We start from the raw sequence: 72,089 nt of genomic DNA on the forward strand, positions 1-72,089 counted from the left end.
AACATGCAACATCCAACAGCAAGGAACAAACAAGCTCAGACCAAAATAAACCAAATGAGATTGAACACCTGACAGTAATGCTGCTTTCACTGCGACCAGGAGATGTCTGTGTACGACAGACTTGTTTTGATATTAGGCGAGCCTGCCCTTTCTCTGTAAGGAGGTGTGCCTGGTTCCAGAGGTCCTTTACAGATATACACTTCCTGTCTCATTAGTAAAGAGGATATTGGATGTCGTGACAGGATGTCTCCACGGACGTGATTTATCCGGACTGAAATAAACAACAGCGCAACCTTGTTTGGCAACAAGGGAATGAGTCAGTAAATGTCCTTTACAGTTTTGCACCCCGGCAAGAACTTTAGAGTCTTTCGAGGAAAGTTTCAACGCATAATGCGCTGTGACACATAACTCGTCCCAGCAGGAGACGGAAAAACTATAACACTTTCTAGACAAGAAAAGGAGTTGCTGCAGAGATACTTCAATACCAATCCCATATCATCCTTCTGCAAGAGGAGGCCAAAGGGCCAGTGGAGTTGGGGGAAAAGAAAGGCGAAAAAACCTAAATAATTCACAATAACTTGGCACAGAAAGGCCATCTTCTCTTGCCGAGTTTGCTGAAAAAACCCTGACTGTGTAACAATCCTCTCCAGATTCACAGCTATCTAGAGTATTTGAATTAATTAGATTTGGCTATAACTTTGACATGTTGTTGCCAAGAAAGGCTTTTCACTTATTACAATCATTGCATGCTGATTTGTTACAGTGGATTAATCTGGTAATGACTCTGTAAAATACCTGCATGTGTTATAAACAATTATACTGTAGGTTTTGATGACGGTTGCAATTTGAAACAGAACACAATTCTATGGGATGAAGGGTATGTTTAATATTGTATTGTGTGATTGATGTGATACTGTACATTTTACTAGTTGATCTTGGTTCGCCATTCATAACTTCCTTTGAGCTATGAAGAAGTTTCGGCCAGTTCTTCTGATGTCCATTTGAATAAACCACTCCCTACAGAGGACATGAAGCCTTGGAAGAATATCTAAGCTGAAAGGAGAAATTCCCTGTGATCTACCTTTGGGAAGGGAGATTATACCTGCTTAACATTAAGCAGCCCAAACACTGTATGAGAGCAGCAATGAAATCAGCCTGCTGAAGTCTCCCATAATCACAAGTGAGAGGTTAGGAGCAAAGGAACACCCTGTCTGCATAGAACATATATATAGCTATGCTATATGCTATATATAGCTGATGCTTTGCTGTTCTGGGAGCGGTGAGCGCATTGTCATTCAATGATATTTGATAAATATACATTTATGCAATTTGCATAAATGAGAATGAAGTAAATTTGGGGCAGTACTGTAGATACTTAAAAGCAACCAACGTTCATACTACTTACGTTACAACTATGTAGTACTAAGGGACAAATAGCTTTCAGATGGGTGTTAGTGCATGATGGAGGACCAAACAGGTTATTTCCTAGACCAACCTGTGTTTCCGGGGTGCTGAATGGACTTGGAAGCTCTTGGGTGCAGCAGCTGACCAGATGCTGCTTAGGAGCTTCCGTTGCATTCCTAGAATAATTTCAAGCAGAGAATCATTAGCTCCACACGAGCCCTACAAGCCCTGTCAAACAGGAAATATAGAATAAGAATCAACATCAAGCCAACGTAAATGTCCTTAGCTATGCATGTGGTCCTACCATGCTGCAGTGTCCTCAACATGCATTCATTCCTCTTTGACCCTGGAGTTAATCAGCATTCAAGTTAGGCACACATGTATTTGTCAGTTTCTGGATCGCATTGTTCAGGGGATAGTGTCTAATTCATTTGAATAGAATTAATGACTTAAGAAAGGCATTTTTTTTCATAAATATTACTTTGTTGACGTTGAGGATGTTTTTTACTGGCACATATCAAACTCAACCAAAGCGACTACTATAAGACACATTCTGCTGTGTGCTTGTTTTAGGTGGATACACACTAATAGGACAGTCTTCACTGACATGTAGGATACGTCTGCAATAAAGAAGAAAATAATGATCACTGCTTTACCACATTTTTTATATATAAACTTATGTCGACAGCTATCGTGAACTTTGGGGGGGGGTTTACTTGATAATTACCAATAAGGTAAGCCAAAATCCTTCAGGATTTATTTTATACCGTCATGGTAATAGATCATGAATCATTTGTTAAACAAGATTAACAACCTATTTTCAAATTAAATTAGGCTACTTTGTAACAGTATACAATGCTTTCCACTAATTGTATTTTCCTGAACTGGTTTTTAGATGGGATGAATTAAATCCGTAGGGTCCGATGGCTAATTGATACAAACAGGAATTGATTTTAAAAACAGATTCCTTAGTTGATGGTCGCTGAGACAGTGAATACATGCGTTATTTTTCACTGCCTAATTCCTCTCATCCTGTCGTTCTGTAGGATGAAAGAAAAAGATTTATGCTTAACATACATTTCTACCTTTGTGAGGAAAATCATATGTGTGACCTATTGTGTTGGGTTTCTCCAATGAGTGGGCTGAGCAAGATCATTTGTTTGTGTTTAGTCTATGTGCATCATCCGTGAATTCAGATTGATTACTGTAAAATCAACTTGATAGAGGAGGAGGATCTTGAAGGACTTTCAACAAATCTGAGTGAACACCACATTCAATGCGGCAAGAAGTACAGCAGGATCAGCATGAGCCTGTTTTCCGATCATCCTTAAGTATGATTCTCAGAAGCAGACATCCATCTTCATATTGCCTTCCATTTCCATGGGGTGTAAGATATTGGCTATCAAGTATCTCAGGGTAGTGTAGCTGCTACTGTGAAGATAATGTCCCATCTTTATCCTGAGAGACAGTCTGGCTACAGGCAGGCCAGAGGGCTTTTCATAATCCAAAACAGCAAGTTACTTCTCAATAGACCAGAGGAGCTATGCAGCCAGGTGAACCGAGGATAACAGTGGCATTATCCTCTCTTTCAGTATGATGTTTATACCTGAATTGCTCCCATTGACTTGTGAGGAAGGAAACACAAACTGTATTGATTTGAATCCACCTACGCAGTTACTATAAGGAAGCACCTGTCCCCAATTTACTGTCTACATAAACCCAATAGCATGGCCATGTGCAGTACTGGACTAAGAAGCATCCTAAATGCAAATAACCCGTCATCGGTTCCACAGTTTGAGAATAGAACAGAGGGTCCATAAATACTTTCTCGAGGCATTGTAGACATATGAAAAAGTTCCACCTGAATTGTGTGCTAAAGTTTTAATGTGGGGGTGGGTGGTAACGTGAAGCATTGCAGCCTAGAGCACTTACTGCACAGCCTGAGGAAAACGGATGGCCCAAACACAGTGTCCTGCACCATACCTAAGTGCATGGAAAGCTCTCCAGAGGCACAGGTTGTCTTTCGTTTGTTTCTCCCGGCAGAGGTGTGTGTTTCCCTTTATGCATCCTCTCAAGGTTGTCCTTAAGTTTAGCATGCTTCAAAACGTTGATGGTTCAAAGCCTTCTTTTTTGGAACCTGTGTAGGTTAATGGTCTAGCTGAAATGTTTATCTCCTAAACCTGTTTATGGGGGAGTTCTTGAAGTCGGTGCATACTTTGACATTCTCAATGCCAATTAGTGCCTGAAGATCCCAAATATCATCTCTATTCAGGTCATAGAGACCGGTAACAGCCAGTCAGAGCACAGGTCTAATCTTTTTATCCAGATTCTACCTTTCTCATTGAGGCTTGTCTGCTGAAATCAATCATCAGGATGCCCCAGAATACATTGCCTGGTTTGCTTGGCATGACTGGTCTCATTTCCATATCTTCCACATTTCACAGTGTTTGTGTTGTTTAAATTCAGGTTAAAACTGTTGTTTATACCCTATGTTCTAACCAAAGCTCTTGTAAGACTGAAACTGAAGAACAGCTGGGGGTTGACTTCTAAAGTGTATATGAGTGATCCGGATCCTAAACAGTTGACCACTCGATGACAAGGATAGAAAACAACAACCAGATATAGGAGGTAGATGACACCCTCAAAGCTCCCTGATTGGCCTACCGCTGATCACACCCAGTCTGGCGCTATTGTCACACCATCGCCATGATCTGTGTCAGTTCAAGGTGAACCAGACAGCTCTGTCATGTCAATTAGGCTGTTCAGGCCGGAGGACTTAGAGGAGTGTGACTCATAGATGTGGGGCCAACTAGCCATTGTTGTAGCCAGGCAGTAACAGCAGTAGTGTGGGAACAGCAGCAGCAATGAAACCTGGACTAGGTTGGTAATCCATCATGGGTCTATTTGCCCTGTCCGTCAGAGTGCTGCTGTGAGCCAAGTATACAGCTAGCAGAGAAGCTTTTTCCCTCCACATTGACTGGCAGCTGGGCTGGGCACCCACGGTCATGATGACAGTAGGACCTGGGAAAGCTGGTAGATCTACCACCAGGGCTGTAGATCTGCAGAGGAGAAGATAATCAAGTTGCCTCATTGACTCATTCTTCATCTCAGGGCTCCAGAGACTTTATTTACGCAGGCTACAATGTTGCAATCCTACTATTTTGAAGTTACTCAGAGGGATCTAATATTCAGGGTGTATAATTCCCTGTGTATGTACTGAGGAGGAACAGCCTGTAGTGGTGTCCTCATGGGCTGTCTGAGGGGAACTAATACATCTTTTCGTGTGTCAAAAGGGAATGAAGAAATGTAGATTTTTGGGGGGGAATGGGGGCCTTGGGTAGCGGGGTGGGGGGTGGGCTGGGGTGGGGGGGGGTGGGGGTGTTATTGCAGTGTGTAGATAGATGTGCAGATCTACAGTAGTGCTAGCTGCTTAAGATCCTCATCTCATTGTGTATTATTACTGCATATGATCTAGTCTAGTCTAGAGGGAGTCAGGTGGCTCAGCGGTGAGGGAGTCGGGCTAGTAATCCGAAGGTTGCCAGTTCGATTCCCGGTCATGCCAACTGACGTTGTGTCCTTGGGAAAGGCACTTCACCCTACTTGCCTCGGGGGAATGTCCCTGTACTTACTGTAAGTCGCTCTGGATAAGAGCGTCTGCTAAATGGCTAAATGTAGTCTTAAATATGACTGAAGTTCTGGAAAAAAACGAAGTGAAAAGATTTAGAAACGTGTAGAAAAGAAAGTGTATCATGTAACACTATCATCGACTTTTCTGTGTTTCACTTACACTTGCTCCTCAACAGTCGCAATGGATAACATAATCACATCTGCTCTCAGAGCCTAGATAGCTGTTTGAATCTTAACTAGATAAACAAAACTCAATCTAACTGTAGCACAGACACACTCTTCCTTGAGGTAGCTTGATCATGTTTTCGGAAGTATCCCCATGGCTGCTGCTGTTGGACAAGCCTCCAGATTGTACTGTGATACAATAGGGCTCTATACAGTGGAAAAAGCCATTCCATTATGGTTGGTTCTATTTGTGGATGGAGCACCGGAGTTACACAGGCTGTAAACATTGTGCTGGCTGGGAAGAGTGATGCAGTCCCATTGTAGTCCCAGCAATGTCCCATTGTACCCAAGCTGAAATCCGTACTGAATTTTCAATTCTATGGTAATTCAGATCAACAATCTTCCATCTCCTAAATGGGCAAAAACCAAAGCACAAAGACGCCCTTAACCCAAGTATCAACTGAGTTACTGTCATTGTGTTTTGAAAAGCGGCCTTTAATGGGATTCACTTGCAACTGGCACATGTCTGTGTATGTGTTTATGTGTGTGTGTTCAGTGGCTTAGGTATCCTGCATTGTTTGGAAGCTAAATGGCCTTTCTGTTGTGGCTAATTTTGTTATGAGGTTATCAAAGAGGATTATGGTATCAGTGTAATTATGTCGGTGTGTGCATCCGAGCATATGCATTGTTGTGACATATTTATTGTATCATAATGTTATCAGTTTGTATTAAGAATAATAACCATGTTTATAGATACATTACTTACATTGTCCATTTAATAACATATATCAGTAAATTGTAAACCCCTGTAATTTTTTAGTTACAATAGGTCTACTGTAGTTTTAAGTGTATCTACATTATTGTTAGATAATGATATTACTATGGTGTTACTACAAGTATCTTGAAATTATTAATGTCAGTTGACATTGTCATAGTAAGTGTCAGAAGATGTCGAAGAAAGTTTGTTTTTCTCAAGCGTGGTGTTTCAGGTGTCACCTTGTGACTGTATTGCTGCCAGGAAGAGACCACAGCCAGAGAAATCAGCCTTCCATGTGAGGAGCCAATAGGGGAGAGCTTTATGCAAATGAGCCTTGCCAGAGAGCTCACAGGTGTACCACGGGATATTCTTCAGACATCCCAAGGAGCTTCGGAGAAACAAGAAAGTAAGAAGTTGTACAGAAAAATACAGAACAGTGAAACTCATTTAAAATTTATGAAGGCCACGGATGTTTCCAGCACTCTAAAATTGGTTGATCTGCTTGAGTTTCCCTTGGCAGCAGCACATGATGCGGCAGATTACTCAGCACACGAGAAGGCCGACTGTACTACTGTACAGACTGGCAAAGTTTCAGAGAAGCTATTTTGCACTGGTTTTTCAGACCTCTTCTCTGTGTTCTATAGGGTCACACCAGTCTGATCTCCAAAATCAGAAACTCGAACCGTTGTTCTCTGAGACAGAAAAACTAAAAAATCTTATATTATCATATTTAAATGCTTTCATATTTACAATTCCTCGCTACTGTATGTGTAGGTTCTGTGACAGCAATTAACAAAAATTACATTAAAAAGCCACAAGCTTGTAAGCTCCTATTCTAAAAGCAGAACAGTAATGGCCGAATGCTGCGTCACAAAAACATTTCCAAACAAGACAATGGATCATCTAATGTCTCTCTCTGATTCCCACTGACTGAAGGAAGGAACGGCCTCAATTGTGCATTTAGAAATGCATAAAGACTGAGGTTTTCCATCTAATGTGCCTCAGAGGGTCCACATTAGCCGGATATCTCTGGGCTGTTCCATTAAAAACACCATCAAAGTTAGATAGTGCTGGGGAAAGTTCAAGCATATTAGACTCTCTCTCCAATCAACCCCAATGCAAACAGCTGAGCTTTTTTCTGGACACGAATCAAGAGAGACTCAGTGTCGTTCATTATTAGCATTATATCAAGCCATGATGAGTGTCCCTGCATTTCCAAGTTCACTTACTTGACCTACTCCATTGAGTATCATTGAGTGATATAGAAGTGCAAAATATGATATACCACCTCTATGACAGCCTATTAATACAGTTTGGCATGGCTTGCATTGCTGCAATCCAAAATATGTGTTTTTGCAATTGGGTATTAGATGGATTTTCTGTGCACTGAACATAGCAAACCGTTGGGTTGAGTTGAAGCACGAAATCATTTGAACTGACTGGGTCACCATATCTACATTACTCCTGGAAATCTCCACTTCATTGGCCTAAGGAAAACCTCTGAGGTAGCCGGGCCAGTATCAGACTTGCTCCACCAACCACTCTCAGCTACACAGGCTGCTGTTTATTCAGTAGATTTGACTGCCTCCTCCTGATGTTTAACTGCATATGTAATGACTCTGCTGTTGTTGTTTTACCCCGTGAACAATGTGTAGTGTAATCCTGCAATATCTTAGAGGTGAAACCAAGGACAGGATCATATTTAGAGGGAGTTTTGATATATTCTAACCTAGTTCATTTTAGTCTAATCTATTCATATTTTGTTCTTTTTTTTATACTCTGCGTTATGGCACATTTAGGTGGCACTCTGCTGAATTAATAGACTATGTACCAAATAAATAGCAAACCATAAATTCATGCATGTTTAGCCTTCCACTGTACCATAGCAGGTTATTAATTGGAAATGAGGAAAATATAGCATTTCTTAACATTACCTGGAAATATGTTCTGAGTAGTATAAATGTGTGGTGTTGTAGTGGGCGAGGTAAATATGGAAACGCTAGTGTTCTTTTCTGGAATTGCGTGAAGTTTTATATTTGGCCAGAACAAGATTCATGTTCACAGATATGCTTAACACATAGAACTATGCCATCAATGTGGCTGTTTAAAAGGCTGCCTTCTGGAACACATTTGGGTAGCTCATTTACGGAGGATACATACAGATTATTTGTTTTGATTTTTCAGTTAATAAGATATTGATTGAGAAGAAAGGATCTTGGATAAATCCATTCTGTCTAAAGAAATAGGAGTAATTGTTTTGGACATGCTATGGTGAACCAGTTATGCCTCAGAAGCATGGACAGTACATCCACAGAGCTATGATCGACAATATCCATTAGTTCTCTTTTAGTAGAAAGCTGCATATTTGGATAGATGAGTTGCATGCAGTGAATTGGTCCAAAATGCATATGGCGAGCTTTAAATGAGTTATTCTACCTTTTAGTAGGTCAGAGATGGCTGAAGGACAGAGAAAAGTGCTTGATCATCTCTGTGACTCTAGCCAGCAGTAACAAACAATTAACAGGAACATGTATTTTACATGCCATCCGTTCCCTTTGTCACATATTTAGGGAATCAAATAAATTGGTGACGATGTTGAATACTGACTTTCTGAAAAAGACACACACATATAAGGCAGCCCCATCTGCTGTTTTGCAGCTATGTGACTTCATCCTTTGTTAGGTCTGCCTCCTCTGGCAGAATGAACATGGTTCCCTCACTATGTCACTTCACATCAGGGTCCTTAGAGAGCTTCTGCCAGAGCCTACCTGAACAGGCCTCGTGTCCCTCTGAGAGTCCTGGTCCAGCCCTGACTCCCTGCTGATCACATCCAAGCAGCCTGACAAGGACAAGCCGGGGGAAAGGAAACAAAGAAAAGGGGGAAAAGGGGGGAGGGAAACAGGCGAGTCAGTCACACACAGGTCAGGAGACGTTGGTCCTTTGTCCTTGGGTCACACGAATGCAAGTTAACCCCTTTGTGACGGGGTTAAGCTGGACGTACAGTACGGAGCCGAGCGCTGTGCTGCCATCTGGGTGCTCGGAGATCGCGGAGAGCGAGAGAGACAAAGGGCGAGAGAGGATGATCGTGGGGAGTGGAGTGGAGGGGGGGGGGAGTGAAAAGACACTGGAAAGAGAGGCTGAAAGAAGACAGGGGAAAGATAGATACGTTTTTTACAGCAGGAACGACTGGGCAGAGACCGCAAGAGGGACATGAGCAGTTTGCTTAATCACCAGCATTTTCGTAAAGGACCTCCCCATCTGCATTACTCTCTGTGCACACACATTAGCAGAATAAATGGGTTGAGACAGAGCACTTTTAGAGGAGAGCGGGCTAGTTTCCCAATCTGAGGGAAATCATTAGCTTTTGCCACATTTGTTCCTGCTTTAGTCTCCCTTTACCATCCCCTTTAAGATCAAAATGAGTTGGTTTAGAGACCAAGTGTCTTGTCTTTTTTTTTTGGGGGGGGGGGGGGGGGGGACGAATGTGTGCTATACTTGGTGACCTTCTACATGCTGTGGTTTCTACGGCCATATTGACTGTGTGCCGTGTTCTTCAGTTGGAGTGGAGAATGTCTTGGGACACATCAGCGACCCCCTCATGATGCAGGATCTCTGTGTTGACTTCCCCCTAGAAAGTGGAAGCTGCAACACGGTTCTCCTCTCCCCTTTAACCCTTTAGAGCTGCACACAAACGTGTCGAGAACTGAGAACTAATAATAGGAACTAAGATTTTTGTCCGGGAGCTTCTTTATAATCGGTAGACAAGGCGAGACTGTTACTGTGGCTCCTGGATCGGGAGATTTCCCCTCTAGTACTGGGAGAAAGGCCAGCGAGCAGGCTTGGAAGTCATCAAAAGCACATAAAAGAGACAGTTCCAAAGGATTACCAAGGAGATGGGTTCGACGTGATAAAAGCCTCATAGTTTAGGGATAGAGAGAGTGATAATCTTCACAGTAATTAAAAGAATATGACAGAATTTGAAACAGTGCAAGTTCCACGGTATTATGTACCCATTAAACATGTGTGCCCAGCCTCCACGCTGCATACGCCAGCTGTATGTACTAGAAACACTCACTTACTGTGATTCAGCCCCCATCTGTTCCTAGATGGAGCATCTTGTGTGAGTTGGGTTATGTCCGGATGTGGTCGATTAGCCCTGATGCCGGCCTCAACCTATAATAACAGAGCCCCTTCTCTAGTCCCCTCCTCCTTCTCCTCCGGGCCGACGGTAAAGATGGTCAGGAGTGGGAGGGAAAACTCTGAGTCAGCCAGAATCCCCACAGCTCCCTCTCTCCCCCGCTCCACCCTTCCACATCCTTCCTCTGACAGACTAATAAGGCCGTAATTAACACCTGGACACTGACAAACCTGATAAACGGTAAACAAAAAAAAGAGATTGCTTTGGGAAAATAGGGGCTTGTTTTCCTCTCCGCTGACTAACACCTGCATATTAAGAGCTGTCGTTGTGTGAAAAAGAAAGAGAGATACATACGATACATTCAGAAAGGAGAAGTGTCCCCGTCTCCTAATTCTCCCAGTCTCGCGGCTTTGTGTCAGAGACAGAAACTAGAGGACAGGAATACTTTCGGCACAGGCACAGATATTTTGAGAAAGCGTTAACGGTTGTTCATCCCTGGCACAAGTAGAACAAAGTCTTGAATGCTGCATGTGAGCCTGACTTCTCCCCAGTAACTTTCCTCAGTCTTTGTATTTTTTCTGCATTAGGGCATCTATCTACATGTATATCCATAATTGGTCAGATTATTATAATATGAGTATGGGAGAGAGGGCCTCCTGTCCTCTGTTTCAGGGCGTCGGGAACCACTAATTGCCCTGTGTATCCTTTAGCAAATGTCTTCAATGTTGAAGCTGTCGACTGCTTGATCTTGTCTTTTTAAATTTGCACATCTGCGACAAGTGTGCTCATCAGTGCTCTGATTGTTCTGTGAAGAACCATCTCTCCTCAACGAGTTCAAAGGAATCGGGGAGAAATACCAAAATAAGGAGATGTATAAAACATGCGGGACCGGGTTTGGGATTAATATGGGCTTTCCAAAGGCTAGCCTGGAACATGCTGATGAAGCGGGAGATATCGAACGGGGACGGAATCCTCCGTTTAATCTGCCGACTTGGGTGGCTTTTTGCAAGGCTTGAATGAATGTACTTCTAGGGCTCATTGAGGTGTCCAATCGGAAGACATTGATCAGACCTTCACTTTCTGATTGGCACCTTGCCCTTCCTGTTTGCTGACGGACAATAGCCATACCGTGGGCGTTCAGGTCTTCGCGGCCTTGACGCAGTCCACCAAGATACAAGGCTTTTCACTTATCCTGCTTGTGAAGTCCTGAAGCTTGAAAGCTGCCTTTCATATAGGCCCCTTGGTGGGAGAGAATCTGTCAACACTTAGGGTGACCCTCCTGAATGCGCCTTGATCTAGCCGCTCTGCCCCCCGGCTCAGAAGGGTCCTTCGGTGGGGTCGGGCGACCAGTTCCTCAGGGTAGACGCCACGGCCCCCCTCGCTGGTCGACCCGTTTCGGCTCATCGACTCGTTCCGAGTTTTGCCATCTTTTGAGTAGAAAAGGGAGAGTATTGCTTTTCTGCCTTCGGGGCCTCAGATGGAGAGGTGCGTAGAAACTGTTCCATTATCCTCGATCTTCTTTGCTTCCACGATGTGTAGCTGCTGCCAGCTGAAGCATGAATGTGATTGTTGTGGACAGGCTCACCTACAGTAGGACAGGCCATGGAGGATGTGTGGATGCAGTAGGGGTCTGAGTATTGAGACAAGACCTCAGGTCACAGTATCATTAGTGTCTGCAATGTTAAGAATTTCACCGATTTACATAGCGGACGTAAACAGGATACCGCAGGCAAAAGAGCTTAGCCCGCAGGCTGTTTTACATAACCAGCAACTCAAATACTCCTTGGGAGACACATAGTGACATGCTTCTCTAAATGGACTTCCCACAACATTCCTGAACTTTCCATGGAATCAAAATTGGCTAATGAGGGTAAAATATGCCGACAGCGGGACTCCTCAGTGGACAGAAGAGGGGTGGAGAAAGCCGAGAGGCCGGAATGATGTCATCAGCAAATTGTCTGTCCTTGCTGCTTCTCATTACGGCACACTACAGGCCTGTCTTTGCATCTTTCTCTCTGTTGCCCTCTTTTTTGCTGGCTCGCTTCCTACTTGGCCACAGATTTGCTCTCTGAAGATCCCCCTTAAGTTCGTCCAGTCAGTGAACCATTGATCTCTGGCGGTTATGGCGTTAGTCATTGACTAGGGAGGGGTGGGGGGGGGGGGGAGAAGGGGTAAGGAGCCAAGAAAGGCTTAGTGAGAAGCACTTGATGTCCTTGGTAAAACATGGATGAGTCCCATGGGACTGATCTTTGACCTCGGTTCAACCTTCTGTGGTTGAAAATGTATATAGATTACATGTGTCTCCACGACAACATGCATGTGAGTGTAGGAGGGAGAACGAGAGTAGGTTGTCATGTTTTCCCTGTAGCGTGTGTGTGTGTGTGTGTGTGTTGCTAATCATCGTCAGTTGTTTTGTTGTCCCTCCTTGTGTGTGGGATCGTGCTGGCAGAGATGTCGCCATTTTCACAAGCCTTTGCCTTTGTGCCTTTGTAAATGGGTAAGGTGAGAATGGCGACGAGTGATTTGGCTGTCGTGAGTACAGGAGCGCACTGAGAGGGATAGACTGGTGGTGGGGGACCTTCACTTTGGTGCTGCTTCCATCTCCTTTGTGTCTCCAGCATATCTTCCAGGCGTCTGTCCCCAGGAGACCATATGACACATCACAGCGGAGGAGGAACACGGACGCGCTTCTGTGATTAGAGACGGGAAAATTCAGTTATCCAGGCTCACCAGCTCCTCCCCTTGTCTGCTCTCTCTCCTTCTCAATCCCCGTTTTATATCTCCTCTGGCTTTCTTATCTTTTTCTCTCACTCTCTCTCTAGTTTCTCCTGTCTCTCGTTCTACATTTATCTCTCTCTTTCTCTCTCTCTCTCTCTCTCTCTCTCTCTCTCTCTCTCTCTCTCTCTCTCTCTCTCTCTCTCTCTCTCTCTCTCGCTCTCTCTCTGATATATAAATTTCATTGAATTAATTAAATACCCTGCTGTCATCGTACATAAAGCAACTTTAATGAGCAACACCTACACCTTTTTTGCTGGCTGGCTTATATAACAGACTTATGTAACATAATTAAAAGTTGCTATTTTCGAACCTTGCAATAAATATATTTACTTTTCTGTTGCCAACTGTGAGTCTCAATTCAGACGTCTTAAGCCTCTTTTATTGCTTGACTATCAGCATGGTGAGGAATTAATTTTTAGTTGACATCACAGAAACACCCCCTTCTTTTAAATTGGGAATGAGGCCTTATCAAGGGAAGAAACATGTTTTCTTCCGTTTACAAAACCCTTAATTGTGTTCAGTAATTGCAGCTCCAGTTTTTGGAGTGTTGTGTAGGTATGGAGTGGCACTATTTACAGTCCGACAGACAGCACTGTGTAACATAATTACAAATTGCAGATGTGTGCCTTAATTGGGTGCATACCTGACTGTCTTAGTCCCTGGGGAAGTTTACCCTCAGGGGAGAAACCCTGAGAGCAGCCCCTGCTTCAGACAGGGTTCAACAGTGGACACAGAGACCAACACCTGGGCAGTGGTCCAACCCAGAGTCTGGCATGGTTAACTTGGCTTCACCTTGGCCAGTGCACGGTACCAGCACAGCTTAGGGCTGTGTATCTATCGCTCTGCTGTAAATCACCATGCTAAGCTACAAGCACTGCGGTCTAACCTTACCCTCACCTGGCTTATTCCCTCTCACAAGGTTTTTAACACATAAACAATATATCACTCCCACTAGGGGCTTTTCCAGGTTTAATTCACGTTCAGCCTTCTTGGACTCTCTGGATCGTCAAATGTAGGGTTGTGAAAATGCTCCCTTCTGCTTACCCACATATCTCAATGCCCCCAGAATGATGGCATGTTATTTAACTAAGCTTCTCTATGAAGTCCTCTATTATGAGAAAAAGCTGCTTGTTAAGGCAAAATCTGTAATGTGATCATCAGAGCATAGCATTCACCCTCTGTTTAACCCTCAGTTATGTATTACAACAACAAGGACACATCTGCATTTTCAGTTGGAACAACATGTTTTTTATATTATATTAGTATTATATTATGCTGACATAGAGTAATGGTTATACATTGTAGTTCAATTGTTTTAAATGACTGTAACATCCGATCTAAAATTTGCTTTGCATCAGATCATATTGGATTGAGTCATGTGGTGGGCTTTTCAATTAGCAATCATCATCGCACATTCCGATTTCCTAGAGTACCAGCCAATACAAGGAGAGCAAAAGCATAACCTGGTGATCAATTGGTGGCAGACTTGTGTCACGATTTGTTTTGTTTTTCTCTTCAGGTAAAGTATCACACAGGAAAAGCATATCTTTTTCAAGGCAAGTGTGATGAGGTGCAGCCCATTTGACAGCAGATGAACATGGAACGATCGCCTGGCGAGAAACAGAGAGCGCAGGCATCAGTCTGTGGCAGCATGAGGTCAGCTGATTAGCTTATCTGCATGCAGATTAAATCACTCCTGCTGTTGTTCTGAACTTCCTCCAGTCCTCTCGGCACATGCCTATCTCAAAAACATTAGTGGAAGCACTTGTAAACTGCTGTATATAACATCATAGAATATGAAAGGAATCGAAAAAATGATATATAGACATGGTGAAGCCAACAATGGACAAACTGGTAAAACAATAGATTTGGGGGAAACGAAAAAGTGATAGAAAAGGAAGCGTCTGAGAGAAAAGGGACAGAGAGAGAGAGAAGAGAGAGAGAGAGAGAGAGAGAGAGAGAGAGAGAGAGGTGGAGGGAGGATGGAGCCGACTTTAGAGAGAAGGAGGGACAAGTTGAACTGAAAGGAGAACCTCAGCATCCTTTCCATAATTCATCAGCTCATCTCACTGCAGAGCCCAACAGGGGGAGATGTTGCGATGTCTGGCTGTGTTGCACACGTACCACACATAAGGTACACATACCAGCTAATACTGTCAGACCAGCCAGGGCAGCAGAGGATGGTAAAAGACTGCAAAGCATGTGAACTCCCAAGGTGGCGGACGAACAAAGCCTCTGTTTCTGCCTCTGCCTTAGTCTCTGCCTCTGCCTGCACACCCCCCCCCCCCACCCCCACCCTTCACTGTATCGGATTGGACACAGATAGAGCTGTTCCGCCCCTTGAAATGCCTCCTTCTCTGGGACTGCCTGACATTTAGGTGCTTCTAGCTGCCTGGATTCTCCAGGGTATGCCTGGATTGAGGTTTGTTCTTCGGTTCTGGCCGTGGGTGTCTGAGATTTCCTTTTGAAACTGGATATTCATATTTCAAAAAAACACAACGAAACCATTAGGTTCGAAGGAGATATTTGGGTAACACTTTATAATAAGGCTTATAATAACGCTTTTTGGCATTTACTAAGTGTTAACTAATAGTTAGTTAATTCTTTATAAAACGTTTTGAAACATTAACAATACATTATTAAATAGTTAATAATCTTATTATTAAACACTATGTTGATCATTAATAAACACTGTTAAATATTATAGATTTTATTCATAATACAATTCATAAGGTGTTTGATAACTGCATTATCATACTTTATAGACAGCTTGTTAATATAGTTGCAAACCAGTAGTTTAAAAGGTGTTAGTGGTACATGAGCTGCTATAGAAAGCATTAGCAAATGGTGAACAAACCATTTACATTACCTTTACAAAGCATGAGTAAATAACTAACAACATATTTACTTATGTCTTTAATTAATGTACGCCAAGTCGAATACATTATGTACACCAATACTTAGCAGATATCTTAACAACTATTTTATTAGTATTTATTAATCTGATTAGTAATGCAAGTTATAAAGCATTCACTAACTGTTAGTTAAGGCTGTTGTGACCTAATCTAAAGTGTGAACTATCTATGCCTTATTAAACATTTATAAGTTATTTATTAAGGTATTCTTGTCCATTCTCGAACCTCACATTCAAAGGCTGAACATACGTTTCTCAAAAGGAAACAGACACAATACAATGTGATACACAAAATTACTATTTTATTAAAGTAATGACAGGCATGTGTCTTACTAACTACTGAGCTCTAACGCTACTAGCCGAGAGTGACAGCAGTTGATACGTTTAAAACCTCAGTTTGATATTTCCCGGCATGACCGAACGGTCGAGGTAAGTTGTTTATTATATGTCATTTTTAGCTCTTTTCATTTAGCTAAAACATGTAGTTTTGTCCAGCTCTACTCAAGTCTTCTCACGGTGTGTTTCAGGTGTTAGCACCTACTGTAGCAACCAATCTGAAATATGAGCAACCAAACCTAGCAATCTGCCTAGCGCTTGTCGTTTATCTCTTTGTGTTCACACTTTTCTGCTCTTTTAGAAAGTTAAGAATTTCCTTGTCGCTGTTGATGTCTTCACTCTCATCTGGTTACTAAAACTCTTCGATCTCGCTCATTTTGAAGATGACATCAGCGGAGGGCAATAAGAACACGTATCAGACCGCAGATGAGGTCAATACGCGCATAGATATATATAAAGACTTAATACGCGGCTGGCATGACTACCCATTAGCCAATCAGAACGCTCGTACTGTTGTTGCAATTGAACCAATATGCTGTTCTTATTGGTTCAGAAGACGTTCTCAAAAGAGTTGTTGATATGTTGCCTTGGAGATGTAGTGACGTCACCAGTACAAGTGCAGCTGATTGCTCTGACAAGATGGCGTCTGCTCCAGATTTGCCGTGTTTGATTTGGGATCTTCCCACGTATTGTTGTAGTATATAAGAAACCAAATGTTTACTCTTTGACAGGTCAGCAAACGCTTTGTCGGCTCAATTTGTTAAAACGATTTGAACGTTTTAACAAATCTCTGCTTTCAAAGGCGTTTGCAGACCTGTTGAGGAGTAGCTAAACATTTCCAGTTTATTACAGCCATTTTTGGAAAATAAAATACAGCTTTGGGTAACCAACTTTTATACCAATTCTACTGTATTGCTTCTTAATGGAAATAAAATACTATTTTATTACCCAAGTAAATAAATTAACAGCTATTTCTTCTAAAAAACAAAAACACAACATCTATAGCCCTATAGTATTTCTATAAATGCTTAATAAGGCATAAATAGTTCACACTTTAGATTAGGTCGCAAAAGCCTTAACTAACAGTTAGTAAATGCTGTATAACTTGCATTACTAATCAGAAGTTGCATCATTAGTAAGTCTTTATAAAATAGTTCTTAAGATATCTGCAAAGCATAGTGTACATCCTGTATTTGACTTGGCATACATTAATTAAAGACATAAGTAAATATGTTGTTAGTTATTTACTCATGCTTTGTAAAGGTAATGTAAATGGTTTGTTCACCATTTGCTAATGCTTTCTATACCAGCTCATGTACCATTAACACCTTTTAAACTACTGGTTTGCAACTATATTAACAAGCTGTCTATAAAGTATGATAATGCAGTTATCAAACACCTTATGAATTGAATTATGAATAAAATACATAATTTTTAACAGTGTTTATTAATGATCAACATAGTGTTTAATAATAAGCTTATTAACTATTTAATAACGTATTGTTAATGTTTCAAAATGTTTTATAAAGGATTAACTAACTATTAGTTAACACTTTGTAAATGCCAAAAAGCGTTGACTTATTATAAAGTGTTACCGATATTTGATAAATAAAAACTGCATTCAGTAATGAAAAACAAATGTTTTGGGGTTTTTTTCGAATCATGAAAAACTAATCATGTCTGGGAGAGGGGTTATTGTGAGGTGATATGAAGTCTTATTTTCTGTTAAATTATTAACACGCGACCGGTTGCGATGCACCAAGGGAGTCAACTATTACTCATTGGCACTGCAGTGTTAAACCTCTCATCATAGAATGATCATGCTGTACATCAACAATGTGGTTGACCAGTGATATATTTTAGGAATACCGACTCTTGCCTTGACCCTGTCTCTGTGCAACATTATTAACATTTCTCATGTTTTTTTAATACTTAATTTGGCTAAAATGCATTACCTCTATTTTGGTGCCATGTTAGTTATTTGTTAACATGGACTCCTTTGGGGTTTTTTCCATGCTGCAATGTCTGGTAGGAATTGAGGAAAAGCTAAATTGTGTGAGTGAAAGATAACGATTTACACAATAATGGTTTGGGACCCTGCCTTTAGCACCGGCACAGTATAGCGTTTAAGGTCAAAGACTTCAGCCAAAGGGAAAGGGACTATTCTATTCCGTTTTCTACTTCTGTATTATGTTCCTTTGTGTACATTGGGATACAGTTGGAGTGTGTTCTCAGGCTGTGGGTCTGTTGGGGCTAAGGCTACGGCAGGTTGACCTGTGATTGACAGCAGATCAGATAGGAGGCTGACAGGGAAGGCGAGGGGCATTGCTATCTCCTGGCTCCTTCACCGCCAACTCTGACTCTCCACCTGGCCCTGTCCGGCCTACTGAGAGGTGCACACTCACCCCTCACGCGCCTCAGTGGGTGGGGAGAGGTGGGGTAATCCAATATGGCTTTGAACGCTGTCCAGAAAAGACATTAGAAAGTTCTTACCTAAATCTATTACGCTTTATCGAGACTGTTAGCTTTCCGCCCCAATTGAATAAAAGGAGCGGGTAATTGTTCTCACGTAAGATAAACAGCCATCCTACCTGTCTGAGATGGAAAATGGTTGAGAGGATGACTTAAGCTAAGGCGTGGATCCATTATGGGGGGGGGGGGTATCTAATGTGGAGGGGAAGCTACATCTTCCACAAGCAGCCATACTTTTCAGCCAGACAGAGACATAGTAAATTGGACCTGATGCATATTTGATCAACTCTGACAGACAAATCACAATCTAATATACACTGCAACCTGCCTGTTTTATTTCTCATTCGACCCAAGTGTGAAAAATGACTGTACAGTTCCAGACATATTACTCAAGCTACGGTGAAATTGACCTCTACATGCTAGCGAAGGAGCGATGTGTAATCGAAAAGATCCCTTAATGAACAATTTTCCTTTGTGATAGGTCTCTCAGACGTGATATTATACTGCATGTGGTTTATGGAACTGTTACAGACCAACCGAGTCATAAAACACTAGAGCAACATCATCTGCAATTTACTAGAAAAGGCTTGTTCTCACACTGAATGGTATAAGGAACTTGGGTCTATGAAGTCTGAATCTGTAGGCCTGCCTCACGCTGAGCTCACGACTGAATTAGACTCACAACACCAGAGTGGATTTGCCAAAACAGACAGTCAGTCGTGTCTTGCACAACATAACACGGTTTGTCATCAACCTTTTGATGTGAGGCCATTCAGTAGACATTGTGACCGTTTTTTTGCTGGCTGTCTTGCCATTAGGGCTGAATACGGCATAATAACCGCCTTCACTTTGACTCTGGTCTCCCTGCAGGTGACAGGACTGTTCGTGGAGGTGTTGACTCAGAGCCTTTACCTACGTGTGGCTGTCTTCTCCCCAGCACTGCAGCCCCGCCACAGCGTTGGCCCAGCTGGCAGGCTGTGTGGAGCCCAGGGGATGCCGCCCCTCGACAAGCCTCCTCCGGCTGGATCTCTCGCGGGGGTCTTTGAAGGCCGCTGAGTGTGGGAGCGAAGCCTAACCTTTCCCCCAGCTCCTGTGCACACGGTGGGAAAGAGCCAGAGCATATTTACCAAGCATGACACATACACACGTTAACACCTACCCCAGTGGAACTGTGCTGGTTAACACTTGATATTGTTCATTCTCACTCTTTTCAAAAAGGGCCCAAGTGTGATATTCTTATGTTCCAGCTGATGGTTGAGACATGGCAAGGCTTGCTATTGAACTGTATTTAACAGTTGTAATTCATGGGGCCGCCGTTGCTATTGCCTACAGACGATTTATAGAATGCACAGTTTGTACAATTACCAATAATAGTCATATCGATAAGTTTACATGCCGTAATCATTTATTCATTGTCATTCAGGCGTTCCAAATCAATATTACATTACTCACATTGCAGCATGTTATGAACAAAGCCCTAACCTTCACATTAGACGTAACAGAACTTTCACTATTGCACTCCTACCGCAATTTACCGTATCATGTAAATACTTTTGAAAATGATGTTTATAATAAAACGTATTCATTTAAGTACATTAAGGTATCATGTGCTTTATGGAGTCAGGTGGCTGAGCGGTTAGGGAATCGGGCTGGTAATCAGAAGGTTGCTGGTTAGATTCCCAGCCGTGCAAATTATGTTGTGTCCTTGTGCAAGGCACTTCACCCTACTTGCCTCGGGGGAATGTCCCTATACTTACTGTAAGTCGCTCTGGATAATGTAAATGTCTACATGTATTCACCATTCACAACTTTCTTTGGGCTACGGAGAAGTCCTGGCCAGTTCTTCTGATGTCCATTTGAATAACACACTCCCTACTGAGGACATGAGGCCTTGGAAGAATATCTAAGCTGAAAGGAGAAATTCCCTGTGATCTACCTTTGGGAAGGGAGATTATACCTGCTTAACATCAAGCAGCCCAAACACTGTATGAGAGCAGCAATGAAATCAGCCTGCTGACGTCTCCCATAATCACAAGTGAGAGGTTAGGAGCAGAAGAACACCATTGCTCACTCACAAAGCATAGGAGAAAGTTGCAAGCCTGGCAGAAACAGACAGGCTGAAGCAATAACATTGGCACAGTCAGAAGTGGACATGCACTGAGAGGGTGTACATTGACTTTTATTGTATCAAGGTATACTGGCTCACGACAGTATTGTCCAGTGGCTTGATGACAAGTTCTATTTCCACACTGGTGTGCAGTTTTCTTACTGCTTTGAGGTAAACCATGGCTGACAGATTGGACATGGTCCAGTGACTCTTGGACCACAGACCCATGTACAGGAAGAAGAACTGGGGAGGCTTACTGGTTTATGTGGACATTTCAATATCGAGGCCTTCACTGGTTACACTGGGCTTCCCCCACCCCTCGGTACCTGCGAGGAGAACATATGGGTTATGTCACCTCACCCCTTATCTGTCCCTATTCAAACTGAGGAACTAAGACATTTATCTGCGTTTCAGGTGACAACCGTCATTTCCGGATTATACATGTAATGTCATTCACTTGTCAAAGGACAAGTGAATTACGAGGGGCAATAAATCCCAAACTGGAATGGGAGGTGTGCAGTACTTGGCAGGTAGAGTGAGTCTCGTATCAGCTGCCGTGGAGGAGTCTGTGGAGAGGCAGAGCAGCAGGTGCATGCGTGAGGAGAGCACAGGTGCACACCCTCCAAGGGAAGAGTTTACAGCCACCTCCTGATGAAACCACTCTGACAGCATGCGACACACGTTCCAACCCCCCTTGTTCTTGTTGTTGCTTTATTTGATTGAGTGGCTTGTGGGACATTTGTTCTCATTACATTAATTTGAATACTTTATTCATTTTAATACTATATTAGTTTCTAGTTTTCTGAAAATAGCGTATCTTTTATGGCACTGGTAATGACAACATGCATGTTGTGTCGGATTTGTACAGGTGACCTACACAGCCTCTGTAGAATATTTACTCTACAATATTTAAGCTGGAATCTTGTGGGACTTCACACACAGAATCCAAATATAAATCTTAAATAGAATTCTTAAATAAGAACTCCAAATTGTGAGCACTCAGTCAGCATAATGTTAATCTATTAGCATATCGAGAACTGATCTATACGTTAATGATGACTGAAATGGGTTACCCTATAAAAGGCTGTTTGGTTGCATGGACAATGAAAATGCTTTTGGAAGCAAGTCTGTTCTATGGAGTTTGACTGAAAAATGTTGTCCCTGTCATAACTGCTGACTCTCTGTTTCTCTCAAAGCTCTTTGTTCCTCATGTCAAATTCCTCTTACATTACATTAAAAATTGTGGTTAATGTAAGATTGAGGTAATGGCCAAAATCCCATCTTTAATCTCTGATAGAAACTGATCTCTGAAGAAACTGATAAATCCATTAAATGGATTTGCAATCTGTCTTTAACTCAAGAGGCAGGCCTTCAAAGGAATGGATCTTACACAATTCAAATAGAACACTACCGTACATTGTTTGATTGAAATTGTATTATCTTAGTACCGGATTTATGTCACTGTACTACACTCGCGTGTTGATTTAACCATTTGTTGCAATGGAAACAGATTTGTCTTTGGCAGTGTGGTTGTATCTAAGGGGAAACTCCCTGCCTTAGAGCAGCTAGCATAGCACAAGCACATACAATAACAAGGCAGGGAATATAGAATAAAATACCCCCCGGAGGACAGGAATAATTAAAAACTTAAATTGATCTGCAGTATGTCATAGTTATACACCTCATTTGTTTGCAATACTTTTTACACTTCCACTATTTTCATAAATAAATTGAATTGAATTATTACATTGTTGACATTGACAAAAAGAAAATATGCATACCCTAACCTTGCCATCATAGTTGGAAAGGTACAATTTATTTGATATTATATATTTTGTGTGATTTGGAAGTGACTACTCTTACTGACCTTATGAAACAATCTGAGTCATACCTACTGGCATAATCAGTATAATACAATTATTTGCCTGCATGTACAAATACACTTAAAAAGATATACTGTGTGTGCGCATGTAAAATGAATTAAAGTGTAATCTGATTTGACTACAAGCATTGCCTGAGACTATTTTTGAATTTAGTGATGAAATTGCAATGATTTTCCAGGTCAGTGATCAAGTAAAAGTTTTGTTTCTACATATACACACAGTGTGATGTTTTTGTTATGATTAACCTGAACATAGCCACTAGACATCCGTGTGGATGTCAGACCGCAGAAACATAATCTAAAACTCTTTAACATCTCACATGTTGCGTACTTAGTGGAAATGACATTGTGGACAGCGCTCAAGGCAATACAGGGAAATTGTGTTAAAACCATTTATTGGGCCAAAATAATTTTGAAAAAGACTGATTTAAACTAAGGGGCTTCCTGGAAATGATATTTTATGCCCCAATAGTTTCTGCATAATCTTTCATTTTCCTGGAGTGGTTGTATACCCTTCAGCATCACTAGTTCTGACATTGTTGACAAACAAAATCACTCAATCTTTCATGAATGCAGGGCTGACAGCTTTGGATAGGACATCCCATTGTATTTACTCAGAACAAATACTACAAATGAACTGACATGGCTGGCATGCAGATGGTTGAAAGCAAGGACACCAGCGATGATAATGTCTGAAGTAACAGCAGATTAATGACACAAAGTTGACATTTTGAGGGAAATGCAGTGGATTAACATCCATGCAGAGGTCCCCACGGCTGCAGAGGTGAGTCTGCTGGTGTGTATTGCCTTTGTGTTTCCTACTTTAAATTCAGCATGTTTTCATATTTGGTTAAAGATTGATACCCACATCTCTCTCAACCTTTGGTCTGAATTACCTTATTTATGAAATAGGTATTTGGTTCTTTGTAATTCTTGTATTATTGGGGAAAAACCTCACAACATTTAAGCTGCTAGCTAAATTTGATACAGTTCCTTATAACTACACATAAATGTGGGAAAAATACCTCCCAGTTCAACGTATAGGCAACAGGACATTAGAGAGTAAACCAAACCCCAAGGGATATCAAAGAATTCATCACATCCTTCAAAGCATTGTAGTAAATCAGTGAAGTTGGGGGCACGTGACACCCTGATGAGATCACGAACATGCATATTCTTTTGTGTGTGTGTGTGTGTTTTTTTCTCGGGATTTGCCTTTTTATGTATGAATGTGTCCCAGTTAGGAATTACTGAGATGGTAAACCATGTTAAAGAAAAACACACTTGCCCGTAAATTACTTAAATGCGCAGCATTAATAACAAGTAGACTTGCGAGGATTTCAAGAACACTTGCGAGGATCTTAAGGAACAAATAGAAAACAGTAAGTGCGGTGCCAGAAGACAACAAACTTAACTAGGTTTTTTAAAGATTATTTTTCTGAAAGTGATAGTTTTCTTTATAACTGTCTGATGACTGAGATTAAATGTAACCTATGCGTGAACCAGCGTCCATTTTTGACATGAACACATTTTCGTCATACCGAAGCCTCCGACGCAGTTCCTGACGAGACCACCGTTACCACAGGCTAAAAATCTGGGGGAGCTGTCCTGTGTGCTGAACAGACGTGCTACATTGTGGGTGCTGTCCGTGGTGCTGACGAGTAGCCTACGCTCTGCCGCATCACTCATTTGAGTAAAAATGACATTTGCCGCCTATCATGTGCAATAGCCTACAAGCCTGTCAAATAATTAAAACCGGTTAGAGTGCAACTAAATCAGTAGCCTATAAACCCCATAGGACCTTGGCATACATCTTATCGATTACTCTCAATCAGGACATCACACATGACACTCACTTCAGAGTGATTTTATAAAAAAATAAACATAAACCTGAAGTTTATATGTTTCCTTAGCTATGCTTCCGCTTGGTGAAACCACGCATGTGTTGCTCCGTGCTGCAGCAACGTGCATCAGTTCCTCTTTGACCCCAGAGTTAATCTGCATTCAGACTGGGCACCAATGTATTTGTCAATTGCTGGATTTTATATTATTCGGGGGCTTCAGTGCCCATTTAGTTTAATTGGATGATAAAATCTGAAAGTCGTTTTTGTCAGTAATAGCGATATTGTGTCATTTTCCTCAGTACCACCGCAGGTCTACATTTTCCAAAGCGAATGCTAACGGGACCCGCTATGCTATGTGCGTATCGTAGGGAGGATACAGAGTAAATAGAGAGACACGTCCGTCTGCAATAAAGAAGAAAAGAAGATGGTGATCACTGCTTCTCTAAATTTAGCATATATATGCTCGACAGTGATGGCGAAGCCTTCGTTCCCTGTTAAACTCTTTCTTTGGGTGTTTTTACTCGCCAATCTCCCTACAAGGTAAGTGGAAAATGTTCAAGATATATTTTATTCCTGTCACTACATTGCCAAAATCCAGCGTTTTGGCACACTTGCTACTTCAAAGAAAACAGGCAATTTTCTAAATAATTTTCTACATATAGGTACAATGTTTAATAATAATAATTGTCCTGTTTGTACTCGCTAGTCTTTGAGTTAAAATAAATCTGCTTGTTGGGTCGGCGCGTAACAGAACCGAGTCTCGATTTGGCTACGTGTAATGGAATGCATTTCACACATCTATCAGTTGACAGGTTGAATATGTGATGCTGTCTTAATCTCCAAGTCTGTTTTGTTGATTATAACTCCACATATCTCTTTTCATTTATATTTTGTAAGAGTATCACAGAAAGCAGTGGATCCCTTGCAGCTAAAGATGACGTTCAGATGGCTAGGGTTAGGTTATAGCATAGCTAATTACATGGCTGGAAAAGGAAATTATATGTAGTCTTGTTTCAATGAAATTTGTGTTTGTGGTAGCTGATGCCCATACGGGTTTTGTAATGATGTTTACTATGTGCATGCGTTATTCGACAAGCGAAGGCTTTCCTTAGATACAAAGCCTCTTAGGCTACCTAACGGTTTGCGAGTGTTTGATGTTGGTGTAGGACTACATCATGTAGAATGTAAACGATAACGGTTTATCTTTATTAAGCCATCCTTAAACCCATTATAGTTGGTTTAAGATATTTTCATCCCGATAGCTAATGTGAAGCACAATGTTTCAAAATGGCAGACACCGAAATTTAGTCACACAGAAACAGTTCAATTGTCACAAAAAAAACACACACACAATAAGGTAACACATGGACACGTTCTCTAGAATACCCATGGTGAATCATTTACATCGTTTGAGCTAATCAAACCGATGCTTGATGTTCTAGCTACTCAAATCTGTGGAGAGAACATTTTCAATAATACGCTTGTCACGAAAAGGCAGCCATTGCACCAAGAAAATATGAATACTTGAGAAGGAAGCGGATGGTTTAAGGGCTCCCATCGTTTCCGTCTTGTGCTGCCTAAGGGTGAAAAATGGAGGCTGATAAATCAGACTTCATTCAATCAGCATCGTATAGAACACGGCCAAGGAGTGCTCTGGCCTACATTGAAATATCTGCATGGTACTTGCTGCTGCATTCACACAAGTGTCAGTCTTCCTAGCTGCGTACAGCTTGTTTGTTAAGAGTTGTACTGAGAATCATGCGCGGTGCTTCTGAAACCTATGTCTCAGCTTGTGTGTCTGGTCAATTTCTTGTTAGACTATGGCCATTTTTATGATACAAGCCAACATGAATTATTTACACAATGCCAGCTGGGAATGTTTTCCTCCTGAGTAATTGTCATATTGTCATGTTTATGACCCAAAGGCATCAAAAACATTCCTAGTTCTGGGAGAGGACTACCACTGGGACAGAGCTATACAAATGGGCCTGATAAGGCATGTTACATGGACCCCCGAGTTAGTTTTACAATAATCCTGAAGTTGGACCTGAGGGATTGGCATACATCATGATATTACATTCCACGTCCACGGGGCATAAGATACTTGCTATCAGATATCTCAGTATAGCTATGCCTGTGTTAGCCTGTAGGTAACATGTTAATCCTGACAGATTCACCGGCTATAGAAGAGCCTCAAGAGTTTCCTATATTCAAAAATCAAGACCATTTTTTTAAGGCCAGCTCACCATCATGTTCAGGTGAACTGAGGATACATAAGATCAGACTCCCATTGCCTTGCATAAAGAACTCAGATGAAGTAAACAGCTTTGTTGTTGTGAGTATTAGTTCACTTCCTCATCAGTTACAGGTATGTTTCCATATATATTATCCCACATTGTGCAAATTAGCTGTCGGTGCTTGTTAACCATTGGCAGAATGGTACATTATTTTTAGATCTGGTTCTATCAGGCCAGATCCTATTTAGCACCTTAAGCCTCAACACTTCCTAAATAGAGCTGTTTTTCAGCTGCTAACAAGAATGGACTAATTAAGAACACACACCAACACAGGTCAGGTGATCTATCACTAATCGTTCAGCCTGAGGCTTAGTGACGTGGAGAAGGATGCAGCCATTTCACAAAACATCAGCGACCCTGCGCCATCTCTCTCTCGATATGAGGCAGAACAAACAGTGAGGCAATATCCAGTGGAGTTTAGTCTCATTTCTATGGTAACAGGTGAAAGGTATGCGGCCCGCCATGCGCACGAACACCCATGAACATTCCCTTGGTGTTGGGCTTGTCCAGATGAATGCCTTGTGAGATGTGTTGATATTTGTATTACCAGGGCCCTGCATATGTAGGATTAGGAAAGGGGAGGTTGGAGGACTGGGTTTTCATTTGCCAGAACTGCACACACAGGGAAAGGATAGCTCATGGGAACGCTACATGATTACTGGAAGAACACAACCACAAAGAATCACAATCTCCACCTTCATTATCCTCAGTGAAGAACCAGTCAGGGGGAATATATAAAACGGTATGGTCGTCCTTTTTAGCCGGATTGAGAAGACTAACAAAACACTGTGTACAAGGTTCACAGTGATGGTTTAAACGACAGAGCCATCGATACATAATTACGAATGTACGGCGTGAGAGACAGATGTCGAAATGGGTCCGGTCCACTTGTGGTCTTGTGAGACCTTCCAGCTGGAGTATCTCCTCAATGGAGACGCGACGATGCTCCTGCTCTTCAGTGCTCTCCAGCATCAGACTCCAGCATGGACTCTCTCCACAGGCTCTACTCAGACTCAAATAGCAGCTGAAACCTCAGCTAGGACAGCTCCATATTTCTCTAAAGAGAATGGATCCACACAGAAAGAAAACCATGTGCAGTACTGGGATACGAAGCACCCTGAATGCAACACCCTTTATAGGTTCTGCAATCAGTAGACTACATCAGAGGGTCCACACATATTGTTAAGGCATCATAGAGATTCTAAAGAGATCCACCTGAATTGTATGATAAAGTTTTAATGTGGGGGTGGGTGGTAACGTGAAGCATTGCAGCCTAGAGCACTTACTGCACAGCCTGAGGAAAACGGATGGCCCAAACACAGTGTCCTGCACCATACCTAAGTGCATGGAAAACCCATTAGGAAGGCACTGGCTGTTGTCTTTTGTTTTTGCACCATAGACATATATCTCTCTCTTTACCCACTCAATATGTATACTCTCTCTCTCTCTCTCTCTCTCTCTTTCTCTCCCTCTCTCTCTCTCTCTCTCTCCCTCTCTCTGTCTTTCATTCTATCTCTGTTGAAAAGTTCCAATAGCTGGCTCCTCTCAAGGTTGCGCTTTTATACATGTTTCTGGTTCCATGGTTACTGAACTCTGCAGGCTTCCAAACTGTGAGCGTGTGAGTTCAGACACAATCATTCAGTCGTGCAGCATTCTATTTCCTCTGGCCTTTAACGGCATTGTTGACACGGAATATGCTCTTATATTGTTTATATCCTCACATGGTTTGTTTTGTTGCCACCAGCCCTTTTCACATAAAGATCCCCATATACAGAAATGCCCCATTATTGAGGAGTCCTGCCTCCCATTCCCATTGCAGGAAAATATATATAATTTTTTATTTGAGTATTATTGACTTGTATTGCTTTGGAGTTGTGGTAAAGATATGTATCGCTGTAAGATGCTCCTAATGCGTTTAAACGTTTTCCTTAGGTACTGTCAGACAGATCATGGAGACCCAATTCTCCAAAACACATTACAGACCAGGTCTACCTCGAGCAGCTGTTATGATCTCCTCATTGGCATATCATAATGGTCAGGCCCAATGTTATTCTCCCAACCTGGGTCTAAGAGGGTAAATCCTCTTTGGTAGTTGTTGCTCCGGTGTTAGACAGTGATAATGTCCCAAATGTCATCTCTGTTCAGGGCTTCACATAGAAATCGGTCCCTCCCTGCTGGAGGTCTGCCCTTTATCCAGTTCCTCTCTTTCTCTTTGATTTCTAACAGCAGGCAACATACATTAAGAATGGAGCCAAATGTGTCACTTGGTTTCCCTAGAATGGCCTGGATGTCTTTACTCCATGTCTTCTATATTTGTGATCCGCAAAGTCAGGCTCAGATGGTTCAAATGTCCTCAGTTTGTTTTGATTTGTTTTTTCTTCCTCAGCTCCTTCCAAACCGAAAACGATGACGACGAGGTGGCGAACAAAACGTGGGTGTTGACTCCTAAAGTGTACGAGAGTGACGTCACCCACATCCTAAACAGCCTACTGGACGGCTACGACAACAAACTGCGGCCAGACATAGGCGGTAGGTGTCATCCCAACTCTCACCCATTGGCCTTCTGCTGCTCACACACACCAAGCCGTCGATCTCGTCACGACATCGTCGCGATCTACGTCGACATGCGAAACAGGCTCACCACCGAACACCGTCATTTCAAACAGGCTGTTCAGACTGGAATACTGAAATGAAGCTTGCCTCATAGATGTGTAGGGCCAACATAAACTGCATCTTGCCATTGTTGTAGCCGGGCAGCAACAGTAGTACTGTGGGAACAGCAATGAAACCTTGACTAGACTGGTAATCCATCATGGGTCTATTTGCCCTGTCCGTCAGAGTGCTGCTGTGAGCCAAGTATACAGCTAGCAGAGCAGCTTTTTCCCTCCACATTGACTGGCAGCTGGGCTGGGCACCCACGGTCATGATGACAGTAGGAGCCGGGAAAGCTGGTAGATCTACCACCAGCTGTAGATCTGCAGAGGAGAAGAGGATCAAGTTGCCTTATCGATATTGGTCTCAGATCAGATTGGTCTTGGAATGGTTCAGGTGCAGTTCTTTGGGGGGTGGAACTCAGTGTGTCTCTCTTTACCTTAGCACTTAGCAGCTGCCTTCTTCTGACCACTGTTCTGTCTTCTGTTGCACTCTTGCCGTCTTCCCAGTGGTTGCCAAGTCACAAAGATACTGAAAGTCTACATTTATCTGGGTGTAGCAGCTAACTAGTAGTCGTTGTAACTGGGACGTTTTCCTCCAAGTACTGAAAGTAGGTTCTAGCACAGATATTTCGACACATTTCATTTGAAGTCGGTTGTGCAGCTCATTCAACTTTAATGCAGCTGCAGTCTAGAGTAAGTGAGGGGGCACACACAAGGGAAAGACATTGCCTTTCTTTGATTTATGGAAACTCAAAAACCAAGGCTGCGTATTTGTTCTGTTGTCATGTAGGTAAAAGGGAGTGTTGTGCTTCTTTGCAAGTGTGGATAAGATGCAGTATAGAAAGTGAAATGCGATGAGGGAATCAATTAATATTCTGTCAGATTTTATTTCATGGTTTACAAGTCATTGCATCTTTGATGAGTGTCTTCATCATAGTAATAGTTTTTGTTTTATGCAACTGTATTATGAAACACTCCCCCCCCCCCCCAAAATTGTGGACAGTTTCTGTGGAAAGGTTTTATTAATGTATTTTGTTTGATAAAAAATGCTTTTACCATCTGGCATTATAGAAAAGGCCTCGCTCTAAGTAGTTATTTTTGGAATGCCTTGTTTGAATTTAAAAATAGTGAATTTGGTGTCCTGATGTGTTGTGATTTGGTAACTTGTCACACATTTTGATGTTTTATTTCATGTATTATCTTTTAGTCTAAGCTTTAGGATACATTATTCATGGACTAATATAGTTTATGCATTTAATGCCGTGTCATGGGATCCTCTCTAGGAAAAAAAGGGCTTTAATTGACAGAGAGTTTTGTGATGACAGATCAAGCATAAGCCAGTTGGACTGTTGTGTATCTCTTTGCGATGACATGCAAAGAGGATGTAAACCCATTCACCCTTGACATCCTGCATAGACAGAGACCGGATCGTCTCTGTGAGGTCCCAACCTGTCTTTAGGCACACTGTAACACATACAGCACACAGCCCAGAACCACACCGAACTCTGGACTTTGACACTGAACTCGCATGACTGAAAGGACGTGACAGAGTGTGGCGTCGTCCTTCTGACACCAAGCTGTCTACCTTTTAGGCTATATTTCTCCTGACATCCACCCCCATCATCACAGGGCTGCTCAAGAGGACTGGCCTAGTGTGGGACATGAATAGATGGCTAGACTACGTTTCCCAGGAGCCCTTTTGCTCCATGCTCAAGCATCTTCAGTCTGAGGGGATTTCTTTATTATTATTTTCTTTATTACCTGACTGGTATCAAGTTTTCTTGCTCTCAGAAAGACCTCTGGCTACACCACATGACTAATTAGCAAAAGGCTATTCGAAAACAACCAAAGTCCGGAAATGCATTTGACTCCAACTTTAATTGGATTAGTGAACGTGACTCACAGTAATAGGCATTATGTGATGAACGAATATGCCAATAAATGAGTTTGAATGTCATGGTTCACGTTTAATTACAGTTCAATTAAAAGTTCATTTGGTTATACCCCACCAAACGTGTCATGACACTGTTATGTTTTTTATCTTTATTCTCCAGTCAAACCGACAGTGATCCACACAGACATGTTTGTGAACAGCATTGGGCCTGTAAATGCCATCAACATGGTAAGTATCATACAGTCCATCACAATCCTTATTTCATTTTTCCAGTTGCAACAAGTTGAAACAAATGAACTTTTCCTTTGTTATCATCAGTCACCCGACTGTCAGAATATTTTCTTCCAGACATTTAAAGTCTAATGGTGTGAAACAATACTACCCAGAGTGGATGATCAGCTTCATTACAAATGACATGTGCATTATTGATAAATGACTTGGTGCAATGCATGACATAATCACATTAGCTCTCCCAAAGACTAGATTGTTGAGTAAATCGAACAATTTTCAAAAATAATCAAATCCTTAGTGTCCTTAAAGGCTAAATCATGCTTTTTTTGCTGTATTCCCATGGCTACTGTTGTTGGACAAGCCTCCAAATTGTACTGTGATGCAATCGAGGACTATACAGACTGAATAAGCCATTCGAAGATGGTTGTTTCTATTTGTAGACAGAGTACAGGAGTTAAGCTGTACAGGCTGTAAAAATAGGACAGGATGGGTAGAGTGAGATTAGTGGACTGGATTGCTTAGAGAGCCTGCAGCCACTGTGCCCCATTGTACTACTGCTAAAATACCTGCTGAGGTTCCAATGCCATGGTAATTCAGTCCAACAATCTGCATCTCCATCATGGGAGGACACCAGAGCACAGAGAGAGTCAAAGTATCAACTCTGTGTCTGTCATCGCGGGGGGAAGAGACAGTCAGTATTTTGATCTGCTTGGGAATAATTACCTTGGGCTTCCATGGCAACCAGCACTGATCTGTATTTACGTGTGTGTGCGTGTGTATGCGTGCGTGCGTGCATGCGTGTTTGTTTGTGTGAATGTGTAGGGGTTTATTGATTGCTTTCATTCAAATGTAATCAGTGCCGTGGATACAGTACAGTTTTTTTTCAGATAAATCACAGTAGGTGTCTGTTGTGTCGTTCAGTCAATACAATCACGTATTAGATTTGAGCATTTATTCATAACCATGACATGGCAAATAGGTTTGACTTTGGCGGAGTGGATGATCGAAGAGAACCGCTTCATGCCTCCTTGAATGCGCAAATACATACATGACATATGAAGTAGGGAGCAATAGAGATATAATCCCCCTGATGGATAGAACATACAGACAGCATGGGGGAGAAGGGGATGGTGGAGGGCGGCAGCAGCACCGATCATACAACAACCGGGGTGAGTGTGCGCGTATCCTCACGGCCTTTCAATGCCGTCTTATCGGACGTGGCCCAATGGGCTTGTGCTGCTCACACAGGTGTGGTAATGAGCGGATGACGCGCGCTGCCCGATTGCCCTCCCTGAACTAGCGTCGCTCATGAAGGGTGCACAAGAGGATTATGGGAATGGACTAGTGATATGGGGGACACAAGTACACACCGTTGTGAATAGTGATCTATTCTATTCTAATATTCATATTCTAACTTTCATGATCATGGTATCATACTTTTGCTTTAAGATCTTAGACATGGACAGCTCTCTTACTATACTGTTGTTAAAGTTATGCTAAAAGATGCACTGTCAAACAGTACATAATACATGTCAGTCACTCCCCTCCGGCAGAAGGCTGCGGTCCATCAGGACCAATACCTCACGCCACAAAAACAGTTTCTTCCCTTCCGCTGTTGGCCTCTTCAACAAGGCCAAGGGACCACACTGACTCTAATGACTTCTTGCTTAAAACACACTGCTTTTTGCACTGCATTACAAAATGGTATCTTGTACATTTGTATTTTTTGTAATATTTGTATTTTTGTATTTTTATATTGTAATTTACGGCAACTTATATTTTATTTTATTGTATATTTAATCATATTCTAATCCCACTTAGTACTGCTAGTTTATGTACCCTTAGTATAGATAGTGCACATATTTAAATTTTAGGTATATGTTTATTGTATGCACCTTCCTGCCAAAGCAAATTCCTTGTCTGTGCAAACTTTCATGGCGAATAAATCCCATTCTGATTCTGATTCTGATTCTGAAATATTCATAGTAAAGTGTTTCTGAAGGTACTGCAGTGATATGAGTATTTTGCCATTCATGTCAGTAAAGGTAAAATAAGGTAAGCTTCATTTATAAGCTTTCTGTGAAAAGAACAGAGAGAGAAAGAGAGATTAAAGAGGGACATGAGTTGAATTGGACATTTGATTTGGTAAGGCTCCCTGAGAGGAAAAGGCATGGGTGCTAATTTGTTTGGCTGCCCAAGGGAAACACGTGCCCGTTGAATTGGCATAAATGTGCTGGATGGCAGTGTTGTTGTTTTATCTCACTTATGACTCTTAGGTACGGATTTGGGCTTCATTGTAGGGCTAAGCTTTGTCTAAAAGTTAATGCCTCAGTGCCCTCTCACACACAAATCCCCAGGTTTCTCTCTTCCCTTGCTTCACAATCAACCTCAGGCTCTCGTGGCTCCGGAAAGCAGAACGAAATAAAGAAAGTCAAGCTCAAATCACAAAACACCTCTCTTCTTCTGCTGTCCTGTCTTTCTTTCGATGTCTCTCTTCCCGTTTTTGTTTGTTCTGTCTGTTATTTCTCCCTCTTCGCCATCTGTCTCTCCATTCTTTTTCGAACTCCCCCATACTTCAACGCAGCCTCGCTTTGGATCGCAGTGGTCCCTCTCTCCTCCCAGTCCTCTCCTGCGTAGGCCTTCCTTCCCCTGGGTATTCCTCATCCTGTCTGTCGGATCAGGAGTAGTGGATAGTGGGCTTTTGTTAAGAGTGAGGATGAGGCCCCTCCGTGCGAGGTTAAGAGGTCAGATAATGCTTCTGCTAAACACCATTTTCAGGTTGAGGGCCTCAATATTGTCTAGTTCCACTGGGCTATTTCATGGATACAAAGGATTCACAGCATGGGAGACATCCATTTTGCTTTGAGGAAGTGCCTTGCCAACATACCCAGCATTTTGTTTCAGCATAGCAATAAAACTGCACTCAGAACGAAGAGTTTCCATAAAACCACCAGAGTGATTTATATTCATGGCTCTGAAGCACAACCTTTTCAGTTTCAACGGTCTCAGGGCACTAAGATTTGATGAAGGCTACTCTGTGTTAGTGTTTCGCGTTGTTACATTTCCATGCATGTCGGAAGCGACTGGCGAGATTAGCATAGCACATGGACGTCCCCTGCCTGAGTTCGAACGTATGCTTTCCAGACATGGAAAGCCTTTACTGCTCTGTCAGAACAGTGGTGCTTTGGTGACATGGCTTCAGATCTGGGCCCACCTTTCTACTAAATCACGTGATCAAACGTTGATCAGGTTGTCAACACAAAGCCTCTTCTCTCTTTCTGCAGGAGTACACCATTGACATCTTCTTTGCGCAGACCTGGTATGACCGGAGGTTGAAGTTCAACAGCACCATGAAGGTGCTGCGCCTCAACAGCAACATGGTGGGAAAGATCTGGATCCCAGACACGTTCTTCCGCAATTCCAAGAAAGCAGACGCCCACTGGATCACCACACCCAACCGCATGCTGCGCATCTGGAACGACGGACGGATATTGTACACACTGAGGTGAGACCAGCGAGGAAAGGGAGTCAGGTGGCTGAGTGGTTAGAGAATCGGGCTAGCAATCAGAAGGTCGCCAGTTCGATTCCCGGCCGTGTCAAAATGACGTGGTGTCCTTGGGCAAGGTATTTCACCCTACTTGCCTCGGGGGGAATGTCTCTGTACTTACTGTAAGTCGCTCTGGATAAGAGCGTCTGCTAAATGACTAAATGTAAAGGGACAGTCATTGAATGGCTCGGTTGAACAGGTATTGAACAAGGACGTTCAATGGTGATAAGATACATATCGACCGATAATGTAAATGTGTCCTGACCTCACTTAGGAAATACAGCTGGGTCTAGCTTGTTAATTTGCCTTTCTTTTCCCCTCTTGGTTAGGAGTTTTAGTCAGGCAGGATGACGTGGTGGTCTCTACCACAGCGGGACATCCAGGATGAGCCCTAGTTAGCTCTCACTCGTCTCATCTAATGAGAGGTTGAACTCTGCTGGACTCAATCAAACAGTGATTGATGTTCTCCCAGAATGCTGCTACACTTCATTAATTCAATGTGAAACTCCAACCAAACCCTGGGCTAATTGCGGCACTGCGATGCTAAGTGGAACGATACATGACAATAGGAAGAGCATAGATGGGTAATGTTAATGTACTCCGTTTGCCGTTAATTAAGGATGTTTAATGACTTTGACTTGAAATCCAGTGAACGGTTAAGATAAGACCACTGAAAACGAAGCCACACGGGTTTTGATCCACGGTGACGAGCACAGTAGATGTAAACGGGTTTTCTTTCTGCAGGTTGACTATTGATGCAGAGTGCCAGCTTAAACTGAACAACTTTCCAATGGATGAGCACTCCTGTCCCCTGGAGTTTTCAAGCTGTAAGTCTAGCCATATGCTCTCCCTACCCCACTATCTCCATCATTCTGTCTGTCACACTCTCACACAACCGCACGCTTTCACACCTACACACGCTCACACGCCCGCACACACACACACAGGCGCCGATTTCGCTCTTTGCTCCGCCGTCACTGCTTCCATCGAGAACAAGCACCTCATGGCGATGAAGACATCATGCAAAGCATACACGCTTTCCCCTCTGCTTCTCCTCCAGTCCTAATTTCAACAGGCAAAACGACAGTTAGAATAATATAATGGTTCTTTTTTTCTCAAGCGACCCACAGAACAGACCACAGCCGGAGAAATCAATAGGCCAATAGGCTATTATGCTAATGAGCGGTACCAGAGAGCTCACAGATGTATCATGGGATATTCTCCAGAGAAAAGTTCCTAAATAGCTCCCGAGAAACAATAAAAGAAAGAAAGAGGTTATAATGGTCTAAAACAGAAGGGACCAAAAAAATAAACACATTTAATATTGATGAAAGCCACAGATTCTTCCAGCGCTCGGAAACCAGTTGATGTGCTTGAGCTTCCCTAAGTAGGAACAGATGACGTGGCGGATTTCTCAGCACATGCAGAGCATTTCTGAGCCATTATTTTGCAATGGTTGCAAAATCTACATATGCAATGTCCACCCATTGAATCTCTTTGTCTGATAACAGTCAGATTCACAAAATCTGACATTTAATCCATTGCGAGTATGAGTGTGAGAAAACAAGCCAAAGGCCAAATAAATGTATCTCGTCAGTAAAGAAAAATGACAATATTTGAACATCCTTACTGAGGATTTTCTACGTAACTGGAATCCGCAACTGGTTCTGTGACACTTAACACTTCTAATTAAAAAACTGAGCTCACATGCCCTAGATCTGATAGCAGCACAAAACTAGCAGATGCTAGGTCTGAAATCAATTTGAAATGCAAGACTACAAACATTTCTTTCTGACATGGAAAATCTGAATCAACTCTGTTTCCTGATATTATAACCACCATAAGAAACAGCTGGCCTTAATGTGTACAGTATATAAAGAAAAGAACCTTCCACCCAATGTGCTTCAGGCAGTTTCGATTTGCCAAATGTCCCAATTGTATTCAATTAAAAATAATATTCAAGTTACAGTAGACAGTGCTGAGGAAAGTTCAAGCACATCAGACACTCCACTTAACACCCATGCACGGCTGAGCTCTTCTCTGGACACAAATCAAGAGAGACTGGACTCAGTGTTGTTCATTATTACCATTATATCAAGCTTCCAATCCCCCTTCATATTCCAGTCCACTTAAACTTCCCTTGCCCTAATCCATTGCCATTTGACTGATAATGAAGTGCAAAATATTACACCACCTGTAGGACACTTTATTATCGTATGGCTTCAAAACGGAAGGGTATTTGTGGCAGAACAGCAAATATGCTTTGCAGATAGTCATCATTCGGACACTGGATGCATAGTGGATTAAAGCCGACAAATGAGAACAGCGTATAGATGCTTCACGACATTCCCAGCAGATTTAGTGTGAGCCAAACGGTTGACAGAAAGAACCCTCTCTCCTAGTTCGGACTCGTCCTCTGTCCCCTTCTCAGTCTGATCTCCACCTGTGACCCTCTCCCTCTGCAGACGGCTATCCCAAGGAGGAGATCATCTACAAGTGGAAGAGGAGCTCTGTGGAGGTCGGGGACATCCGCTCCTGGAGGCTCTACCAGTTCTCCTTCGTCGGCCTGAGGAACACATCTGAGGTTGTGAGGACCGTGTCAGGTAGGCTTGCTCCGCTCGTCAAAAAGGCTTTTTGGATGCACCACCTCCTCCAGCAGTTAACTGCATATTAGATTAGTCCGCTGTGGTTTTATCCCAAGTATAATGTGTATTGTAATACCACATTATATTGATATATAAAAATGCAATTATGTGTCATTGTAGTCTCTTTTGGAGGACAGAAAACACACCCCGGTGATTTTTTATAATTGTGGCAAATCGATTTCAGAAACACAATACAAATGCATGCAAGTACTATATGGTGTCTACAGTACCATTGAGTAAAGAAAGGAAGGGAACTGAGCTCCTTAGGAAACTGCTTAGCTTGTTTAACACTGTTGAACATTAAACATCAACTGTGTTTTGAGTAGTGCAAATGTGTGGTGGCATGAAAACGCCACGTGAAAAGCAATATATGGTTTGTGAGTAAGTGCGCAGTCTGGGATCTCTTGTTGGGTTTGTCGGTAGGTTTTGGCCAAAATAAGATACAGTTCCATCTTATATGTTGGCTTTGCCAGGTGTGTGGTTAAAATCTTCAAACAAAACAAAATGAATCCTTGAAAATAAGAAGGTTGTGTCATATATCTTACTTCATGGTTTTTAAAATACATGAAACATTTAGTATGCTAGTACTGTATTTGAATTGACAGCGTCAGTGGATAAGTGCTTATTAGAGAAAACACTCAACTTTACCATCATCATTAATATGGCAATGTTCTCTTTGGCTCCTGAAAAGATAAGAACATTTAATACAATTTATAGAGATATCCGATTCATTTTTATTACCCAGTTAAACAGATATTGATCGAAGAGAAAGGATTTTGGATAAATCCCAGCCACTTAGCAGATTCATCCAGTGTAAAGAAACATAGGTAATTCTAGGAGACATGCTGTAGTGGGTCAATTAGTGTATTACCGGTAATTATTTAACAAAAAAAATATTTTAACGCAACACTATATTGCAAAGAAAGCATTATTCACATTGCAATGTAAAAATTCCCCCATAAATATCTATTCAAATTTTTTTTTTCTTATTTCTTTTTTTCCCTTGATATAATGTCTCATTGCTGTAGCTTACTGTAATAAATAGATTTTATGTAACACCACTCCATGCATTTTGATGTCATAAGACTTAAACATAGATCTTATATACAGTACATCTTCAAAGCAGAACAGATTTAAGCCAGTATTTTTTTATTTTTCTCCACATCAGAGTAGAGCTATTTCATGGTATCATTTGAACGCACTAAGCTGGCCTGAAATCTTTGAGGTGGAGGTTCTTCAAAGCTGGCATTCTAACCCTGTGTCATGTCACTAAAGGCATACAGTCATACAAAAAGAGTCTTTGATTTGCCATTTTGTGGTTTTCTTGCTCGAGTTCAAATACTGACAGCATGACACTGTTTATTTTGGTAGCCAGTTAACAAACTAGAGCTGGATCGCTCTTGCACGCACCACTGCTCCAACATCTGTTTGGTTATTACTGCTTACACACTAGCCTCAGATCCCAATGGTTAGCACAGATTTGAAGTTAGTGGAGCCCAACCGGGGTTAGATTGAACAACATGACACACAGAACAGCAATAACCCTCCACAGAAAGATAGGAAACGGAACTGGACTACAGTGTGGTGTCACAGAAACAAGAAAAACAAAGCAAGTGACGCTTCACTTTTGTCATTGGACTGCTACAAATTGGCATTGTACGTGGTGGTGTATTACGTGCGGAAAAACTCGTATCGATGGTAAAACTTCTGAGGAATCTGACTTGGAATGGTTAGCCTGCATACTGTACTTAGTGGGTCCTGACATATTATATTTAAATGTACTCTGCATTACACCGATTCACTTTGTGATTTCTTCTAAATTGGACTGAATTGGGCCGATGAATAGTGACTGAAAGAAGAAAAAAAATGGAGTGAAAGAATAATGCTGCGCCATCTGTTCTGTCGCTGTAATGCCGCTTTTCACAGAGAGCGCACGTCTGCTTGTATTGGATGTTCCTCCTCTGGCAACGTGAACAAGATTAGTTCCTCACTATGTCACTTCACATCAGGGTCCTCAGAGAGCTTCTGCCAGAGCCTACCTGAACAGGCCTCGTGTCTCTCTGAGAGTCCTGGTCCAGCCCTGACTCCCTGCTGATCACATCCAAGCAGCCTGACAAGGACAAGCCGGGGGAAAGGAAACAAAGAAAAGGGGGAAAAGGGGGGAGGGAAACAGGCGAGTCAGTCACACACAGGTCAGGAGACGTTGGTCCTTTGTCCTTGGGTCACACGAATGCAAGTTAACCCCTTTGTGACGGGGTTAAGCTGGACGTACAGTACGGAGCCGAGCGCTGTGCTGCCATCTGGGTGCTCGGAGATCGCGGAGAGAGAGAGAGAATGAAAGAAAGGATAAGAGAGAGAGAGAGAATGAGAGAGAGGATAAGAGAGAGAGAGAAAGAGAAAGAGAGAGAGAGAGACAGAGAGAGAGAGAGAGAGAGAGAGAGAGAGAGAGAGAGAGAGAGAGAGAGAGAGAGAGAGAGAGAGAGAGAGAGAGAAGGAGATGAAAAAGTGAAGTACGGTAGCGGAAGAACAGAATACACTTTGGATCCTGGTCATATACAGACAAGAGGTTCATTTTTGAAGGACCTCCCCAATTTCATGACCCTCCATCTGAGCACATCAGCGTAATTAATGATTCAATAAAGAATAATCTAGAGGAGCACAGACTATCCTCTCAACCGTAAGAGGAATCGTTCGCATTTGCCACATTCGTATTTGCCAGACTCCCCATCCCCTCGCTTTAAGATGAATCACAGCTCGCGCTCGAGAATATGGAAGTGTGTGTGTGTGTGTGTTTGCGCCTGGGTCTTTGCCAGTGTAGGCATGCGTATGCGTGTTTGTGTATATGCGTGTCTTGGTTTTTGTAGTGAGGGGTTATTCTTAGAGTGACCTTCTAGATGCTGTGGCGTACAGCCCTGTTGTCTGTGTGCTGTGGTCTGTGTGATTCGGTCCGAGTCGAGAAAGCCCCGGGACACATCAGCGTCCCTCTCCCTATTATGGAGCTTCTCGGTTTACAGACGACTCGTCGACAGAGGGAATCTGCCGGCATTGTGGAGGGAAAGGCACCGGGCCCGGCCAGCGAGTGAGCGAGCGTCGCATGCATTCGGTGACGTCCCCGCGAGCACATGCTCGCCTCTGTCTTCTGGAACCCCTCAGAGCTGGGTGCGAAGGCCCCAAGATCCGAGACCACCACCACAGCTACTCTGAGACGATCCATTCCCCTCCCCCATAAACGCTCCATTGAGCACACAGCTCTTTAATCTCCTGACCGTTCCTTAGGAGTGAGACTACCAACAAATGGGATGATGAATGACGTGGGCCAGGGATTCGTGGATGTTGCGGTTGTTGACTTATCTTTGCAAGGGTCGCTTGGCCATGTTTTTCCATGGATAGATGAAAGGCTTTGGCCCCCCTCGACGTGTGTCTCTTGGCGCTGTGATACTAACGAGGGTGTTTGTCCTGGAGAAACCACTTAGGGGGGCAATATTGTGACCGTGTTGCTGGAAGGAATGGGAGATTTCCCCTGCAGCACTGTGATAAGGGCCAGCGAGCAGGTTTGATAGAAGTAATCAAAAGCACATTAAGGGAAGCACCGTGAGACAGACCCACAGGGTGACCGAGGAGAGGGGCCGGCTCAAAGTCTTTCTGTCAACCTGTCATAAAAGCATTACAGGCTTGACAAAGAACTGTTGGGTGAAAGAACCGAGTGATTCTGTTCACGACAATGAAACAATATCACAAAACATATAAAACACGATACACCTATGACATACACATATCTAATGTTGAAGTACCCACAAGACTGGCCTTGTGGGATAAAAATGTGGACAAGTCTATTTACTGTATAAAAAACTGTGATTCAGAAGGTATGACATTGCACTGCTGTCAGTAATCACCCTCCATTTGTCAGTCAAGTGAGCTTCTTGAAGTCTTCAGTGAACAGGGTTACGGTGCCCCAATTAGCCCTGATGCAAGTATACTCCTGTAATAACAGAGTCCCTTCTCTGGTCCCCTCCTCCTTCTCCTCCGGGCCGACGGTAAAGATGGTCAGGAGTGGGAGGGAAAACTCTGAGTCAGCCAGAATCCCCACAGCTCCCTCTCTCCCCCGCTCCACCCTTCCACATCCTTCCTCTGACAGACTAATAAGGCCGTAATTAACACCTGGACACTGACAAAACTGATAAGTGCTATAAAAAAAAAGAAGAAAAAAAAAGAAGATATTGCTTTGGGAAAATGGGCTCTTGTTTTCCTCTCCGCTGACTACCACCTGCATATTAGGAGCTCTCCTCGTGTGTGAAAGGGAGGGAGGAAGGAAGGAAGAGAAATACAGACACCAAGAAAGGATGAATGAAAACGAACAAAAGATGTAAGGAAAAGAAGAGGAAGGGCGACGAATAGAAGAAAAAAAGGGGTTGTGTCCCCGCCCTTATGGCTTTGAATCCCCACCTAGGTTTGAGTAGAGAGTATGCGAGTCTATTTTCAGAGAAAGGCAACATCGCTGACTCTCCTATGATTCTCCGAGTCATCCTAACGACTACAGCTGCAGAAGCCCTGCCACAGGATCGTGTCAGAGGCGTAAACTAGGACACATGAATACATTGAGCGCAAGATGGAAATAAGCCCATTTATACATAGACATGAGCGTGACAGTGGTTCGTTTCTGGCGTGGCTACTGCAAGGTTTGGGTGCTGCGAGGCTAGGCTACTTTATCGAACAGGCCTTGCATGTCATCACTGAACGTTTGGGACAATCCCCAGCGATAATAGTGTGAGAATGTGGCATATTAACACATCCTTCTTGTCGGTTTATCAGTCTACCTGCCTGTCTGTTTACAGCATCTATCTAGCTGTTGAAGCGTGTGGTATTCCGACACGATTGCAGAGTGTAGTTGAACAGGCCGGCTCTCTTCTGTTCCACGCTAACTCTAGAGAACACGAAAATGTCTTCACTGTTGAAGCTGCAGGTATACGGTTTGCCTACGCTAATTAGATCTTGTCGTTTTTGAATTGCAGATTATTTTCATATTTTTTTCCCCAGCCACATCCAAGATTAGACTGTGTTCATCAGTGCTCTGATTGCTCTGAAAATATGAGTCTTTCCTAAACCACTTCAAAAAGATAAGGGAAGATACCAAAATAAGGTGTATTAAACATGGACTGGACATGCAATCGGTGTTGACGAGCCCAGTAATAGGTTAGAGTGAACAGGACACCCTGATTGCCCCCATGATTGTCACTGTTGCCAAAGATGTCCTTAAAATGGGAATGCCAGCTCTGTCCGGAACCGTTACTCGAAATCTACCATTAGACTGAGTCACAAATGACCCCTGACAGGTCGGAGCAGAGCCGGTCTGTCAGCCTGTCAGCACATCCACCCTGACCATTGGATGGCCAGCATGTGCCTCCACATTCTAGCCCGCATGTCTCCATCACACCAATTTACGGAGCCTGAGATGGCGTTTTTCTTCTGCCAGAGGTGCTGTGGAGCTTTCCTCTTGGTCAGCAGCCTAAACCACCATTACCATATTTCCTTTAACAAACTCAGCCCTTGGCAATATGCAGCAACATTCCTGGGAATGATGTTTCAGCAGTTCCCGCACCACCCTATAAACCCTCCTTTTTTCATTTAAAAATGGAAAAATGGAAAGACATATTTACTCCTGTAATCTTGTTTTGGTGGGTTGGAATGAGCACGGGTCTGTTTCATGTGTGTAATTCGGTTCGGCATTCTCTGAGGCCTCAATGGTGTGCTCTGATGAATGATCTTCCCCCACCAAGTTATTATTGCATTCCAGAACTCTATGGAGAGAGAGACGAGATTACATCTGTGAGGTGTTTACTAAATTGCCTGCACCCGGAAAATGTGGAATACTAATAAAAATACTGGAAATAATATCTCAACATAAACAATGGCTTCAATTTTCTGTTTTAGTTTGCACGGCATATTTCCCATTCCACCCCGTACTGAATTTGCCATGCAATGGCAAGTCACTCTCATATGTTGTCTTATTGTAGAAACATCAAAGCTAGACACACCTGCTCAACATGAAAACAAATTAGAAAAATCACCGGAAAAAATACTTGGGAAACAGGCTTCATTAACAACCCAACTGCATTCAAGCTTAGCTTAAGCCTGAGCTAGAGAGCCCATATTTGACCACCTTTCATATTCTCTCTCACGTCGGAGAGCTTTGTACTTTCTGTCAAAGATAAATAGATATATAAATATATCACAAGAAATGGTAACCCACCCCCCAAGCGCTCCCCCAGTAGAGAAGCAAGTCATGAGCTCATTCCCATGGTGGAAAGATAAAAGGAGCCCAGGCGTGTTCACACCTACGCCATTTGTTCCATTATCTGTCTGGGCTGACAGATGAGAACTCCTGGCAGAGCACAGCAGAGCTAGGCAGCTTTGAGGCCTACGTATGCTGGGCTCTCATTAGGAGGAACCAAGCACCAGGCATCAGGCACAGGACCCTTTGATGTCCTCCAGCCTGGAGAGAGATGCGCGGGGAGCCAGTCTGCCGCTGCTGGAGCTAGCAGGCTGCTCTCACTCCCGCATCCGTCGAGGGAGCGTGAAGTGGCGGGGTTCTGAAGGTCGTTTCGGTTGCGGTGCATTGTTGTGAAATGCATTTGCAAATTCACTCAGGACGAATGAGAACAACGTGGTGTTAAGGTGGCTCTGTGCTTCTCAATGGCATCACATCTATTCTGTGTATTAGTCCTTGAGAATAATGTGGAATTGACACCTGATAAATTGACATATTTTAGACTTTGCTTTTGCGCCAACCTGCGTCTATCTACTGAACTACTGAAGTTTGGAATGATATGGAATTAAGGGTTATGCTGTGAACACGTTTATTATTATTATTATTTATGAGGACTAATACCTTGTTGTGGTCAGCAGGCAACAGGCTAGCCAAACAACAAGAAAAAAGTTAAGCTCAGTCTACTGCTGTACTGCAATTCGTTATGAAAGCTGAAACAGCTCATTACTCCAGGAGGTGAAATAAGGGGGTCCGCGTTTGTATGTGTTGGGGACGTCTCTATCTAGAGAGCAATGTTCCCTGTAATGACTCTCACAGACAAACTGACAGAGCCATGCAGCGTAGGTGTCTTGCAGCCTATACGAGGCCCTATGGCAACAACCCATCATTATTAATAGAACGAGGTAATGGTATGTAGCAATTGCCATGCTGACCATGCTGAAATAAGTGTATTAACTGGCTGTTTCTCAGCTGCCTCTGGGCAAGTTTCAGGTCTCGGCTAATGTAATGTTAATAAAAACAAATATTCAACCACAGACCCCTGAGAAGCGAACTTAATGTGTCTCCTACACCTATTACTGAGCAGGCCTGCCGCGTCAGCGGAACAGAGCAGACACAGGAACGTTGTTCACTGTCGCTCGGAGTTCGTTATTTCAGGATGCTCTTAGTGGTGAGGCGATCAGATAATCAGTGTGAGATCCCTCTCTCAGACCTGCTATCTCGACAACAACCCGACTGTGTGCAGACACGCACGCATGCACGCCAATGGTGGACAATTTGGGATTGTTGCAAGGTAAACAACCAGGTTGCCAAAATAGCTTAGTACTTCATGAACACACCCCAGCTGTTCCGCTCTCAGCTAAACTGTTCTTCACATTGGCAGAATGGAGAAGGTACACACAAGCTGTGTACCTTCCAGGCTACCAGTCTCAAACAGTGATGGACGGGGGATTCAACGCAGCTACTCTTGACATGGTGTGAAACAGCGCTTTGGCTGTACGGTCGCTGCATGCTAGTGTGCAACACTGTAAACCGACACAGGCCCACAGGAACGAATCAGGCAGGCAGGGAGAGAGAGAGACCTCTCTCTGTCAGGCTGGCCAGAAATATCGGTTCTATAGGAAAGAGGTTGTGCTCTTGTTTTACTAGTAGTGGTCTGGATGTTGTACAAGGAGACTCCAATGTGTTTGAACAGAGGTAGACCCCCAGGGGAACCTGGACGTGTCAGGTCTTGGCCAGAGGATCATCCACCTCCTAACACTTGCCATCTGGCTGGGTCAGCAGGGCGAGGAGCTGTTTGGGGGGATTGTTGACAGGACGGAGTTGATAGAGGTGTTTGATTGATGAGGAGGGTCGAGTCAGTCTTCCTTGTCCACCGTGAAATTAGGGAGCAATTACTGCTCCCGACGCATGTGTGTCTGGCGGCAGATGACGTTGTTTGGGTGTTAATACGCAACGCTCGTTTCAAATGCATGTTTGCCCTAGTGTTTTGCGTCTTTTCCGCAATCCTCCTTTTATCCACGCGTCCTACATTTTTCCGACTCTTTCTAATCGTTCCATATGCTCGCCTTTCCAAATGCACATTTGTCCTGACAGTTTGCCTCTCTTCGGGAATCGATGCTTCAGCCGCACTGCATCGTTAACCGTGGCTAATGTTTCCCTGCGCTTGTCTTCCCTCTGGCAGGAGACTACGTGGTGCTGACGGTGTTCTTTGACCTGAGCAGGAGGATGGGCTACTTCACCATCCAGACCTACATCCCCTGCACCCTCATTGTTGTCCTCTCCTGGGTCTCCTTCTGGATCAACAAGGACGCCGTGCCCGCTAGGACTTCCTTAGGTGAGGAGACATCCCTTTATAATACCTCAGTGACTGTGGCGGTTGAGACGGTAAGTCATGGTAAATATGTATGAGGCTCTGCAGCTGTTTCGACGCGCCGCATGTCTGTGGCTTTTAAGTAAAGGGTTTGCCTTGAGCAAACACATGATGGGTATGTTTTTGCAGAAATACACACAAACAGAGAACAAATAATGATGGGTACTATTATTATCTGTTTTATATTTAATCAGTGGGGGTTCTGCCAAGGCATTCATTTCCCTAATCCCATCCAACCTAGCCAAAACCCTAACATACGTTGCAGGATCACAGTGGTGTTCATTAGCAATCTTGCCCCTAATTAATCCCTCTCTCATCACTACAGTACATAAGACCTGTGGTGAATCAGGCCAGCCTCTCTCCTCTCAGAGACTGCAGATGCTTCAGAATATAGTCTGTCTTCATTATATGAGGCCATCCCGGCACATATGTATGTTATGCATGTCTTAATGAGTGTTAAATTAAATATCACAGCAAGAAAGATGCCAGCTTGGCAATTTTTTTGCAGGTGCCAGCTTTTCTTAAGGTAAAAGCAAGTGGTTAAGACAATTTGAATGGAGTTTGTTGGCATTTTAACCCCTGCTTGGTTTCTAAAGTGGAAGATGGCCGGAGAGAATTTTCTCATCCAATCACAACGTAGTTCCTTAGTCAGCTTCTTGAAAGCCTGGGATGATCTCAGTCTTGACCTTACAAGCACTGCTGAATGTAAAGCAACCGTGTTGTAACATATCCAAAGTTAATCTTATCACATTTATCTATGTACTGCGCCAAAATGTCGTCATGACATTATAAATGTGACTGAACATGGTCGCACTCATTGTGATCTGCAACAAACTGCACACATGTTCAAATATTTTACTTTCCTCATGGAAGATAGCAGAAAGGTAGACATTGCTGGGGATTAATGGCTGTGACATAATTCTTAATCCTTCAGCGCCATCCAGTAAAATATCACAATCACTCCCCAACCACCCCCTGTTGGGAATGCTGCAACATTAATCTGGGGCCAGGAAGATGAGTCTCATGTCAAGTGAAAAAAAATACAAAATTACAAACAAATTATTATGTGATTAGCTCCCTCGAGATCTATTTCAAGAACCCCCATGTTGATAAGATGTGTTGGTTTTATATCTATTCGCTGGCTGCAGTCAGCACTGTCGGTGTACGTTTCCACAAACGTTTTCATGGCCCTGTGCCTCCCCCTTATCCTCTGCAATGGTGACAAAGAGCACAGCAGATGGTTGATGGGTAGACTATTGACAAGACTGGATAAGGGCGAGCGCACAACAGTTGGCCGATGTTCCTCGCGGGGAAACCGTACGTCACATTGCGTCAAGTGTTGGCAATTAACCCGACTCTGTATTTCATAAGCCTCTGGTTTGTGTAATCCAGCACTTTAACACTCTCTGTGCCTTCATGGAAATAAATCCGTTATTGTGACTGAGGTGGCCTGTTTCCTTGTCATCCTTCTATGAGGTGAGAAATTGTGCCCTTCATGGATTATACATATGTTGTACACCATAGGGAGCGTCCTTCCAAGTTTCCCCCAAGTTTTCTCCCGGTCAGAATACATTTGGTATTGAAAAGCGGCGAGCGCGCGATGGTGGCTCTCATCTAAATGTAAAACTATTCCACCATTTGTGTACTGTACTGTTTTTAATTCCATTCTTATTCAGGTCAGCCGGTCTGAAAATCCTCTTGGTGAATAATCACAGGAAAGAATATTTTTAGGTAGAGGGGAACTGTTGGGGGTTGTCGTTGGCTCCCTCCCACATCTGTGGGAAACTAGGAGTAGTTAGGCAGGTACTGAACAGAGCGGTATGTGCATACAGTACAGAATAACAAAGGACATTCATTGCCCTTTCCATTACATTCTCCCGCACACCAACGCTGTTCAAAGTCCTACGCTACATCAAGTCCCTTGAATTCGAAACGAGAACGTGTTCACCGCATCTGGTGTCACCTTTGCCCCCACCTCGTGTGACTTTGGGGACCATCTGTTTCCTCTGTGTCACTGACAGGCATCACCACGGTGCTGACCATGACCACCCTCAGTACCATTGCCAGGAAGTCCCTGCCGAAGGTGTCCTACGTAACCGCCATGGATCTCTTTGTCTCCGTGTGTTTCATCTTCGTCTTCGCCGCCCTGATAGAGTACGGCACGCTGCATTACTTTGTGAGCAACAGGAAGCCCAGCAAAAACAAGGACAAGAAGAAGAAAAACCCGGTGAGTGACTTTTCTAGAACCTTCCAGGCCTAGACTAGAAACCGCTAGTCTGCCTTTAACTACGTTTACTGTCTGGAAAAGCACACAAGCTGTGACACTTAGGGAAAATAATGATGGTGCCTAAATAGAGAACATTCTGATATCCCAATGTCACATTTTGACAGATATGCACTAAAGAAGAATTCCTATGTTTGGTCTGCCGAGCGCAGTATTTTCCTCCGAAGCATTCTGACCCAATTTTAGAGAAGCAACTTTCAACAGCCTTAACATCTGTCTTCGACCGCAGAGATACATTACATCAATATCTCTCCCATGGAAGTCCCACCATGTGTGTTGACCCAAGCTCCACCTTTTACTGATTGTATTGCACGATGGTAAGCCAGCGTAATGCAGGCTGTCAGACAGCTTGGTGAGGTGGTATTTTCTCTGAAGCAGATACAACAGTATTCTTGAGGCGACCATGCAGATGCAGTAGGCCCGAGGCTGTCCTTAATCCACACCACATCTGTTACGGCTGGTGTTTAGACCCTTTTACATGGACCTGGGAATGTCTTGTGTGCTCAACAGTCCACTCACCATAATAGCTTTTAGCTTGTGATGTTCAAAGGCAATGGTAGGTTTCCCTACAAGCAAAGATCTAGGATTATCTTAACTAACTGAAGTTCATTAGGAAATTGAACTTGAATCAATAAAACTGACTTCTCATCCCCAAACTTAACTAAATAAAAACATTCTGACCCAATTACTCCTACTAGTATTACAAGTACCTACTACTATTCACTAAGATGGGAATTGTACTAGTCCATAACTTTAGATTTGCTTTGTGATGTAAATGAAAGAAGGATTACTGAATAACTGTGGGACTCTAATGCTTAGTTTACATCTCTAAGGGAACGTTCTTGATGAGGTTGATTTACATGGTCTGCCAAAGATGCAGATGCCTTGACGCAGGTCCTTTTGATCTAGATTAATAGTTCAGAAAGTATTCTCCTTTAATTTCTTTTAGGTTTGTCCAGTACAAAATGTCCACCATAGCAAACAGTAGCGCCCTATTTTAATGTGATGGAGTTCAGAGATTTATATTATGCATGAACACAACTGTTTATTTATGATCTTTCTGGTAAATGTATGCATACTGGAACTTATAAAGCATTCCATTTGGACTAATTGCTTCATAAACAACATCATGAAAAGAAAGACGTAATTTAATAAATCCTAAACAGGTCTTGCAAAAAACTATCTACAAAAAAATATATGTTGTCAAAAATGTATCTTTCTATATCTTTTCCCTGTTTCTTAACAGTATGTGTGTCTGGTCCAACAGTATGTATTTAAATTGTATTCTCTTTTTACTGCCACAAATGACCTAAAGTTGCCGACATGATGTACTATGAAAATGTTTTCATAACACATTAGCAAAGAGTCCCTTTGTCTTGCATTAGTACAGTATTATAATTGGCCAACAACAACATGTCTAGGATAAAAATAACCTTTCAGTAATTTATTTCAAGTTTGTATCATGTATGTTGTGCATAGCGCGTAGACTACAGTCTGATAAATATGCTGTTGAATGTGATGTAGCCCCACCATGCATATTCCTCCTGTGTGCCTGTGTGTCAAAGTATGATATTCTCTCGCCACTTTCAGTTCAGCAGTACTGCTGTTGTTTTGACATTCTCTTTGTGTGTTTGTTTCTTTTACATGTGCTCCTTTTTTTGTTTATTCTCTTTCAATTCCATGTCCTGTTTGGACAAAAGCTCCTCCGGCTCTTTTCCTCAAAGGTATATTGCCTGTGTCTGCGTTTCAACTGTTGACTGCATGTGTCTGTTGCATTTTTCCTCTCCGGCCTAGCGTACATCACTGCTAACTGCCTGTTCTGGATTGCCCCTTTTCTCAAACAAAACTTTTAGCTCAGAATCTCTTCACACTATCAGAAAACCAGGGGCTGCGTAGTGTGGAGGCAGCTAGACGGACTTGTGTGTAGCGATAGCAATTTCTGCTCTCTCAGATAAACATCCAACACATGTCCAGAGCAAAGGAACAGACCAGCCCACAGTATATATATATATTTTCTCCTCCATTTTATTTTGCCTTTATCTGTCTCACTGCTGCTGTTGTAAACCCAGTAATATAGTGGTGGCTTTTTCTCTCCGTCACTGTAACCTCTACCTGTGTGTTTGTGGGGCTTTTCAACCTGACACGTCCTGTAGTCAGCAGAGCCTTAACAGACTGAAATAGACAACCCCTTTTAAACTTTGTGTTTAAGTCTAATTAACGTCTTAATGACTACTCTCAGCAGATTTAGCTGGGGTAATCTTTACCCTCGATCCAACAGGGTAGAAAGGAGTTATATTACTGCTGTAGTTAGGAGAATGTTGCACTTCCAAACACCTCCTGCATCCATGTGGAATGCCAAATTTGGCAAGAATGAGTTTCGACTGGACTATCTACTTTTAGGTTAGTGACACACATCTGCCATTTATGGAAACACTGCTATGACGATCTAAATGGAAAGCTTAGTGCAGTTTTGATGAGGTCATCAGGATCCACCATGGGATCCTCTGTGTTTCCAAACGTTGAGAGGTTGTCTACTTTCACCCGGTTAAAGCTGCGTTGCCACTGTGTTGTCATGCCAACCCCCCTGGCCGGCTGTGCAGCAGGATCTGTGTGTGCTCCTTCTGCTTGAGCTGCCACGCGCTTCCACTGCAATCTGAGAACAGAGTCACATGGCCTGCTTTGCTAATCCCCCTCGCTGCTGTCAATCATTCGGACTATAAAGTGAAAGCCAACCAATCCGTCTTTTACATGTGGTTATGTATCGTTTTTAAAGGGATGACAAGCACCCTTGTGTACTAGTGCTGGGCAAAATTGTGCTGCCGGGAATGAATTAGTGTTCAATCAGCGTTTACAGCTTGTTAAGGAACACATGCTCTGAGCAATCATTCCTTATGGTCAGGATGAATCTGTGTGTGATATTATTGAGATAAACACTACAGTTATCTTGTATTTTATCCTCTAACAACAGTGGCGTTTAGTTCGTGTAGTGTACTGTATTATGAGCCTTACGTTTTTTTTTAAATGTTTCTGTTGAAATCTGCAAGGTCAGCCAAACTTACACACCCAAAAGTTAGCAGAGGGAGAATTAATCTTTCAAAGAGCCGGAATTCCAATTTGTGCAAAGGTTACATGGCCTTCTGAGATAAAAGCCCATGAAAACGCTCAATTTGAATACTAATTGTCTCTCCTTTGACTGACATAGCAAATGACATGCTGCTGTCACTGTCCTATTTCAAAAAGTTGCTTTAAATTTAAGACCGTGCCCTCCAGTGGTGTGCTGGTTAGGAAGGGAAATTTATAATAACAAGAAGAGTAGAAATAAGGAACATAAGCCTTTCAAAGAATGTCTCATCCTAAAGCATGCAATAGGTGCGTCATAAACCATAATGGCATCTCAAATTATGTCATAAATGTGTGTAATTCACATAAAAGAGATTATGTTCATCTAGGGGCGGTCGGGATACTCCTAGTGCGTTCCTGTGACGCAAAGCAGCAGAGTTGAAAATGGGTTGCCCAGCACTAGCATCATTGAAATGCTAAAGAAATCACAAGAAGCTACTAACTCCTAATGCTGCTCCGAAACTGGAGTGACCACTGTAATGTGCATCAAGAATGTGGTGTGTATATAAAGCTCAGATATCAGATATGAGAATGGATGGACTTCACAGTCATTCCGACAGTCTGGAGCACATTAGTTATGTCAAAGTTACACCGACTCACACGGATACCTAGCCTAAACAGTCACTTGACAGGGTGAGACAGAGTTGAGTCATCCTAACATATGTCGCTCAAATCTCCTTCATTCATCATGTTCAACCGTGTGGTCAGAGAATTTGAATAGGCTACATACCATTCTCATGCCTGATACCTCAGTCTGATGATGTACTAATATGGAGAGAGAAATCAGACCAGTGTCTGTTATAAGCTGCATGAATTCAAATAACAGGGTTGCGTTATTTGTTTGGGGTATTCTTTCTTCCTGACATGTCATTGGCAAGCTAAGGTGCAAATTACCATTTCCTGCTGACTAACCAAAATGAAAAAAACAAAATGCCCCAAAGCAAGAGTAGGTCCCCTGGGGTGGGGAAAGTCCCCAGTCGTAGGCTGCGATGGATCACTGTTCTCTCTGTCCAAAGCAGACCCCGACGGTGGACATCCGTCCTCGCTCGGCCACGGCCATCCAGATGAACAACGCCACGCACATGCAGGAGGGCGACGAGGAGTACGGCTACGAATGCCTGGACGGCAAGGACTGCACCAGCTTCTTCTGCTGTTTCGAGGACTGCCGTTCCGGGGCATGGCGACACGGGCGGTTGCACATCCGCGTGGCCAAGATAGACTCGTACGCACGCATCTTCTTCCCCACCGCGTTCGGTCTCTTCAACCTGGTATACTGGGTCTCCTATCTCTATCTTTAGGTCCAGGGGTGTAGCCAGCCTTAGAACATACCATACATACACTTTGCTCCAGCAAGACAGTTCATGAGAAAGGGGGGGGGCCCACTGAGTTTTTGTCCGTTCTTTCTTTGATTTTTGATATCATCGTTTAGTTACTATGTTTTCTCTGAATCATCTGTTCCTGGGGATGAAGCAAAAGTTGTAGCAAAACCAACCAAGGCATGATGGGGTCTGGAGTTTGATAGTGTAAAACATAATTCTGCTTGGGGTAAGCAAGACTCTGAGTTCAGTTTTTCTGCATGACTGTAGTTCCCAGATTCCTTATGCATTGTCATGGTTTCTTCAATTCACCAAGATATTATAATTTGTCCACTTCGAACCTTCATTGCTTAGGTTTTGTTTTTGTATTACATTTTTTGCATGGAAAGTGACTTCATTCCTAAAGCTCTGAAAACAGGTGTTTTCTGAGGATGCGTGTGCTGATTGGATGAGAAATGGTCACTTCCGGATTTTTCTTTATCTTTTGTTCCCATATTTGACAGTACTAGTTATTGCTCTCAATTCTAATTTATGGCTGTATTATGTTAACCCATTACAAACCAGGATAGAACATGACAAAAAATCGAATGCACTTTAACAGATATATTTTAAACAGTAAATATGATTTTTGACGTTTACTCATTAAGTTTGCTTCAACTATATGATTAGCACACTTAAAAATAATTATATTTCACGTGTGGTCAGAGAGATGGAAAGTTTGGTTTATGTTTAATGGTCAACTGTACAAACGTTGTATATATTTTACTATTATGTAGTGGTTTATATTTATTGCATGCACCATTCAGGCCAAAAATTGACCAATGTGTTAAGGTCTTCTACCGTTGGCTATGGATACAAAATGAGCACTGTTGGTCATGACTCCAGATTAAATTGTAAATTTTTTAGGGAAAGTAGAAAATGAGATGATCCAAATGCTCTCAGCTTTTGTCTTATAAAGTTGAGCATTATCTCTACATATGTATGTGAGATGATAGTTCCCACACTTTTACATAGTTTCATTTTAATGAATATTATGATCTAATAGACTGCACTGAGAACATCAGATTTTTTTTAAACCATCTTGCTATATTGGCAACCATCTCCACAAGGCACAACAGATGTTCAGATTTTTAGTACTGATGGCATGGGGAAAATACCAACATTGTTTTTTGTTTGTTTGTAACAGCTATCCGTCCCCCTGTTTAATTTGATCAAAGGGATTTTTTTTATCAAATAGATTAGTAAAACATAATTGCTTGTTTCTCTCACCTAACCTATTTGCCCCCAGTAGAAGAGGACACACAGTCCAGTCGTTATATCGATGCCTATATAATTTAGGCTTTCGTGGATGTCAAATGTAACCCAGGATCAATTAGACCGTCATGGTCATCCTTACATCATCAAAAAACGGCAACCTTTTCACACACTTCCTTTCTCCCGCGTTAGTAATCCATCTACAACAGGAATATTGATGCACTCGGCCTCGTCAGTGAGATGAAAGCATCTGCTTGTAACCAGACCAGATGCACAAGCCTTACTTCTTAGAGAATCACTGTGGAAACGGAAGTGATCTGATCAGGAAAGGGGTCCAGGCTCCAAGTTTAAGAATCTTGCTTTGCATTTGATATGCATCATTGCAATATAGTTATATCTTCAACAATTTGAATGTCAACGTAAAGTACAGTGCAGACCAAACTACAGCCTCCTACTCAAAACGTAATTAAGGAGATGTAAAACATGCACCAAGACTATATTATGTACATATATCACAAATGAAAAGCAGCAGGTATACATTTCATGATAGTTTAAGACACATAATGGTCAATAATTATAATTTCACATTTCATGTGGGATATTGTTTGTTTTTCTAATAAGTATTTCCCTGGTTAGGAGGATCCTAAGAACAAGAGATGGAGAATGTCTTGTGTGAGCAAACTGATAAACACTTTTGTTCAACGTGTAGTGAGTATGTTTATCTTGTTAATCTTGTGTTTACTATGTTGTGGTCTACATACAGTAGTATCTTATGGCCTATTCAACTCGTTGATTGAATGAATGGCTACAAAAGTAGGTAGCAGAAAGTACCTGCAAAGCCTTTAGTGACACATTACTTTCAGAGATCCTACTGTGATGTTAAGCTAGCTGTACCTGAGACACTGAACAGATCGGCTCATCTGAGTGAATTTGCCATCCTCAATGCATCTGGTGTTTCTTATAGGGTTGAAAGAGTGAGGCCAGCAACCTGAAATGTGCCAGGCCATGGTCAGTGTTGACAGTGAGTCATATTCAGGTCTCTTAGCTCTGTGAGCTGCAGTACCTTAGCTAAAGCTCATTTCCTATGTTGTATTCAGTTGTACTCTTAATTGTATTCTATTTATGGCTTATGTCGAAAAGCTGTCGCTCGGTACCTAGTCTTGTCTTAAGTGTGTATGTATTTATATTACATGTATTTTGTATTCATTTAGGTATTTATTTATTTGTTAATTTATTCTTTTCTAGAACCTTGGGAAATACATGGGTCGATAGTTTATTGGTTTGCATTACTGTATAGTAGTGTAGGAGAATGTACGGTGTGGAAAATAACTTTAAGTGCCAAACTTAACACACGTTTGAATACAGCATATCCTTTTGGAGACAAGTTAGGTGTTCTTTATGTATTTCTATTTAATTTATTGTTTGGGTGGTGATGGAAGTTAATAGAGGAAAGGTACTTTGTGAGCATACAGTCTCCAACTATTCAAGCACTCATCACACAGATAAATCATCTGAATATATATGTAACATGCAGATAAATATCAAAGCACAGGTTCACTACCTTAACCAGTGAAGAATGAATAGGCATATCCATAGGCATATCTAAGTATCATTATGTGTTTTGTCGAGCACAGTATGGTGATTAAACTAAATTTTAACTTGGTTTATAAAGCCCCAACAACAACCAGTCATCCAAGCTAGAACGCCCATTCAGTATTATTGATTGTGTTGGATTTACATCAGATTTACATTATTAATGTCTCTTTACCTGGTTTTCATGAAGATGCAAACATTGTATATTCCCTAGAATTGAAACATACATGTCATGTCACACGACACACATGTCACACACACGTCATACGTGATGGCCTACTGATAGAACCTAGAGCTCACAGAGAGTTCTGGAACGTTAGGATGGTGTTGGTAATCCCAATGTCTTGGTTTGATTTTTATTAATTTTACTTGGTCCCTGCTTTTGCCCATAGCTGCATCTTGTGCACTTCATCCAGTTTTAGATTTCATTATTTTACTTGGAGGGAAATACAAAATAAGTACTATGTGAAGAGCACATGTAAATAATTTCTATTGTTATATATTTTGTCAGGCTGGAGAAAAAAGACAATATATCACACCGTCATTGCAGTACTGGGTAACAGGCATCCAAAAGAAAAATACATCCAATCTGAACTCCATTATAATGTTAATTGTTTGCCATCTATGTATATTTCTTGAGTATTGTACAAAAGGGACACTGTTAGGGTCTGCATAATATACTATATGTACTGAAAAAATATCCTTTTCATGAGGGAATTGCACACAGCTGTGGAATTTTACAATAAAATGATTGCATTCATCAGTGTGTGTGGTTTTTATTCCTTAAGGGATGTACATAGGTCAAGATAAGGCATTAGGCAGTTTTACATCCAAATACGACACAGAGTTTCAACTAGCTTGAGATGGGTTTGGATTTGAAACCAACTCTGAATTGGAGGTGCTCCAAGTCTACCAGAACTTTAACAAACAACAGATGACACAGCATATTGTGAGTCATGTGAGGTCGCTCTTTGTGGTGTGGTTGATTGGTCAGTGATGAGGACAGGGTAGTTTGATGTGTTCCAAGAAACAGGGCTGTCTGACATGAACCCCTGCCCTGGCACCTGGCCCTCCGCTGGGTGAAGTCACAGCTGCTTGGAGATGGCACTCAATCCCCCTGGTTATTACACAATGAATGAGCCATCAAAGTAGCCTTTCATCTGTTCTGCTCGAGGACCCTGGAGCCACGGTATCAGGACCCCTTATAAATAATGCATCCCCTACTGTTTATGCTGTAACTGCACTCCTCAAATACTATCATAGAAATCACTCCAGTCGGAATCGTGTCATGTGCATCCAATACAAGGTGAGTGAGTTGGGAGTAGGAGAACTCTCTTTGAATACAAGTAATACCTGAGCCAACTGTCCATTAGGAATTTGGTCCCAACCCAAAAATATAGGTGGCCTAGCATACTGTATGACAGAGAATCTCTTTTTATTGTATTGTTTTTCATATCGTATACAATATCTAAGGAGAGCACAACTAAATCCCTGGCCAGTATTAGAGTTATCATAATACTTACTAATTGTACTCTATACTAGTATAGAGTGCAATTCAAATCATGAACCTTTATAAGGTAGATAAACTATCTCATGATGCAATGTTCGAAAACCTATTGGTTTTGATGATTGAATTTTCCTGTACTTCAGGAGTACTGACTGAATTTTGAAGTGTTTGACCAGCAAGGGACATAACCTGTCACACTTAACAAACCTGTGTGTGTGTGTGTGTGCATGTGTAGGCTATGTGTGTGTGTTTTTTGCTTACAGTGGTTAACCCAAAATGATTTAGCTGTAGCAAGAGGGTCTGCAATAAACTGTCCTCACTCACACAATAACACCATCACATACAGCTTGGATTTGAGCTAGAAAAAGAAAGGTATGAAACAAAGCAGAAAGATGACTGCTACACACACTCACTCACTCACACACACACACACACAAGCCCTCACGACATGCACACTCAATCCATGAACACACACACATTTGGTCATTTCATCATTTGAATCAGTGCTCGACTTTAGCTTTAGTGTACTACTTCAGTTTTCCTGTATTACTTTAGTGAATCTCTCCACTGCATTCATGTTCCACATCCACACCACCCCCACCCATCACACACACATCAACCAAACCTCATAATAAACTTTAATTTCCAAGCCTTCAAAAGGCCAGCGTGAACAAATAGCGGGATTGAAGAGAGGCAAGGACAATTTAGGAGAGATTTGAGCTTTGACTTGAGTAATTAGCCAGGACTAAAAGCCTCTAGAGATCACTGACATTAAAAGCTATTAATTTGGCATCAGGCTTTTCTCTTACTCCTTACTTAGTCTCCTTCATTCGGATAAGCTTTAATTTCTCTTGGCCGATTAACGATCCAGTTGATAAATGGCAAAATTACACATCCATACATCAAACGTTTCCTACGTGGTGATGATGGATGGGTATTCTCGCACAGTTAACTTGCTGTGATGCATCACTGTTAAAGTTAGTCAGTCTGTACCGCACGGAGGAGTTTTCTTCCGGCGACAAAGTTTAGATCAGACCTCTGCTTCTCTGAGGAATCCACCCTACCTTTACATCGCGAACCGTGGAGCACTCGCCGCATGCCCCTTCGGTTTCTTCGCCTGAATTCGCATTTTTTTGTCAGCAAACAAATTGAGGAGTTCAAAGAGAAACCCTGTGGTGCTCTCCAGTTTAAAAGGCTTTCATTTTTCAGATACTAATTGAACCTCTGGCGACTTTCAGGTTTAGGAAAAACAAAATGTGTTGATGTTGGAGATAAGGCCGGTGCACCAGCTCATCTTGCAGTCAATACGCTACGATGACTTCGGTGGGAGATCTTATCTAACACGCATTATGGATGCAATGTGTGTGTGTGTGTGTGTGTGTTGGAGCATGTTTGTGGTGGGGGGATGGGCACCTGGGATGTGTCATACAGTGTCAGAGCCGTCAACATCTGTAGTGCTTTTAACATTGATGTATTTTTAGTCTGACCCAAATCCACACAGTAGAATTCTCTTCTAATGGTCCAGCCTTCATGTTATACCTCTCCAGCAAGATACGGTTCTCAGCCTTCAACATAACACCCCATGGGCCTGCAACGGTTCAATAAATCTTGTATGTTCCTTTGGGTGTTTCGGTGAATTCACTTTCTCACTTTTATCTGACCTTGTGAATACTGTCTTATTTCAGAACGGGTTCTTGTTAACATGTCTTTCACCACTCATTTTAAAATCATTTTACTGTACTTTATCCATATTGATCCTCGTCCAGGGAGAGTGGTCCCGCTTCAGAACGATCGGCTAGGTTTTACACTCAAGCTTGTGTTAAAGACAAAGTGTCGAGATGCAAGCAGATGCAGACGACATTTTACGTGTTAATGGCCCTTAAAGCAGCTTTAAAGAAATGCTGCATACGCTCTGCTCTGATTTAAATACCACATGACTGCCTCTGCTTCTGACCTAGATTATCCCCCTCTTCTTCTCTGGTAGCAGAAGGAAAGTGAAGTCCTGCTTAATCTGTATCCAGTGCTCACACCAGTCCGGTAGTTTCCCTGGCAACATCAATACATGATCTGCTACAGCGGATGCAGGAACAATCTCGTTGGTATTGATGGCATGAACTCAAGTCTTATTTCTCAACGTTTGTACAAAGGGTGACAGCCAAAACGATCTCTCCCTCCCCCCATGGCAGAATCATTTTCCTGATCTCGAGTTAGTCACCTTGAGCCGGAAGAGATACATCTGGGCTATTACATGGCTAGCACTAGGCTGTGAGAAATGTGCACGCCTCGATTGAGCTGGCTGTCAGCGTGATCTACTTCTGTTGATCTGCCTGCCTTTCAAACGTTTGGTGCGTTGTTTTTGGGAAAAGGGACATTCGTCATTTGAACAGGAACAGCTGATGAGGAATTTGTCCTCATCAGACTGAATGCATGGAGAGCTCAACCAAAGCCCTGCCTACCAAGCATCAGGTGTAGCTTGTTATGGAGAGACACAGGGGAGAGCCTGGGAGGCGGGCAGGCAGGCAGGCAGACTTTCCACCTCGTTTGGTTTGCAGTTGGGATGCCACACGTGAACATTTGGATAATTACATAAGTCAAGGTCGGGCTCGGAGAATTGTTGCAATGTTGACTTGTGATGACATATTGGCGTGTTCAATTGCTCGTCCATCGGCTATGCTGATGATCAAAGTCTTTCTCAACACTGTGGGATCTAAAGTAACAATAACACCCCAAAACACAGCACAAACAGTTGACAGAATGGGTTCCGTGTCTTCAGGTGCGGGACAGTGTCTTTTCAATGTGTGAAACCATATGGGACATGGGTTGCGCTATTTATTATTAGATGCCAAAACCGTAAGTAAGGCACATTATCACAAGGGTAGTTTCAGAGGTTATGGTTTAACTTTGAAAGTGTGATGGTGCCAGAACTTCCTCGGGGCGGATAATCTGATCTTGTCGTCGCCCCTGACGTGAAGTGGCTGTGATGCATTTGATCTGTCGGGTGATTAGTATGCAACCCCCACAGGGATGGCCCCGGGTATGCAAATGATCTCATCTTTAATCTCTCAGACAGACTGTTGTGTGTTCCTAAAGCATGACTAAACCGATGAAATTTTAAAAAGTCAAGTTTGAGGTCAAGCAGAGTCGGTGAGAGTGTAGTGAGAAAAATCCAACCTGTACATCTTCCCTGGTGCTACACAGTCAGACATGGGCCCCAGCCTGTACATCTTCCCTGGTGCTACACAGTCAGGCATGGGCCCCAGCCTGTACATCTTCCCTGGTGCTACACAGTCAGGCATGGGCCCCAGCCTGTACATCTTCCCTGGTGCTACACAGTCAGGCATGGGCCCCAGCCTGTACATCTTCCCTGGTACTACACAGTCAGGCATGGGCCTCAGCCTGTACATCTTCCCTGGTGCTACACACTCAGGCATGGGCGTCAGCCTGTACATCTTCCCTGGTACTACACAGTCAGGCATGGGCCTCAGCCTGTACATCTTCCCTGGTGCTACACACTCAGGCATGGGCGTCAGCCTGTACATCTTCCCTGGTACTACACAGTCAGGCATGGGCCTCAGCCTGTACATCTTCCCTGGTGCTACACAGTCAGGCATGGGCCCCAGCCTGTACATCTTCCCTGGTGCTACACAGTCAGGCATGGGCCCCAGCCTGTACATCTTCCCTGGTGCTACACACTCAGGCATGGGCGTCAGCCTGTACATCTTCCCTGGTACTACACAGTCAGGCATGGGCCTCAGCCTGTACATCTTCCCTGGTGCTACACACTCAGGCATGGGCGTCAGCCTGTACATCTTCCCTGGTACTACACAGTCAGGCATGGGCCTCAGCCTGTACATCTTCCCTGGTGCTACACACTCAGGCATGGGCGTCAGCCTGTACATCTTCCCTGGTGCTACACAGTCAGGCATGGGCGTCAGCCTGTACATCTTCCCTGGTGCTACACAGTCAGGCATGGGCCTCAGCCTGTACATCTTCCCTGGTGCTATACACTCAGTTATGGGTCTCAGCCTGTACATCTTCCCTGGTGCTACACACTCAGGCATGGGCCTCAGCCTGTACATCTTCCCTGGTGCTATACAGTCAGACATGGGCCTCAGCCTGTACATCTTCCCTGGTGCTATACAGTCAGACATGGGCCTCAGCCTGTACATCTTCCCTGGTGCTACACACTCAGGCATGGGCCTCAGCCTGTACATCTTCCCTGGTGCTACACAGTCAGGCATGGGCCTCAGCCTGTACATCTTCCCTGGTGCTACACACTCAGGAATGGGTCTCTCTCTGGTCTTTTCCTGTCTGCGTGGGACAACTCGTGTTCCTGTTATTTATTACTCATGAAATCAGAATCTCACAACCAGGGTCTGGTCCCTGATATCATTTTACGCTTGGCTTAGGACGACTGTTAAAGATAATCACGAGGTTTGATAAGGTAAGCCGACACAAATACCGACCCATTCACAGGTTGGGCTTCCAGAGGAACCGCAGCAACGAGCTTTGGCAAGATTGATGAAGCGTGAGGCCAGGAGTGACAGAGTACTTTATACCTTCAAGCAAGGCAGACATGACATGGCCACGCACCATGGAGGGAAATCAAATCGACAGCGTGTGACATCAGGCAATACCGTGGCGTACTCATAGCCATGCACTGGGAATCCTAAACCTTCTTAAGGTTCTTGACGTGGTGTTGCCCAGTGTCATTATAAGCAGATCAATACAATAGGAAAGTCCCTCATAGTGAGTATACTGTATGCTAAGCAGCTACGGTAAATGATCTAAAGCACTGTGTAGGAAGCAAAGCAAACACAGGTCGAACAACAGATATACTTGCTAGCTATTCTTGGCCAATAGAATAGTATGGAACAATATATATGATGTTGTGTACACCATGATGGCCTCTAGAGTATAAACTTCATTTATGTTTTATAAACCTGTGAACAGAAATAGACAGCACAGATTATGAATAGCCTTCTTATAAAATGTCACAGTTGGAGTCAAACTTCTGAATGTCACGAGGTGTATAGAAGTTGTCATTTTGAAATTGAACACCGTGAAATTGCATCTCTCGCTCTTTTCTTGGAATGTCAAAACATTCGTAAATGCGAGCGTGTAAATGTTTGTTTTATTCATTGAGGTAAATAAGATGAAAAGGTTGTGATACTGTACTTTGATGGTGTTGGATTGGTTGAGGTTGAAAAGCGTTGTCACTGGGTTGTCCTCACTCCCATCAACTGTCACTCTCTTCTATCTTTGATCCTTCACTAACTCATAATGTGTAGGGTGAGGAGACTGTGAAATTCAAATCAACTAGTGTGCCCCTAAGTTTTTACATTTTTGCCAAGCTATTTGTCCAGGACAAAATGAGGCAAGTACTATGTATAATACTATTACTATATTATATGCTCAGACTGGGCCTCCCTGCTTAGGTTGCTGCCCCTGTGACCCGACCCCGGAAAAGCGGCAGATGATGGATGGATGGATATTATATGCTACTATATTTAATTTGAAGTGATACAGTGATGATCACATGAAAGCAATTATTATTTCAAATATTGACTTTTGTTTTAGATAAAACATACCAGACATGGGTCAGTGTCACAGGATAAGTAATTCACCCAAGGACATTTCATCTGAGTTGATGACAGAACTCTTCCATGCGGGTGACTCATAATTCAAGAAACCAGAAGAAGTTCCACATATTCGTTTATTGTGCAATTTAATAAAGTACTATTTCACTGCACTTACTATACAGTACTGCACAGGAGTACACTATACAGTCATCTATTATACTTTACTCTTCTCTATTCCATAACTTCTCTCATTTACATCCTGCACACACAAACAACACACACACAACTACACACATACCCACACTCTGTCCTACCTCACCCCACCTCAGGCTAGTGACCACCCCAATCTGTCAGTCAGAGTGGCCGGGTCCAAACCCTGGTTGTGGAACTCCTAGCTGACCGATAGGCTGCTCACACCCCAGTCCTGTAAGATGTCGGGCCACAGTACCTCCGAACAGAGGGGTCTGGACCTGGCATGGCTCCAAAGTGTACCGACATAACGCTCAGAGTTTCCTGCGACTGTCCTCCAGGGAGTTGCACCGTTGTTCAAATGTGCCGGTTGTCCACAGTACTGGCCGCTGCCCTGGCTGCTAACCTGCACTGCTTGAAGGCCCCCATAGGCCTTGTCACTCAAGCGTCAAGTCTGTTTGGTTGTGCTGGGCTGAAACTCTCCCCTGGGGATAGGACCCATGGTTGGGTGCTTGCGTGTCTCCTCCACTGCCCGTCCACAACCCTCACCCCCACCACCACCACACACCCACACATGCATGCACACACACACACACACACACGCACACAGTCACACATATATACACACCATGGGCCCCCTGAGTCATCCAGCTGACAGCTGAGTCACTTCTGTAGGGTCTAAATGGTCTCTGAGGAAGGGAGGGGTCTTTGTGTGTGTGGGTGCGTGTGTGTGTGTGTGACACCAATATTCCTGCACCCAATAAAACCTTTCTTTGGTACTTTACATCTATTTTCATCTCATTTACTCCATGAAAGCCTACAATTCCTACAGTATTAGCAATGATCCACAGTAGCTCCAGTGGGTTGTGTTCCTGAACCTCTGCGTTTCCCTGGAGAATGAAAGTGACTAAGTGTTTCTTTCAGCAGTGGGGGTAGGATGGGACTGCTGGCTGGCACTTACGCAAGGCCGTTCTTCCAGATGTCTCCCCCTTCTCTGTCTTTGTCAGGGCAAATACCAGACTGGCTCAGTCCTGGAAGACAAACAAACGATCTGTGAGTGTTACTTAAGATTGGATGTCGCTGTTTTGTTTTCCTAGGTAATGATTGGCTTGCTTTCTTAAATGTGTGTGTACCGTATGGTGCATACTGCATGTGTGCGTGAGGGAGGGAGTGTCTGTATGTATGTGTGTGTGTGTGTTTATGTGCCTGTGACCTGAGCTTTTTGTCATGAGGGAAGCTAAGCAGGTCATGAGTTGTGTCTCCCAAGTGACATGACGCAAAACCATTGTCTAACAGTAAACAGAGATGAGCGATGGGGATGTTAATTTGCCATCAACATTAGATATCATTGTCAAGCTCAATCATAGGAACACACCATCATTGGAATGACGTTAAGGGATGTCGAAAGAGAAATGTATTCCATCGACCAAAGGTCATAGGTGTCAAGACACATGTATTCTGTCCACGTCACTTTTGATCAAATAATATCCCACTCGATGATGTGAGGTTTATATTTATTGAATCAACCTTCATTGTGTTGACATTGATTCTCCTTTTTGATTTGATTTCCTTTGATTCTGCACTTGATGATCCAAGCTGAAAAGACAGCGACCTTCGAAGTCTCCTTACAAAAAATATGTGAGCATTACACCATAACTCAACTAAAGTTGCATCATTTTTTCACTTGATAACTTTACACTGAATGTCAAACCATGTTTGAAGTGTACGTTTTAAACATCAACCCCCACCCCCCCAAAAAAAAATGAACCACTGCCAGTTTCATAATATAGAAAACAGAGACTAATTTAAAACGGTTGTCTGTGAGACGTCGTAATTCAGTTACTTGCATCAGATCACTGCCCTTTTTCCTGTTTATGGTCCCTGTGAAATGGTATGGATTGACTGGAGCACATAAACAAAACCAAGCGGTGGAAGCTCTGTATCCTGACCTATCTGCACAGCTGTCTCATTCATACTGCATCTCTGTCTGATTTGGACCAATGATTGCTTACAGCTGCTTGACACTCAGGGATGTCTGCACGCCTGTATGGTTTAATGCAGATGTACTCAGCCACCCGACAGTGGACGGGAGTCTGAGAGGAAGTAATCGTAATTCAACATGATACAGCTTGATGTATAAATGTTTGATGCCACCTTTACCCCTCCAGACATAAACCTTTAGATCTGCTTTTATGGGCTCCCCACTCACAAAGGCCAAGACAAGGAAACTTTCACCCAAGCAATGAAATAAAGGTACAAAACCCGTTTTTTTTTACTTCTTCTGAGACATAAACCACAGCGGAAGAAGAGAGTGTTGAAACTTTTAGCGAGCCAGCTGTTCATGCACGGTTTAGTCACTCACAACTCAACAGCAACACCCTTTTGCAACTCAAATTTGCATTGCAAAGCACAACTGACACACTACATATTTTAGTCAAAAGATTGTAAGCTGGATGTTTTTGTATTCCAATGTACAAACAAGGCTTTCTGCACAGTAGTTCAAAGGTGAACCTTCCTTTTGAAAGGTCCGTATACAACTCCCTTTGTACCACCTGCAAATGCAGGTATAAACGTAAAGGTAATTAACCTTTGGCAGCGCACCACAATATCAGGTCCAATATGACCTACTTTGTTTACTAGTTTGTGTGTCTACTCGCTTTATCTTCTTGTTCGACATCATGAGGTAAGGGCAGTGAGATCTATATACTGTGTTTGTGATCTTATTTGGGAGCGGTGAAAGAACCTTGGCCATGACACCACTATGATGGAAAGCTTACTGGAGCGTTAAGGTGCTTCTTTTTCTGTCTGTCTCTCCCCCTCTTTCACTCTCTCACCCCCTCTCTTGGCCTCTGCTTCTCTCTCTATCTTTCTCACTCTCTCGCTCTCTCTTTCTTGCTCCCTCCCCCTCTCTCTTTCTCTCTCTCCTTGTGTTCCTCTCTTTCTTTCTCCATCTCATTTCGCTCTCTTTAACGCTCTCTCTCTCTCTTTCCTCTACTTCCGTTGTTTTCTTCTTCCCATGGGCATGTGCTGCTGCTTTCTCATGCCTTTCCCCTGGCCCTCGGGTGTGGGTCTGATTGACACCGAAGAGTGAAGAGCACATTTTAATCTTCTCAGCATTGTCCTCCACCTTTGTCTGGCCCACTTAACCTCTCTCTGTGAGTCTAAAAGGAATGGATATTTTTTTTTCTCTCCTTTTTTTTGTTGAGTATGTTAACGGTTCTTTCAGTCTGCAAGGTTGTATCTCTGAAGCTGTCCTTTCGGTCTCCCGTAACAAAACAGGATCAGCTCAAAGCCTACTAGATGTATTCTCTTCCGGTGGGTTATCGTGAGGAAATGTGTCTGGATGCACTTGTATGTCTCTGAGTGTGTCCCTGGCTACACACATTTAAGTATTTTATCAATAGTCGTGGAGAAGAATATCCGAGAATATTTCTCCCCCTCAACAGCACCCAAGACCCAACTATGCCTGTTTTCTCTAAACCTTTAAATCTTAGCATCTAAGCCATTCGTGCCCGTTGTGTAAATGACTGCTAAGAGGCACTTGATCCTCCTTATTTTACCCAATTCCAGTCTTGAAGTTAAGTAAAAAGTGAATGGGGAGGAGAAGGAGATGGGTGGCCGATTTTGTTTCCTTAGACAAATCCCAGAAGCCTTTGTCTGCACTGGGAGCGTGATTGATGTCTAAGAAAGCCAGACAGTGATTAAAGAACTATGGACTCCTTCTTCTCTCTCTGTCTCGCTTTCTCTCCTTCCCTCTTCAGAACTTTATTTTGATGATATGCATTCACTTACATAGGGACAGAGAGGAATACTCAATTGTTTCGTTATTTTCTCCATCCTTTGAAAAGCAAACAACATCAGATGCTCCATTAAGTTTGTGTGTAAGTGAGTGTGAAGGTCTCTCCCTGTGGTGAATACTAAGATGGCTGCCTCTAATTGATTCGCAACGTTCTCCAGCGCCTGATGAACCATCCAGGTTGGTGTTTAACCTACACTGACTCCGTTTGTTATCTCAGTAATCTAAGGTCTGCAATAAAAAATACAGACTACAATCACCTTTGTCTTTGACATAGTTTATGCCTAATTAAACCCAAGATTAAATAAATGTGTTCAGGCTACTGCAGGTAGGCTTCCTAGCATAGGCCTACTGCGCATCTGGCAGCATTATCGATTCAGACCTCTTTTCTCTCCATCTTTCATCCATGTTCTTCTCCAGTCCTTCTCATTATATAGTCCTCACCTGTTCTACGTAACTTGTCCTAATGTAGCCCTTTTGCTTTTTGATATTTAATTACATCTGGTTTTATTCTGTCTCTGTCTGATGCCTTGGCTGCAGTTCAGACAAAGTGATGTGAAATAGGAAGGTGTATTCACCTTCAGCCTTGTAGCTAGGGCTAGTCACCCTGTGGGACTGTCAGCTGACCCTGATCGCGGCGGATAGCGCTAGCCTGTCTGAATACTAATTTGTTTGCTTGACTGTCAGAGTGGCGCCCAGCTGCTAATATGTGGGAGCTAGGTAGCAGCAGAGCGATTCATAATTCAGCCCGTGTCGTATGCCCAGAGGCAAGATGTGCAACCAGAAGAATGATAATTAGCCAAGGTCAGCCATCGTCAGATTCTGATAATCCAAGAAGGAAGAGGGGCCGCTATTAATACGAGTCGAGGAGAAACAAAACATATCATTGGCTCAACATGCTTGTATATAGATTCTTCTTCTGAAATGCATTGCCGCTGAACAGTCTGGTCCCTTTGCATGTTTTGCTGAATAACAATTCTCCAGGAAAAGCCTCACTCTGCCAACAAAATGAGGGTGAGGGAATCATTTGAAATGGCTCTGCCGGAACATTCAAGCATGTCTGTTTGGATGGTTTTCACACAGAAGGACAATGTTTTATAGACGGTGGACCACATGAAGGATCCTGTTACAAGGCTAAGCTCCCTGAATCTGGATTTCTAACCATAATCAGCTGTATTATGTAGGTGGCAAAGCTAGTAACGTCATCACTTTTCTGTACATCATGAACATGAACAACATCAAGGAAATGCAACAAGCCAACACTGTCATCATCCCAGAGTGTTAGTACTGAACTATTCAGCGCCTCAGAGAGACTGCTTCTCTGATACCTCTTTCGTACAAAAAGGTTTTCATTATGAGAACACTGACATGACATGAGGTACACTCATGTCAGGCCAGAACACTGTAGATTGTAACTACAGTACTACAAGCACACACATTTAAAAATGTGTACATATTTGTGTCAGCTAAGATTCTCTGGTTAGGTTAGGAGTAGGCATTACGTTTGCATGCTTAGGGTTCGGTGTCATACTTGTGTGTTTAGGGTTACGTTTTGGTGCTACACTTGTATGCTTAGGGATGGTGATAGCTCAGGATAGGTTTACTCCAACTACAAGCATTACTACGGCAAAAATGCTTCATGGCAATATCAAACGTGAGCATGCTTACACAGTCCTCCACACCCAGTGTATATTTTCCATTACACACACTTCATTACATCAACTCCAAAGATACACTTTTTGGTTTGACATGCATGTGACACGATGCCTGCATTTGAAGTGCTTCCATTGAGCACTTTCCAAACAGAAAGCAGACTGAGGGCGAGTGGAATGCACCAGTCTTGGCCCACAGCAGGGTGGAAGCAGAGCAAGGCTGTCTTCGGTGGGAGTGACGGGATCTGCGCTCCGCCCTACAGATGGGTAGGTGGGTTTATCCGCCGGGCAGGAAGAACAGAGGGGGAAGTTCAATCGCGTCACAGAGATCAAAGATGGGCCCCGTTAACGAGCTGCCGGCTGCCTCCACTGCTGACCTAAGCTAAAAGTTCCTCGTGGCCAAGATAGATGGCCTTATTTATGTATCCTGGACCAGAGGGCAGGCATGTTAGCAAACAGGACATCAATGGTGGAGCTAACGGTGCATTCAGCTATGGCGTCTCAATATCACAAGCAATTGACTTTTAGCGTCTCCAAACCACAACAGACAAGGGTAACGTGCCCCAGTTTTCAAGTTGCCTTCGAGGAGACTGTTTTCAGAACCCTGAAACTGCACTTGCATGTGAAGTCATATTATTAATAGAGCATGTAATGCAAAATTAATTAAATGGATGGAAATTCAATAACAAGTAACAGTTTGACATCCCAAAATGTGATTAGGGGATTTTGATGTGCCAAATAAACAATAGCTGGAATGAAATGTTTCAGGCCATATTCATCCTTCAGTTCCATTATTTGCATAAAGGATTTTTTTTTTTTGTCTGTTTTGATCACTGTCACCTTACTATTCATTAATTCTCAAAATAAACAGAAAATAATTGATGTCTTCTCATATATGTCTTGAAATAATACCAGCAGATATTCTGTACTGTGTATGAACAGCTTGTACATTTTACACTGGATGGAGCAAAAGTTTGGAGCAAAACTACTGATTAGATGGAAATTCTCTATCAGATTCAACCGATCTATGAACTTGTAACTCATGTTCCGTTAGAGAGAAAGGGCTTGTATTCCCTAACCACACGCCCAAATAATTGAACTGTTTTCATATTACACAAATGGCCATTGATTTTGGAAAGGATCAGATAAACATTGAATAATTAATAAGAGTGAGGGGGGAGCTCCAACTCTCCACGAGTACCATGGGGCCGTATCTGATATCAACAGAGGGGACACTATTGAACACAGGATTGGCCTCTAGGACAGTTTATTCACTGGGGATTGGAAACATTTATTGCATTTGTTGTGCAGCATTGTATTTTTCTGAGTGACATAGCAAAGAAGAAAAAGAGGATACTTTCTGCTAAGTCAATGCTCGGAATGTCCTTTAAAAACAATCTATTCCTCTGGGGTCAAGTGGCTTACATTCTACCCATAAAAACTCGACAAGGCTCGGACATTACGTTTAAAGGTCTTTACGTGAGCTTGCACATATTTATTTTCTGGGTGCAAAAATTCAGTGATCCAAAGCAAATCCTTTTTGTGCAGATAACTGCAACAAAATCCAATGTTTACAATTAGTAAAGTCCACGTACACTTGTGTGAATGGATACATACTTATCTGGACTAGCTTGTCTTTTTATTATTACATAATTGGCTTTCATCATCAGAGAAGCATCTTCTGGACCAGACAGGGACATAATTTAAGAAACAGCAGTGTACTGACAACTGTCTAATACTAAGCATTAGAAAAAATTATTAAATTCCCTTCAAAATACAATTTGGGGCTACAATTAACTGCCACAAAAGAAATAACTAGAGTTTGTGGAAACCTGTATATTGATCTATATTTTTGGGGGGGATGGAAACTAGACAAAGCCACAAATGTGAACTGACTTAATACACTATTCCTTATGCATACAGAACAGTGTGTTCTGCGACAGCAGGCCTGTGTATATCCAATAAGCAGTGTGAAAGAGTCTGTACTTTCATGTGAAAACTCAGATGTGGTCCTCCAGTCTCAATGGGCTGCTGTTAGCTGTGAGTGTAATATAAGTAACGTCACATACAAGACAAGGATCCTAAAAAGGCTGCTGTGTCTCTCCAGTCTAACAGAGAAGGAATGTATTCAAATGGAATGTTAGTTAAACCTATCTAATCCCACACCATATAAAGTGTGCCGGGGGGCATGAAGACAAAGGTATTCAGGATGTAAGGCTACAATCTAGGATAGATTAGCATGCTCTGGAGTAGGTATCGTCCTCTCTGTCTGACTGCCTAATGGATATCTGTCCACCAGGCCCTCTCTGAGGTGCTGCCCTCTAGAGACCAGGCACCATTCTGAGAGGGAGCTAATAGCTATCAAGGCCCCTCAGTCAAACAATGAAGCAGATCCTGGGCCATCTCCGCCTGTTTACTGACAAACACACAAGTCATAGCAACAAGCCTTGAAGTGGATTCAGGCACACACATATGCAGTCAAAATTGTACACTGAATAGTGTCCTGTTGCAGAATTTAGTCCCAAACAGTGATTACGCAATCTCAAGACAATTTGAATCAAAGTTAAGATGGTTGATTTGCAAAATTCATGTAAATTGGATTTTGGCACAAATAAGTAAAGGGTCCCCTGATGTCCTTTTCAGCGGCAATAACATTCATGCAAGTTAAGTGCTCTACCAGCCAATCGGAATAGAACATTTTGGCTGACAGCACCAGTATCCCCCGCTGGTAATACACGGCAAGATGCTGTAATGTTTATATCATGACTGTGATGGTGGTATGTAGTTGCTGTCCCTCCCCCCTTGCCTCCAGTACTGAATCCTCCTCCATGAACGATGGCAGTTTGATCAACACTCCAGAAGTGCTATCCCTCACGAAGACTCGCACAGAGATCTCAGACGTCTTGCCATTACACCAGGAACATTTCCTCCACTGCTCAGGCACACCACAATAGCGCAAGAGTTCTGCTTTGCCTGCGTCACACTAAAACGTGCTCTATGAATCATGCTGAGATTTCTAATGTGCCATAAAAGAGAGCATTCCCCGCCAGTAAGAGTGATGGAGTAGAATATAAAGGGGCTTTCGGAGCAGTACAGTCATTTTAGACTGAAACTAAGCCGGGGCACTGTCACAAGGCGGCCATATCCTGTCGACTCACCATGAATCATGCAGAGCCATATTGTTGAAACTATTTCCCTGTGGGATTGTATCAAGGCTACCAGTAACATAAAATACAGCACGAACTAGGACCTCATATTCTTGTGGTGCCCGTGGCCTATGTTTCATTGGTTCTCAGGCCTCCCAAAGTGCTTGGGCTCATGTGGCTTTAGAGATGGAGAACTCAGGTGACTGTGTGCTGAGCAAGAGTGCCTCTAGTGGCAGCAGGAAACCTGGAGGAGCTCCATGAGGTGCTTCATGACAGTTAGTTACATGAAAAAAACACCAGTTTATTGTCTGTGTTTTTATTT

At 42.8% G+C, this 72,089-nt stretch overlaps 1 protein-coding gene across 3 annotated transcripts; it reads left to right on the top strand.

The window, feature by feature from the left end:
- The first annotated feature begins 24,539 nt into the window (after positions 1–24,539).
- gabrg2 (gamma-aminobutyric acid type A receptor subunit gamma2) lies at positions 24,540–56,655 on the top strand. Of its 3 annotated transcripts, none has more exons than XM_062485471.1 (10): positions 24,540–24,964; positions 29,108–29,250; positions 31,430–31,497; positions 34,785–35,005; positions 35,792–35,874; positions 37,513–37,650; positions 46,140–46,292; positions 48,350–48,555; positions 50,313–50,336; positions 52,749–56,655. In XM_062485471.1, the coding sequence occupies exons 1-10, from the start codon at positions 24,849–24,851 to the stop codon at positions 53,028–53,030; spliced, it is 1,434 nt and encodes a 477-aa protein (XP_062341455.1). In that variant the 5' UTR covers positions 24,540–24,848; the 3' UTR covers positions 53,031–56,655. The 3 variants fall into 3 exon arrangements, with proteins under 3 accessions (XP_062341455.1, XP_062341456.1, XP_062341457.1); XM_062485472.1 differs by having other exon boundaries at positions 52,752–56,655; XM_062485473.1 differs by lacking the exon at positions 50,313–50,336 and having other exon boundaries at positions 52,752–56,655.
- Positions 56,656–72,089: the final 15,434 nt, after the last annotated feature.

Source organism: Osmerus eperlanus, chromosome 19 (assembly GCF_963692335.1).
Source record: "Osmerus eperlanus chromosome 19, fOsmEpe2.1, whole genome shotgun sequence".
Classification (NCBI taxonomy): Eukaryota; Metazoa; Chordata; class Actinopteri; order Osmeriformes; family Osmeridae; genus Osmerus; species Osmerus eperlanus.

Excerpts from the sequence above, each read along its gene's own strand:
- gabrg2 (XM_062485471.1), top strand. The coding sequence starts at position 24,849 with ATGGTGATCACTGCTTCTCTAAATTTAGCATATATATGCTCGACAGTG. Across the intron at positions 46,293-48,349 it reads GCCCGCTAGGACTTCCTTAG|GCATCACCACGGTGCTGACC; the intron begins GTGAGGAGACAT and ends TGTCACTGACAG. Across the intron at positions 50,337-52,748 it reads TCCGGCTCTTTTCCTCAAAG|CAGACCCCGACGGTGGACAT; the intron begins GTATATTGCCTG and ends CTCTGTCCAAAG.